At 37.1% G+C, this 72,089-nt stretch overlaps 2 protein-coding genes and 1 pseudogene across 2 annotated transcripts; all 3 read left to right on the forward strand.

The window, feature by feature from the left end:
- Positions 1-26,294: 26,294 nt before the first annotated feature.
- Positions 26,295-27,665, forward strand: LOC149261130 (UNC93-like protein 1 pseudogene; annotated as a pseudogene).
- A 3,754-nt stretch (positions 27,666-31,419) lies between these two features.
- Positions 31,420-32,991, forward strand: LOC149261131 (uncharacterized). Its single transcript, XM_089367845.1, has 2 exons — positions 31,420-31,972; positions 32,471-32,991. Exons 1-2 carry the CDS (start codon positions 31,420-31,422, stop codon positions 32,989-32,991), a joined length of 1,074 nt encoding a protein of 357 aa, XP_089223971.1.
- Positions 32,992-33,135: 144 nt separating this feature from the next.
- On the forward strand, positions 33,136-35,396 carry LOC149261132 (uncharacterized). The gene is made up of 2 exons (XM_089367855.1): positions 33,136-34,156; positions 34,657-35,396. Exons 1-2 carry the CDS (start codon positions 33,136-33,138, stop codon positions 35,394-35,396), a joined length of 1,761 nt encoding a protein of 586 aa, XP_089223981.1.
- The last annotated feature ends 36,693 nt before the right edge of the window (positions 35,397-72,089 follow it).

Below are 72,089 nucleotides of genomic sequence, written 5' to 3' on the forward strand. Positions count from 1 at the left end.
ACATCACATAAATCCCTTGGGTTTATAATCATGGTCAACCATAGTTGACCATGTCTCAATGTTACATTGTGACAAAGATAGTCTCATTATGAAATCAACCGTGTTAAACCACTGTCAATCATCGTCAACCACGATCATTCATGGTGAAACATGGTCCAATGTCACATTATAAAAAAGATTATGTCAATATGAAAATAAACCATGGTCAACCATCTTCAATCATGGTCAACCATGGTCAAATGTCGAATTGTGACAAAGATTCTTTCAAAATCATACTCAATCATGGTCAACCATGGTCAATCATGTTGAATGATGGTCCAACATCACATTGGCACAAATATTGTCTCAATATCAACATCACCATCGTTAACCATCATCAACAATGGTTAACCATTATCAAGCATGGTCTAACATCCCCTAGGTTTATTAATTTGAGGGTCCATATTCCTAGGGTATAATATTATTTATAGGGTTTATAATATTAATCCTAAGGTTTAATATAGATACCTTAGGTATTAATATACATACCTTTATAATATAAATTCCTTTGCTTTATAATATTAATCCTAAGGTTTAGAATATTAATCTTAGGGTTTATATTCCTATGGTTTAATATTAATCGTTGGTTCTAATGTTATTCCCTTCAGTTTATAATCCATCGGGTTTTTAATATTAATCAAATGCTTTTAGTAATCACTTTGGTTTATAATATTCATCCTAGGGTTTTAATAATAATCATAGGGTTTGTATTCCTATGGTTTAATATTAAACTTATGGTTTATAACATTAATCTTATGGTTTAATATTAATTTCTTTAGTTTATAATCCCCTTCGTTTATAATATTAATCCGTTAGGTTTATCAATATTAGGGTTTATGTTCCTAAGATTTAATATTAATCATAAGGTTTAATGTTATTCGCTTGGGTTTTTCATATTAATCGCTCTGATTTATTAATCAGATAGGTCTCTTTGTCCAACGTTGCATTGTGACAAAGATTGTATCAATATGAAAAAAAACAATTTTCAGCCATCATCAACCATGGCAATTCATATCCATGGTCCAACATCATAAGATTTGAGAAATATTGTCTCAATATGAAAATCAACCATGGTCAACCATTTTAAACACATTTAACAATGGTTGTATACGCAGTTTTATTAATGGTCTACCATGGTCCAACATCTAACGCTGGATTACACCTGCTTTACCGATAGTATGCATGTAGACCTATGCACAAACCATTTTCCCAGGAATAGATATGACCTACCAGGTCAAAACTTCATTAATAGTGATGGTTAATGCCCTTTCCATTATCTCTCATGTGGAAACATATTAATAAAGTAACCCAAAGTCTAAACCCTCATTATCGGGACTTTAGTCACCCCTTAACCTTCATTCCCTTTAATATCGGGAGTCATACAACCCCTCTAAGCCATTATTAAATCCTTATTCCACACCATATATAAAACCCTCTTTCAACTTTGGGTTATAATTGTGCTTAACCTTAACCTTTCGGTGTAGTATTAATCCCTTGGGTTTATAATATCAATCGCTTGGGTTTATTATTCCTGAGTCAGACACGGTTATTATGATGTCAACCATGGTCCAACATGGAATTTTGATAAGGATTGTCTCAATATGAAAATCAATGGTGGTACATCATGCTTATTTCAATGTTTATAATATTTGTCTTAGGGTTTATATATGTTGGGTTTATAATATTAGTCCCTTGGGTTTAATATTATTCCCTTGGGTTCATCACCCCTTGGGGTTCTAATACTAATCCCTTCGTTTTATTATTCCTTTCAGTTTCTCATATTAATCCCTTGGGTTTATTATTCCCTTAGGTTTATAATATTGATCATGGTAAACCATTGTCAATCATAGCCAACCATGGTCAACCATGCTTGAATGTCACATTGTCACAAGGATTTTCTAATCATGAAAATAAATGATGTTTATTTTACTGTTTGTAATATTTATATTTGGGTTTACGAATGTTTGGTTTATAATATTATTCCCTTGGGTTTAATATTATTCCCTTGGGTTCATAATCCCTTGGGGTTTTAGTATTAATACCTTGGGTTTACTATTCCATTGGGTTTATTATATCAATCCCTTGGGTTTCTTATATCCTTGGGTTTATATTATTAGTCCCTTTTGTTTAATAGTATTCCCTTTGGTTCATAATCCCTTGGGGTTTTAGTATTAATCCCTTGGGATTATAATATCAATCGCTTGTGTTTATTATTCCTATCTCAAACATGGTTTATTATGATGTCGACCATGGTCCAACATGGAATTGTGATAAGGATTGTCTCAATATGAACATCAATGATGGTCGATCATGTTTATTTCAATGTTTATAATATTTGTCTTAGGGTTTATATACGCTGGGTTTATAATATTAGTCCCTTGGGTTTAATATTATTTCTTTAGGTTCATAATCCCTTGGGGTTTTAGGGAAAATCCCTTAGGGTTTTAGTATTAATCCCTTGGGTTTACTATTGCCTTAGGTTTATAATATCACTCATGGTCAAACATTATCAATCGTAGCCAACCATGGTCAACCATGTTAATCATAAGGTTTAATGTTATTCCCTTGGGTTTTTCATATTAATCGTTCGGGTTTATTAATAAGATAGGTCTCTTTGTCCAATGTCGCATTGTGACAAATATTGTATCAATATGAAAATAAACAATTTTCAATGATCATCAACCATGGCAATTCATATCCATGGTCCAACATCACATGATTTGAGAAATATTGTCTCAATATGAAAATCAACCATGGTCAATGATTTTAAACCACATTTAACAATGGGTGTATATGTTGTTTTATTAATGGTCTACCATGGTCCAAGATCTGATGCAAGGTTACCCCTGCTCTACCCACAGTATGCATGTAGAACTATGCATAAACCATTTTCCTAGGAATAGATTTGACCTACCAGGTCAAAACATCATTAATAGTAATGGTTAAGGCCCTTTCCATTATCTCTCATGTGGAAACATATTAATAGACTAAGCCAAAGTATAAACCCTCATTATGGGGACTTTAATCACCCTCTAACCTTGATTCCCTTTAATATCGCGATTCATACAACCCCTCTAAGCCATTATTAAATCCTTATTCTGCACCATATACAAAACCCTCTTTAATCTTTGGGTTATAATTATGCTTAACCTTAAAACCCTTCTATCGTGCTTGAATGCACTATAAACCCTTTATAATTGATAACACATAAACCACATACATCATACCTTTTTCTGCCAATCCTCGGTCTTTGCACAATTCTCGAGAATCACCTTTATCATAGTCGCTCATCGCCAGTTAACGTGGTCATACCACATACATACCTTTATCCCCCTCTGACTCCAATATGTGACTATCGGAAGGATTCGCGTAGTAGGAGAGCGGAAGGACAAGAACCCTGACCTGTAAACCATAAGAAAACTGAAGAAATAGTGTAAAAACATAAGTAGTGGGAATGGTGGAGAAGTGAAGTATCCATGCACAATAGCTGTCAGATCGGGAAGATCGATGGCCAGGATTAAATTGCAAGAAGGGGAAAATCGAGATCGCTTCACAATCTTTTAAAGGGAGGAAGTGATTACGACATGCGATATATGGCCGAACTCGAAACCTTATCAAATGCGACTTAAAACCCATTGGGTCCGTAAACACATGTCGGAACGAAAGTTTTAAAGAGTAGGGATCAAGTGATAATCGATAGCCGATAGAGATAAGTGCTGATTGGAGATCGAGTGGATAAGCGATTGGAGATCGGAGGAGGAGTAGTGCAATAGAAGGTTTATATGGAGGGGCAGAACTGATAATAAATATAAGTGCGGACGCATAAATTCTAAGTTCCGCTATATGGTTCGGAGCATAATTTTAGTGTATTTCCTTTGTATTCCATAAAGTGTCGTGTCAAATTCTTTTCATATTAAAAGGTGGTTTAATTGTTCCAATAGTCTCATATCAGAATTGGAGGCATGACAGAGCATATATGTGATAAGACCATGGGTAACAGCGATGGCCGATTGTGATAAAGGTAATTATTGATAACATGTAAGGCTTATGAAAGGAAGAAAAAAGGTAAGTATTTGACTGTTTGGGGTTATTTCCTTTGTAAATGGTTTATGAAGGGTTAAAGCACCGATAGAAGGATTTTATGATTAGTCGAGTTATAACCCAAAGTTTAAAAGGGGGTTTTGTTTATATATGTGGTTAAAGTGTTTTATAAAGGTTTTAGAAGGGTGTATGTGTCCTAATAGTAACGATAGGAAGGATTAAGGGAAAGGCTTTAATAAAAGGGTTAATGAAGGCTTGGGATTTGACTTAATTCTCGATAGTGAAAGAATATGAAGGGTTAGACTATGCGCTAATAGATGAATGTTCCCACATGAGTTCTAACTAATGGGGGCCTTAACCATATAATGTATTGATGATTTAACTTGACAGAGAGTTAACAATTCCTGGGATGATTGTGATTATGCATTGTACATGCATATTGTGCGTAAAGCAGGGGTAACCCACACATCATTATTCCCTTAGGTTTATAATATCAATCATGGTAAACCATTTTCAATCATATCCAACCATTGTCAAACATGCTTGAATGTCACATTGTCACAAGGATTTTCTAACCATGAAAATAAAATATGTTTATTTTAGTGTCTGTAATATTTATATTTGGGTTTACGAATGTTGGGCTTATAATATTAGTCCCTTGGGTTTAATATTATTCCATTGGGTTCATAATCCCTTGGGGTTTTAGTATTAATCCTTTGGGTCTATTATTCATTTGGGTTTATAATATCAATACCTTGGGTTTATTATTACCTCATGTTTATAATATCAATCATGGTCAACCATGGTTGAATCTCACATTGTCACAAGGATTGTCTTACCATGAATAAGTCATGTTTATTTTAGTCTTTCTAATATTTATATTTACGTTTACAAATGTTGTGTTTATAATATTAGTCCCTTGGGCTTAATATTATTCCCTTGCATTCATAATCCCTTGGGGTTTTCGTATTAATCCCTTGGGCTTAATATTATTCCCTTGGGTTCATAATCCCTTCGGGTTTTAGTATTAATCCCTTGGGTTTATTATTCATTTTGGTTTATAATGTAAATAATTTGGGTTTACTATTCCCTTAGGTTTATAATATCAATCATGGTCAACCACGGTTGATTCTCTCAATGTGACAAGGATTGTCTCACCATCAAAATCAATCATGCTTATTTTAATGTTTGTAGTATTTATATTTGGGTTTACCAAATTTGGGTTTAAAATATTAGTCCCATGGTTGAATGTCGCATTTTGACAAAGATTGTCTAACCATGAAAATAAATCATTTAGTGTTTGTAATATTTATATTTAGGTTTACCATATTAGTCTCGTGGTTGAATGTCCCATTTTGACAAATATTGTCTCACCATGAAAATAAATCATGTTTATTTTGGCGCTTTTAATATTTAGATTTGGGTTTATGATTATTGGGTCTATAGTATTAGGCCCTTGAGTTTAATATTATTCCATTGCGTTCATAATCCCTTGGGGTTTTAGTATTAATTCCTTGGGTTTATTGTTCATTGTGGTTTTAGTATTAATCCCTTAGGTTGAATATTATTCCATTGGGTTCATAATCCCTTGGGGTATCAGTATTAATCCCTTGGGTTTATTGTTCATTGGGGTTTTAGCACTAATCCCTTGGGTTTATTGTTCATTTGGGTTTATAATATCAATCCCTTGCGTTTATTATTCCCTTTGGTTTATAATATCAATCATTGTAAACTATTGTCAATCATAACCAAACATGGTCAATCATGGTTGAATGTCGCATTGTGACAAGAATTGAATTATATTGGTATATTATTATATTATTAAAATAATATACAAACATAATTATTATTATAATAATTATTATATTTATAAATTATTATAATAATATAATATTATAATTAATTATTATTATTATTAATCCTAAAATTAAGTTTTTATGGTTAAAAAGTTTATTTGGTCATATATATACTCTATTCAACATTCAAAAATACAAATTGAACAATGAAAATAACACATTGTATTTTGCACTCTAAAAAAGTTTGCAAGTGAGAAATTTGATCCCTCTCGACTCATATTATAGCCATACATAAAATTGATCTATTCTTATTTAGCATGTCTCCTCCCCTACAATACCCATCCTCAACTTATTATACAAGTAAAAGTTAACTTTTAAAAATGATATTAATTTTGATAATCATTATCTTTTTTTTAATAATTATTATTAATATAATTTAAATCATTCTTCGATCAGAGGGAGATTCCAGCATGAGTTTGCAAAAACTTTCTAATGATTTTACATTTAGTTATTCTTAGATTAATTTTACATTTAGTTATGTATACATTAGCAAATTAAATTTATTTAATTATATAAAATTATTAGTTTATAAGGTGTAGAATAAGTGGTGATAAGGTATTTTCCATTTTTCATTATGAGGATGATGTATGAGGGTGATGTGTGATTGATTATATTGTTAATATGTCGTTGATATATAATATTCAAAAATATTAATGAAAAAGAAAATATTAATGTAATTATAAATCAAATATTTCAATAACCATCTTGAATAAAATATTTGACATTGAATATAAATATATATACAGAGGGAGAAATTTATCATTCTATTAATTGTGTGTTTGCAATTGAAGGTATGACTAAGACGTGGACGCTAAGGAACAGGAAGAGGATCTCTACAAGCGATTGGAGGCACACTATAAAAATAAGGAGATCTACTAGAAGCAAAAATAAAGAATAAACTTATCAAAAGAGGGAGAATGGAACACCTTAATTTTCCACATGTCAACAAGTCAACACTGCCCAACCAATCACATCTGCTCCCTCCACAATGACGTAGGGGAAATGATGGAGAAATAGGAGGATATTGAAAACTGATAGGTAAACTACTTCTCATACCTTTTGTAATATCTTGCTCCTCAGTGCGGGGATTCCATCAATCAAATCACAATAAATGTCTCCAAATTAGTCAAAGAGGATGAGAACATGGATCTTATTAGACCTGTTACCAAAGTAGAGGTCATGGAAGCTTTCATGAAATGGAAGAAGGAAAATCTCCTAGACCAAATGGGTTCCTTGTCACCTTTTTCAAGCAATGCTAACACTTTCTCCACAAGGAAATCACAAAAATTATTGAAGAATCAAGGACTAGTAAAAGAATCCTCCCAGCGATCAACACCACTTTCCTAGCCCTGATACCAAAGGAGGACAATATGACATCCCTAAGAAAATATCATCCCATAGCTTTATGCAACGTTGTTTACAAAATCATAACAAAAATCATTGCCAACTGCTTGAAACCCATTCTCTGATTCCTCATATAATTTGAACAATTTGACTATCTGGAAGGAAATAAAATCCTTGATGGAATCACCCTCACCCATGATGCCATACACTCCATTAAAATTCTAAATAATTCGGGCATGGTCATCGAGCTCGATTTTTCCAAAGACTTTGAAAAACTAAATAGGGACTACATCAAGAGCATTCTCCCGACTTTTGGTTTCAACACCCACTAGACTCAATGGATCATGTCGCTGGTCTCCACAACTTTCTTCTCCATCCTTTTCAATGGCTCACCATCTCACACTTTCCAACCTCGAGTCCAAATTTCAGAGCTTTTTGCGCTATATTTGCGGAGTTATGATCTAAGGAAGTTGGTCTTTTTGCAGACTCCTGAATTACATTCCAAACAGGTGACCTGAGGAAAATCGTCATAACTTTGTCTCTGGGGATCGAACTGAAATTTTGTAAGAAGGTACAGAAAGAGAACAAAGTGTAGTTTCTTGTATGCATTTTTTAGATCCAGAGGTCGAAATAGTGACTCGTGGCATGTCGTACAATTTTGCTCTAGTGAACTAGTTTATAATCAAGTCACTGTGGGAGATTTCGCATAACTCTTCCTTGGAGAATCCAATTTGGGTCAGACTTTTGGCATTGGAAAGAGGACGCAGAAGGCTACTACAGGTTGCAATTTCAGAACTAGAGGATCTGAATTTACAGAGATACATCAGATTCAATATCAGGCTTCTACAAAGTGAAAAAAGGTGTGTAGTTTTTTTTTTAAATTTTTACGTAAGCTTGGTTTGAAGGAATTCAAAGGGCATAGTAAAGTATTATTATCGGTAAATGATGCCCCGAGGAAAGAAAAATGCAAATACCTAGTAAGGAACCTGAAAGCTCTAGCATGACTCATTAAGAAGAGGAAGAAATGCTACATGATATATCAAAATTACAAGAACAAGTGCAACAAATGTCACACTCACAAAAGCTAACAGAAGCTAAGATAAATGGCGTGGAAGCTAAGATAAAGGGCATGGAAGCTAAGATGGATGATTCAAAGACAGAGTTGAAGAGAGACATGTCAGATTTGAAGACAAATTTGAAGACAGACATGGCAGATTTGAAGACAGATTTGACAAATTTTCTACAAGAAATACTTACTAATGGTGAAAAGGTTGTAAAGGAAACTCATGATGTGAACAAAAGAAATGTTAATCATGATTCCATAGACTCTAATGTTTGATCGAAGACCCACCATATTCCAGAAATCGATATCAGGAAGTTTGATGGCAAGGATCCCGCCACGTGGATATTACAGATGGAGCAATTCTTCGATCTCAATAATGTGCAAAACACACAAAATGTACATATGGAAACTTTATATTTGGAACCAAATCAGTTTGTATGGTATCAATGGCTTTGCTCTTGTAAACAATTTGTCACTTGGGCAATTTTTACGAAAGAATTGATAGCACATTATGAGGATACAAAAAGAAACACTTTTTTTAGCCAATTGATAAGTCTCAAACAAAAGGGTTCAATAATGGAGCACATTGAGGGATTACAAAAATTGAACATAAGGGTAAAAGATATTTCAGAGGAGCATAGTATTGATGTGTTCATAGGGTCTTTAAAGGATAATATCCAACATGATGTTCGCCTTTGGGAACCTGATTCATTAGAGAAGGCATTCAGGTTAGCAAGAAAAATGGAAAGCAAAATTATGGCAACCGGGAAGCATACCACTCACAACTATAAAGACGGAAGTGTTGTTGCCCCTAGTCTTCCACAACCTATATGGTTGACACCACAACAATTGAAATAAAAAAGAGCAAAAGGGCTTTGTTACAGTTGTGATAGCAAATACACTAAAGGTCATAAGTGTGCTGAGAAGAAATTATTCTACATAGATTGTGAAGAGGAAGAAGAAAAGGAGCAAGAAAGGTCAAAATAAGAGGATATACTCCAGGAACAAAGCCTAGATGAAGAAAAAATAAATCTAACCATATCTTGTAATGCATTGGTGGGAATTACCACTCCTCAAGCCATCAATATAGAAGGACAAACCAAGAAGAGAAAGGTAATAGTGTTGATTGATTCAGGAAGCACCCACAATTTTATTCATTGTAAGGTTGCAAAAGAATTGAATTGCTTCCTATATCCAACACCAGAGTGTCAAGTGATGATTACAAATGGAGGAACAATAAATTGCTCTGGAAAGTGCCATAATATCAAGCTATCCATGGGAGAATATGTATTAACTAGCCCAATGCTTTCCATTCCAATGGGAGCTGCTGATGTTGTACTAGGAGTCCAATGGCTACGATCCTTGGGTACAATAGCTTTTAATTTTCAGGAACTTTTCATCAAATTTTCTACGAAAGGAAAGGAAGTTGAATTAAGGGGTATTGCAGGGAAACCAGGAAAGATAATCAACTCTAATGGTATGACAAAGCTTCTAAAAAAGGAGCAAAGAGGTGTAATTGCACAATTATGTTCGCTAGATGTTTCCCCATTGGAATCATCTATTTCTCCAGATCTCCAAAAATTCCTGGACAATCATTCCAAGGTATTTGAGACTCCCAAAGGTCTCCCACCTATGCGTGATCATGATCATGCTATTCATCTGATTCCAGGAAGTGTTCATCCAAACATCAGGCAGTACAGATATCCCTATGTCCAAAAGAGTGAAATTGAACGTATGGTTGCAGAAATGCTAGAGGCTGGTATAATTCAACCGAGTCAAAGTTCTTCCTATGCTCCAGTAGTATTGGTGCACAAGAAGGATGGATCATGGCACATGTGCCCGAATTATAGGGAGCTCAACAAGCTCACTATTAAAGATAAGTTCCCCATTCATGTCATTGATGAATTACTAGATGAATTGCATGGATCAATTTACTTCACCAAGTTGGATCTTCGTTCAGGATATCATCAAATCACAATGAAGACTGAAGACATTCTGAAAACAACATTTAGAACTCATGAGGGTCATTATGAATTTTTGGTCATGCCTTTTGGCCTTACCAATGCACCTTCAACATTTCAAAGTTTGATGAATTCAATTTTCAAACCATTCCTTAGAAAATTTGTGTTAGTATTTTTTGATGATATACTAATCTACAACAAGTCTTGGAAGGATCATGTTGAACATGTTGACAGGGTGCTACAACTATTGGAGGAGAAACAATTATATGCAAAAAGATCCAAATGTTTCTCTGGAGTCCAGGAGGTGGAATATCTAGGTGATATTGTATCTCATGAAGGATTGAAGGTAGACCCTAGCAAAATTAAAGCCATTAAGGAATGGAAAATCCCCACATCCATAAAGCATCTGCGAGGATTTCTCGTGTTGACAAGGTATTATCGCAAGTTTGTGAAGAATTATGAGAGAAAAGCAGCACCTCTAACAACATTATTGAAGAAAGATGCATTTTCATGGACTCCGGAAGCAACAAAGGCCTTTGAACATCTTAAAGAGGCAATGTGCCAAGCACCGGTCTTAGCTACATCAAACTTCACAAAAACCTTTATTGTGGAATGTGATGCTTCAGGAAATGGAATTGGTGTTGTTCTAATGCAAGATGAAAGACCCATTTCTTTTGAAAGTTGTCCAATCAAGGGAAAGGTTTTAAGCAAAACTATTTATGAGAAGGAAATGTTGGCAATGCTCCATGCACTTAAGAAATGGTGACCCTACCTAATGGGAAGACACTTCAAGGTAAAAATGGATCATGATAGCCTTAAATACTTTTTAGAACAAAGATTATCCTCTGAAGAGCAACAAAAGTGGGTCACAAAGATGTTCGGTTATGACTTTGAAATCATCTACATAAAAGGGAAGCAAAATGTGGTGGCAGATGCACTCTCAAGAAAGGATGAGGATGTGGAAGCATTGTTGTGCTCCATTTCTATTATCCAACCAGATTGGATAAACGAAGCAAGGGAGGAATGGAAGAATGACGAAGAAGTATGGGCACTTATTCGAAAGTTACAACAAGATTCCAGTATGTCTGGTACATTTAGCTGGCAAAATGATTTGTTATGGTACAAAGATCGCTTATACCTCTGTAAGAATTCCCAGCTAAAACAAAAGATTCTTATGGAATTTCACACTTCTCCCTTAGGAGGGCACTCAGGATTTTTAAAACTTACCACAGGGTTAAGAAGGAATTTTTTTGGGATGGCCTTAAATTAGATATTAAAAAGTTTGTGGCGGAATGTTTGGTTTGCCAACAAAATAAAGTTGAACAATTAAGACACTAGGTCTATTACAACCTTTATCCATTCCAAGCCAACGTTGGGAGGAGGTTTCAATTGATTTTATCACAGGTTTACCCAAGTCTGAGGGAAAGAGTGTCATCATGGTGGTAGTTGACAGACTTACCAAGTATGCACACTTTTGTGCATTATCACATCCATTTAAAGCCAGTACAGTTTCTACTGCATTTATGGAAATAATTCAAAAGCTACATGGAAACCCAAAGATTATTGTAAGTGACAGAGATCCCATTTTCACAGGAAATTTTTGGACAAAATTATTTTCTTGTCTTGGTACTCAGTTAGCTCATAGCTCATCTTATCATCCTCAATCTGATGGGAAAACTGAGATAGTAAACAAATGTTTGGAAGGATATCTTCGTTGCTTTGTATCTGATAAACAGACACAATGAGTCAAATGGTTGCCTCTGGCTGAATGGTGGTATAACACTTCCTTCCATATAGCAACAAAAATGACCCCATTTATGGCACTTTATGGGTATCAACCACCATCCATCACATCATATTTAAGAGAAAATTCTAAGGTTCAGGCAATGGAACATCACATCGAACATCAACAACAAGTCCTCCAACTCTTAAAGGATAACCTCGTGTTCGCACAGAATAGAATGAAACAACAGGAAGATCAACATCTCAGTGAAAGAAGTTTTGATGTAGGTGATTGGGTATTCCTACAACTACAACCATATAAGAAAATGTCCCTCAAGCAAGCTAAGAAGGATAATAAATTATCCCAAAGTATTATGGTCCATACAAGGTGTTGCAAAAGATTAGTACTATGGCATACAAATTGGAGCTTCCTGCAGCTTCTCGATTGCACCCAGTTTTCCATGTTTCATGTTTAAAGAAGGTTATAGGTGACAAGCTCCTAGTTCAAACATTATTGCCAGAACTTGATGAGGAAGGAAAAATTATAGTGGAATCGGAAGCAATCACAGAAACAAGAACTCGACAGCTACGAAATCGATCAATTTTAGAGTATCTTATCAAGTGGAAGAACTTATCCGCTAAGGATTCCACATGGGAGGATGAGAATTTTATGCAGAAGTATCCAGAACTACTCAAGCATTGAGGACAACACTTTTTTGAAGGAGAGGGGCATGTTGGGTCCCTATAATACTAGTGATTACCCCATTACTATTGTAGTTATACCCCTTATTAATATTGTTGTGCCCCTATTGCCCCCGTATTGTTATTACTGTGCCCCATAGAATCCCTCTATTGCTATTTTTGTGGCTTTATATTATTATTGTTAGGTCGACTGGATTATATTGTGACTCCTTAGACTCCTATATATAGAAAGGAGGTTTTTTCATTTGAATCATCCAATAATTTTTCATTTATGTAATGTAAAGGAGGTTGCCCCCTCGAAGAGGCTGAATTCTAAGGCGTTGATCTATCTTTTCTATCTTTTCTTGAGCTGGTTTCATAACAGATCCTCTCTCTCCCTTTCTAGTCATTCTTATGGTGGAAGGTCTTGGCAGATCCATAAAAATTTTCACTTCAAAATGGTTCGCTCAAAGTTATTACCCTTCACAAAAACTTCACCCTATCCCACCTCTAATTCATGGGCAAGACCCTCCTCTTGAGCCACCCCTCTATCAATGAAGCCAAAGAAGTCAAATCCATCTTGGATCTCTTCTCTAGAGTCTCTCACACCTCCATCAACCTAGGCATGTCCCAAATATTCTTCTTCCACACTCATCCCATCACTCAAAGGAACATCAAGCACATCCTTGAATTGTATTTGGCCTCTTTGGCCTCTCTTCCTTCCAAATATCTTGGATTCCCCCTCACTTATTCGACCATTAAACAATATTCCTAGTGGGACCTTCTTAACAAGATCAATTGTAAACTTAGTTGTTGGACCTTTAGATCCCTAAACATTGCAAGCCAACTAGTTCACCTTAAATCTAACCTACAAGCCATGCCCACTTATCTCTTCTCTATATTTGTAGTTACTAAATAGGTAGTCAAAAGCATCAAAATTCTATAGAGAAAATTCTTTTGGGAGGAGTTGAACTGAAATACAAATGGCCTTTAGTTAAATAGGAGACACTATGCATCTCAAAGTCAAAAGGGGGACTGAATTCTACGAGATCCAAAAGAAAGAAACAAAGTCCTAGGTGTTGAGATATGGTGGTGTTGGATGACATACATGACCGAACCATGGGCTCACTTATGTCATATAAATATGTCAACGTCACAAAAAATTAATATCTCATCTGTGTCTCCACTCATACTCCAGGATCTCTCATTTATAACCTTTCCAGTCTTAACAAAGCCTTTATCGAGATGCATTGTTTCTAGGAATTTCGAGAGGGAAAAACAACAAGATCCACGACTAATTTGTAGCAATAACTTCCAGGCTTGAGAAATATCCTCAAAAGTCTCTTAATTCAATATCTAACCCAAAACAAAGCCCATATCCCAGTACATGAGTACTGGACTGACAAAGGAGGCACGTGAGTTCGTAATTCAAACCCATGTATACTATGTGAGGAGGAAGACACGGAGTACAATAGAGACTCCCTTCAATAGACTTTTCCTCCCTCCCTCTCTTTGCCTCTCTCTTCTACCCTCTCCCCTGCCCCATCTATATCTCTATATTCCCTTGTCTCTCCTTCTCACCCCCAAAACATACACACTCTCTCTTCATATCTATGTAGCTCTCTCCCCCCCTCTTCCTAATATTTCCCCATGCTAAGTGCCAACATATCAATAAAAAAGTTTTACCTTTATAGGCTACATGGATTATCACATCAAACTAACATGAATCTAGGCTAGTTTAATCCCCCCTTAAATATATTACATTCTAGAGGAATTCCATGACTCAATACCATGGATTTTTAAAACCATAGGTCAATACCATGAGTCATTTTTAGTTTTGTTATTATTTAACTTTTATACGGTTATTTTTTGTTTTGTTTTGTTATTTTTAATTTTATTGTCACCAAGTTACAATGTTTACATTACAGTAAGTTACACATCTCTACCATATTTTAATTTTATAGTCAAAATGTTAACATTACATTACTTTAGTTACACATTTCTAACATACTATAGAGAAATTACATTTATAGCTCATACTAAAAAGTAATTTTTTTTTTTAAATTACTTTATCTCATTATATAAAGTTTGATGTAAAATAAAAGTGAAAATTCAAGTATTTAAAAATGGATGACATTGATTTTGAAAGTAACTTTATTAAAAGAAAAAAGTAACGCTAACCACAACATTTCTTGCATATACATATATTAAAGTAATGTTACACACAACATCTCTTGCATATGCATATATTAGCCGACGCACACATGCACCGCACGCACACACACACACACACATATATATATATTAATTTTTTTAATCTAAGGGTACCTGAAAACATCACCCTCATGCACTATTTGTAGATCTAGGCACAACAATTTTATTAGATATTAGTAAAAATGATTATTGAAATAATAAATTTGAATTATTAAATTTATAAAAATTATATAATTTTGAATTTGCTAGAGATTGCTAAAAGCTAATTTTGTAATGGATTTTTGATATATCTAATGTATCATCAAGAACCAGAGATCTAAAAGTAGTGAATGAAATAACCATCTTAAACATTAAATTGATTAAAAATCTATTCCATAGTTCTCTTCTAAAAATCTCTAACTATTAGGCCCCTATACTACTAGTGTAACCCCTTACTGTTATTAGTACAACCCACTTATTATATTGATGTACCCATGTAGTGCCCATATTGTTACTAATGTGCCCCATAGAAGCCCACTATTGTTATTATTGTGCCCTTACATTATTATTGTTATGTCGGCTATGGTTATGTTATGACCCCTTAGACTCCTATATATAGAAAGGAGGTCTTTTCATTTGTATCATCCAAGAATTGTTCGCTTATGTAATGCAAAGGAGGTTTCCCCCTCGAAGAGGCTGAATTCTAAGGCGTTGATCTATCTTTTCTTGACCTGGTTTCATAACATTTGGTATCAGAGCTTTGGATTCTAGGGTTTCGCTTCTCCAAACAGGTCATCGTGGCATTTTCACTATAACGTTTTTTCTGTGACGTTTCAGAAGTCGCAAAAAAATCCATTTGAGAAGAAATCGCGCTGAACCTTGGGTCCGAATTTCAGATCTTTTCGCACGATATTTGCGGAGATATGATCTGAGGAAGTTGGTATTTTTGCATACTCCTGAATTACATTCAAAACAGGTGACCTGGGGAAAATAGTCATAAGTTTCTCTCTGAGCATTGGATTGAAATTTCGTAAGAAGGTACAGAAAGAGGATGGACTGTAGTTTCTTGTACGAATTTTTCAGATCCATAGATCGAAAAATTGACACGTGGCACTTCATACAAGTTCGCTCTTCTGGAAAGGTATATAATCAGGTCATCCTGGGAGATTGTGCATAACTCCTTTTTGGGGAATCCAATTTGGATCAGACTAGTGGCATTGGAAAGAGGACACAAAGGGCTACTACAGGTAGAAATTTTAGAACTTAAATATCCGCAAGTACAGAGTTACAGTTGTTTCAAGTTCGAGGTCCTAAAATCAAGAAAAAGCAAGATGAGGAAGTTTGATGGCAAGGATCCGGTAAATTGGATACTTCAGATGGAGCAATATTTTGATCTACATGGTCTACCACTGTTACAAAAGGTATGTATTGCATCTTCATATTTAGAACCGGATCAATTTTTATGGTATAAAGGGCTTTGTTCTCGTAAAAAACTTGTTACATGGTCAATTCTCACGGAGGAAATGATAGCACATTATGAGGATACAAAGAGCAACACCTTTTTTAGAGCAACACCACAACAATTGGAAAGAGTAAAAGGGCTTTGTGACATATTTGAAAGTAAAATTATGGCAACAAGGAAGTCTACCCCTCACAACTATAAAGATGGACGTGTTGTTCCTCCTAGCCTTGCACAACCTACAATGGTTACACCACAACAATTGGAAGAAAAAAGAGAAAAAGAGCTTTGTTACAATTGTGATAACAAATGCACTAAAGGTCATAAGTGTGCTGAGAAGAAATTATTTTACATAGAGTATGAAGAGGAGGAAGAAAAGGATCAAGAAACATCAAAAGAAGAGGATATATGCCAGGACCCGACCCCACAGAAAGAAGAAATGAATCAGAACATATCTTGTAAACTATTGGCAAGAATGACCACTCTTCAAACTCTCAATATAGAAGGAAATATCAAGAAGAAAAAGGTGCAAGAAGTAAAATATCACATGAAGAAAGAAGAAATGAATCCAACCATATCTTGTAATTCACTGGTCGGAATTACCACTCCTCAAACTAGCGAGACAAAAGGACATATCAAGAAGAAAAATGTTCAAGAAGTTAAAGATCACATCGAGCGGCAAGAAATGAATCCGACCATATCTTGTAAAGGATTGGAAGAAATTACCACTCCTCAAAATCTAAAGATAGAAGGACATATCAAGAAGAAAAAGGTTCAAGCAGTGAAAGATCACATCGAGCATCAACAACAAGTTCTCCAACTTTTAAAGGATAGTGCCACTTCGGTGCAAAATCAAATGAAACAACAGGTAGATCAACATCATAGTGAAAAATGTTTTGATGTAGGCGACTGGGTATTTTTACTGCTACATCTAAAGCAAACTATTTATGAGAAGGAAACGTTGGCAATACTACACGCACTTAAAAAATGGCGACCTTACCGAATGGGAAGACTCTTCAAGGATGAGGATGTGGAAGCATTGTTTTGTGCTATTTCTATTATCCAAACAGATTGGATAAATGAAGCAAGGGATGAATGGAAGAAGGACAAAGAAGTATGCTCACTTATTCAAAACTTTCAAAAGATCCCAATTCAAACAATATTGCCAGATATTGAAAAGGAAGGAAAAATCATATTGGAACCTAGAGCAGTCACAGAAACAAGAACCTGACACCTACAAAATCGATCAATTTCAGAGTATCTCATCAAGTGGAAGAACTTACCCGCTGAAGATTCCACATGGGAGGACAAGAATTTTATACAGAAGCATCAAGAACTACTCAAGCATTGAGGACAACGCTTTTTGAAGGAGAGGGGCATGTTAGGCCTCTATACTACTAGTATAACCTCTTATTGTTATTAGTACAACCCACTTATTATATTGATGTACCCATGTAGTGCCCATATTGTTACTAATGTTCCCCATAGAAGCCCACTATTATTATTATTGTGCCCTTACATTATTATTGTTATGTCGGCTATGGTTATGTTATGACCCCTTAGACTCCTATATATAGAAAGGAGGTCTTTTCATTTGTATCATCCAAGAATTGTTCATTTATGTAATGCAAAGGAGGTTGCCCCCTCGAAGAGGCTGAATTCTAAGGCATTGATCTATCTTTTCTATCTTTTCTTGACCTGGTTTCATAACACTAACGATATAAATAAATATAGAAATCTTGACTCAATTATATAATTTCAAATTTTAAAAATATTAATTTAATTTTATACGTTGAAATTTGCATCACGAAATTTCACCATTTCACCATTTCATGAAAAAAAAAAACCAAACAAAACAAACTAACCACCCTTCCATTATCCACGGTTTAAGGAAAGTTGACGTTTCCAAACATATTTAAGTAGATCATACCAAATAGAAAAGAAGCAGAGGCAAGGAGCACGTCTTTGGGTAAGAGTTAGATGCATGTTACAAAAATACCTAAAAATATCAAAGGATGTGAAACTGAAACAAAACAGGAAAACCGACAAGTAAATGCTTGGATTCAGGAGAAAACAACGTGGGATATAAAGTGCAAGTGGAAATTCCAATACGTGATGGCTGACATAATTTCAATGAGTGGAAAGTAATTTGATTAAAAAGAAATTAAGGTTAAACACATCTTTCGCATATATACATATATATTAATGTTATACATAACATTTTTTCCATATAATATAGTAAATGAGCTTGATATAATTTTAATATGTGGAAAGTAATTTTATGAAAAAAATATTAAGTAATATTAAATATATCTATATTTATCTATATATATATATATTAAAATAATGTTATCTATATTATTTTTTGAACATAATACAATACGTGACGGGTGGCATAATTTCAATACATGTAAAGTAATTTTATTTAAAAAACTTAAACAACTTTAAACACAATATGTTTTGCATATACATATATTAAAGTAACGTTACACACAACATCTCTTGTATACACACATATATATATATAACGTTATGTGATAACATCTTCTTTTGCATAGACATATATACACACACACATATATATAACGTTACGTGACAACATCTTCTTTTGCATAGACATATATTAAAGTAATGTTACATACAACATTTTTTGTATACACACACATATTTATATATCGATATTAATCTAACGTTAGGTGACAACATCTCTCTGGGCAATAATTTATTAAATTTTAGTAAAAATTATTATTGAAATAATAAATTCGAATTATTAAATTTATAAAAATTATATAATTTCAATTTGTTTGAGATTTCTAAAAGCTAAATGTGTTTTGGATTTTCGATATGTCTAACCTATAATCAAAGATCAAAAGAGCTTTGTGGCTAGAACTTTAGTGTACACACGTATATATCTATATATGTAACGTTACGTGACAACATATCACTCCCCGCATATTTTTATTACATTTTAGTAAAAATTATTATTGAAATAATAAATTTGAATTGTTAAATTTATAAAAATGATATAATTTCAATTTGTTTGAAATTTCTAAAAGCTAACTCTGTAATGGATTTTTGATATGTCTAACCTATCATCAGAGATCGAAGAGCTTTGTGGATAAAGCTTTGGTTTTTAGTAATAAATAAAGTAACTATTGACACCTAATCCTCAACGGATGGGTGAACTGGAACGCGATCAGTCATCAAGAAGATGAACTGATCCGTCCTATTTTCTGTATATAAATGATAGTTAGCTAATGAATTAATGCAATCAGTTTTTCTTCCGCTCATTCTGGAGTTACCCTGGCCTGACATGGTATCAGAGCGCAGGTCCCAGTCCAAGATTCCTTGTAACTCCTCTGGCCATAACGCCTCTGTCTGAACGTTTGCCTGGCGCCTCTGCCTGAACGCTTGTCTCTGCCTCTTAACGCCTCTGCCAGTGCTAACGCTTGTCTCTGCCTCTTAACGCCTCTGCCAGCGCTAACGCTTGTCTCTGCCTCTGCTGGCGCTAACGCCTGTCTCTGGTTAGAATATCATTTAGTTTCTGAAAATTGACACGCCCCGCTATTCTCAGCCTCGCCCATTCTATGTATCTGGCCTCTTTCTCCACCATTTTTTTTTTCTGTGTTTATTCAGAAAATGTGAATCAACTGCCTTGCCGATGCAAGGGCATTCGAGATATATCATGAACTTACTGTAACAAGATCTGCAATCTTGATTCTGGCGCCCGTGTCTTCTCTCAGTTGGTTAATCTTGCTGCCTTGTTTCCCAATAACTTTTCTAATTTTGTTCAAAGCCACAACAATCCTGAATACATTGTCTCTGCCTCTAGTTGGCCGCTTGGCCCGAAACCCCATCGGAAGAGTACTGTTCCTCGCTCTCGCTGGACTCGTAATCACTGTTTCCCCCATATCTGAAACAGAGAACCGACAGCCAAGAGTCGAAAGCCTGGGTGATACTCAGACAAGCATATACAAGACGTTAATCTGTGTTTTCCTCTTTTATGTTTATTTCTTTCTATGCCTTTTTCTTCCCATCGGCAGTTTCCTCGCTCTGTATGTATTCCTTTATTCTATCCGCATTTTCGTGGCTGTGGAGCAGTGGTCTGATGAGTGTACTTTTCGGCCTTTTTATGGAATTTTCGGAGTCGACTTGTTTGTGATCATCGCCCTTGTGGGTATCGGAAGAAAGATTACTGCCCACATTGCAAGAATCAGCAGAAGGCTTATCACCCACATGGGAGGCATCAGAAGGACTGCCATTTAAATCGCAGGCATCGGAACAAGGAACGGCGATGGATCCTAATGTTTGACTCTCAAAACCACTCTCAGGTTGTTCTATTGCCTCTGACTCACTTTACCTGATTGAACGAAGTGCGCGGATCCTGCACAACTTCGATACTATTCCCATATTAGCCCATGTGGTAATTAGTTTGTAATATGATTCATCTTCCAAGGAAAGGTCAGAACATCTGGATGTCCAATGCATTCTTCTAAGCACATCACTTGATATATTTTTTAATCTGGGTAATGGTTGTATTGATTCTTAAGGGAAAGTTAAGGTGCTTGTAGTCCCAGTGATATGTACAATGAAATACTGATGCTTTTAGCAAATATTAGAGGGATTTAAAGGCTGTAAAGTAAGGATTTTTTTTTTTTAGCAGAAGTAATTTTTTACAGAATGCATTCAATCATCTCTATGGTCGGAATAGTTCTCACTGGAAAGGAGAACTATTCTGAATGGTCTCGGATGGTAAAACACACCCTCATCTACAATGAGTTGTGGAAAGGAGTGTGTTTCGGAGAAGAAGACAAAGACCCTGTGCAGCCTACATCAGATAAAGAACTTGTCATTTGGGAAAACAAGAACAGAAAAGCCTATGCATTGATCGTGACATCTGTAAATGAAGAAGTAAGTCGTCATATTTCATCCTATTCCACTGCCTTTGAAGCTTTACAAAAGCTGAAAGAACTCTATGATACACATTCTGCACTTGAAGTTTTTCAGCTCATGATTAAACTCTTCACTCTTGAACTGAAAAATAATGATCCTCTTGCTCTTGCATCTGAAATAAAGTCTATAATGCATGATATTAAATCCACTAAGGTTGAGCTGGATATCTCTCTTATTGCCTTTCTCAAAGCACTCTATCCTACCTACTCCAATTATCTTGAGTCATTACAAGCAAATGGAAATCTTAAAGATATAACATTTGACTGTCTTGTGAAAAAGTTTGCTGAAAGAGAGAAAGCCTTTGGAAAGAAAACAGTCCCTGAATCTTCTGAAGAGACTGTTTGCCTTGCTCATAAAGAAAAGCATCCTGCTCAAGATTCTACAAGAGGAAGAGGTGGACGAAGAGGAAGAGGAAGATACTTCAGAGGCAGGGGGGGCAGACATTCTCAAGCAGAAAAAACAGATCTACATTGCATTCGCTGCAAACGAAATGGATCACATGATGCTTCTACATGCAAGCTACCATGGGACAAAATTGAGCAAAGAAGAAATCATCAGAAAGGTAAAACTGATGACACAGACAAAGGTAAAGCACCTGAATCCGCTCACTATATTGAGGCACAATATAACATTGGAGTAAATGAAGATTTGTTTAATGCTTCACTTGCTTCTTCGAAAAATGATTGGTTGCTTGATTCAGGAGCAACCTGTCATATGACTCATAGGAAAGATTTCTTTGAAGATTTCACTGACAATGTTGATGGAGCAGTATACTTTGCAGATCAGTCAAAAATCAAGCCATCAGGGCTTGGCACAATCAGGCTTAAACTGCCTGGTCTTCCAGACTTTCTTCTGGATCATGTTCTATATCTCCCACAGCTCAAGAGAAACTTGCTGTCCTTGGTCCACATCTGCCAGCAAGGTCACTCCATTCACATGTTTAATGGAAAGCTTGAGGTAAGAAAGACATCTGACCACTCACTTGTCATGAGGGGTATAGAAGAAGAAAGACTTCTTAAACTGCAAGGAACCTCTGCTCATGCACAACATTTCTCATATATTTCTCATCATGAAGAAGGTACACTTCCGTCAAGTTTATTATGGCATGCTAGATTTGTACATTTAAACTATGATAGTCTCCGCTTGTTGAAGAAAAATGGTGTTGCTGGTTTGCCTACAATTCCTAGAAAACATAAGCAATGTGATGCTTGCATTCTAGGAAAGCATAGCAAACAATATTTTCTTGATTCACATTCAAGAGCACATAGGAAGCTTGAACTTATTCATTCAGATTTATGTGGTCCAATGCCTATTCCTTCTGCAAATGGAAATAAATATATCATGACATTTATTGATGATTACACCAGAATGTGTTGGGTTTACTTATTGAAGAACAAATCTGATGCTTTTCAAACATTCAAGAATTTTCATAAGTGGATTGAAAATGATGCACAATCTCATATTGGGTCTATTCGCACTGATAATGGAAAAGAATATACATCAAATGAATTTGAAAACTATCTTCGCCAACATGGGATCAAACATCAAACAACTGTACCTTATAATCCCCAACAGAATGGTGTAGCAGAAAGAATGAATAGAACAATCTTGAATATGGTACGATCCATGCTTTCCTTCAAAAATGTAAAGACAATGTTTTGGGCTGATGATGTTCTATGTGCTGCATATATAAAGAATAGATGTCCATCTAGTGCTATAAGAAACAAGACTCCTTATGAATTGTGGTATGGACATGTTCCTTCGGTAAAACATCTCAGGATTTTTGGTTCCACCTGTTATGCTTTAATACCAAAGGTACATAGAAACAAACTTGGTGCTAGAAGTCGTAAGTGTATCTTCCTGGGGTATTCAAACACCTCTAAAGCATACCGTCTCTATGATGAAGTAAATAAAAAGTTTGTTATATCTAGAGATGTCATTTTTCTTGAATCATCTAAATCTGACAGTGTTGTTGAGCGGCAACTTGATCGCTTGGATAGATTCACAAAACCAACATCACTTCAAGAGTTTGATAATCAGATTCCACATCTTGAAGGGGGGATTCCTATAATAGATCAACATGTGGAATTTTCTTCTGAAGAACAATCTCCCCTGCATGAAACTCCAACAACGGATGATGATTTAAGTGATGTAATTGATAGAATTGGGAGACTCAATCTTGATTCAGTCCCAACTCAATCAACAGAGCAGCCTGGACCATCTCAGAAAGGTCCCCCAAAATGGCTGACAAAGACACTTGAAAGTGTTCATCCTGATGAAATTGGAAAAACAGGAACCAGAAATACAAACCGACAAGATGGAGGTGATGTAGATAACTCTAATTCACATGTTGATATGGATGTTACTTATGATTGTGAATTGAACTTGTCTACAGATTTTGAACCAACTTCCTTCAAAGAAGCTGCTTCTCATGATGAATGGAAAGAAGCGATGCAGAAGGAGTATGATGCCCTCATAAAGAATGGCACTTGGAAGCTGGTTGATCCTCCATTTGGAACCAAACCAATTGGCTACAAGTGGGTCTACAAGAACAAATACAAAGCTGATGGCTCACTTGACAAGCACAAAGCTAGGCTTGTGGCAAAAGGTTTTGCACAGAAGGAAGGGGTCGATGATGAGGAAACTTTTGCCCCCCACAGCAAAATGGGCCACCATCCGGACACTCTTTGCACTAGCTGCTCAGAACGGTTGGAAAGTCCATCAAATGGATGTAAAAACTGCATTCTTGAATGGAGATCTAAAAGAGAATGTTTTTATGTCCCAGCCTGAAGGATTTGCTGTGAAAGGACATGAACATAAAGTATGCAAACTTCTGAAGTCCTTGTATGGCCTCAAACAAGCACCACGAGCCTGGTATGAAAAACTAACTGAGCATCTTCTGAAACTCAACTTCAATCATTTTGATCTTGATGATGCAACTTTATTTGTCAAGAAAGTTGGCAAAATAGTTGTATATCTTGTGGTATATGTAGATGATCTTTTAATGACAGGGAACAATGAAAGCTATATTGCATCCATAAAGAAAGAATTAGGAAAAAGTTTTGAAATGACTGATTCGGGCTATGTTCATTACTATCTTGGCATTGAAGTAACCCAACATCCAAAATCCATATTTCTTTCTCAAAAGAAATACATTGGAGATTTGTTAAACAGATTTGGCATGACAGAGTGCAATCCTCTTTCTACTCCAATGGAACAAAACTTGAAGCTCACATCTATTGAAGGAAAGGAATTTGAGGATGCAACAAAGTATAAACAGCTTGTAGGAAGTCCCATCTACCTCACTACTACCAGACCAGACATTTCATTTGCTGTTGGAATCCTCTCCAGGTTTATGCAAAAGCTTTGTGAGGGACATTGGTCTGCTGCAAAAAGAGTTCTAAGGTACTTGAAGGGAACTCAAGACCTTGGAATCAAGTATACACAAGTGGACGACTTCAACTTGATTGGATACTCTGATTCAGACTTCGATGGAGACAAAGAAACTGAGGTATCTACTTCAGGATATGCTATGAGTCTTGGATCAGGAGCTGTCTCTTGGAGATCACGCAAACAATCAGTACCAGCAGATTCCACAACAGAAGCAGAATATGTGGCAGCAGCTGAAGCAACGAAAGAAATTGTGTGGCTCAGGAAAATTCTTGAAGATTTGCAGGTAAAACAAATACAATAACTCCACTCATGATTGATAACACCTCTGCAATAAAGTTGGCCAAGAACCCAAAGTTCCATGATCGTACTAAGCACATCAATACTAAATATCATCTGATCCGACATCATGTTGAGGCCAAAACAATCCATCTCCGTCATTGTTCCACAAACGAGCAAATTGCAGACATCTTCACCAAAGCGCTTGGAAGAGAAAAGCTTGAAAGATTCAGAACAATGCTTGGACTCACCAACATCCCTTCAGATTAAGTGGGGGGAATGTTGACACCTAATCCTCAACGGATGGGTGAACTGGAACGCGATCAGTCATCAAGAAGATGAACTGATCCGTCCTATTTTCTGTATATAAATGATAGTTAGCTAATGAATTAATGCAATCAGTTTTTCTTCCGCTCATTCCGGAGTTACCTTGGCCTGACAGTAACCATTTAAATTATTAGATTAATTAAAAAACCATTACACAATTCTCTTCCAGAGATCTTTAACCATATGAATAAATATGGAAATTTTCACTCACTTATATAATTTAGTTTTAAAAAAATTTAATTCTATTTATACATTGAAATATACATCACCAAATTTCACCATTTCAGAAAACAGAAAAACGAAACAAACTAACCACCATTGCATTTTCCACCGTTTAAGGCAAGTTGACGTTTTTTGGGCAAGTTGACGTTTCCAAAAATATTTAAGTAGATCATACCAAATAGAAAAGCAGCAGAGGCAACGAGCACCTCTATGGGTACGAGTTAGATGCATGTTAAAAAAAAACCTAAAAACATGAAAGGATGTGAAACTGAAACAAAACAGGGAAAACCGACAAGTAAATGTTTGGATTCAGGAGTAAAGTGCTAGCTGACATAATACACGATAGCTGTTTGGCCTATTTGGCCTATGAAATGTCAAAGATTGGAAATTGCATACGCATCTTCCGGGCGTTGCTTTTCTTTACTTGTGCGATGTCAGGCCCTACATCTCTGGCGATTTCTATTTCCGCCACAATTTTTTAATTAATGCCTTGATATGCGGGGCATTAAGAAAATATAAAGCTAGCTGTTTTTTTTTCACCTCCAGTTTTTTCAACTCGAGTTATTTGTGGCGGAAATAGGAATTACATCTCTCAATTCAAAGATCTGACTTGTCCGTTTCCTATTAGAGGCGGGCTGATCATAAATCAAGAATTCCCACAAAAGTCCGAAGTTGGGCTGCACAGAAATACTGATTCTAGCTCTCAAATCCCATCATTAAATATTAGCGTACACAAAAATCTGGAAGTTAATTGAAACGTGCCGATGAGGAATGTTAATCGTGATGAAGAAGAGGGAGCCGATGAGAAGGTTCCTCATTCCAAATGGTTCCGCTACAATTCCCCCCTCACTCAGATGCTTCTGATATCTGTGGTCTGCTTCTGCCTCTCGGGCATGATCAACGCCCTCGCTGGATTGGGCGGAAGCGGCCAGGAGAATGACCAGGCCTCCAACGATGCCAACACTGCCCTTTACGCGACCTTTGCAGTCTTCGGCATTTTCGCGGGCGAAATATACAACATCCTCGGCCCTCGCACGACCATGTTCGCAGGCTGCTGCGCTTGTTCTCCCTACGCCGGTTCTTTTCTCTACTACAGTCATCACCATAAAGAGACTTTTCCTATTATTGCAGGTTTGTTTGCGGGCGTCGGAGGTGGACTGCTCTGGGTCGGACAGGGTTCGATCATAACCTCGTATCCCACCGAGGGCACGAGAGGCAGATACATTTCTCTGTTCTGGGTTATATACAATCTGGAAGGAGTAGTAGGCGGCTTCATTCCCTTTATATTGAACTATCACAGCAAAGCCGCTTCTGTTAACGACGGGACCTATATAGCCTACATGTGTTTCATGGCCTCCGGGGCTGTTGTGAGATTGGCCTTGCTTCCACCCAACAAAGTGGTCAGGAGCGATGGCAGCAAGCCGACTCTGCGTAAATACTCCAACGTTAGCACAGAGGTCATGGAAGTTCTCAAGCTATTCGCCAACTGGAAGATGATGCTGCTCTTCCCTGCTGCATGGGCCAGCAAGTTCTTTTACACTTACGAATTCAATAACGTTAATGGCAGGATCTTTACGGTGAGGACCAGAGGGTTCAACAATGTTTCATTCTGGGGTTCTCAGATGTTAGGGTCTGTGATAATTGGTTACGTTCTCGATTTTAGTTTCCTGAGCAGGAAGAAAAGAGGGCTTCTTGGCGTGGCCATCATTGCAGTACTGGGGACTGCAATCTTGGGAGGTGGTCTCGCCAATCAGCTGAGATATAGCAGAGATAAGCCCTTGCAGCCGCTCGATTTAAGAGACTCTGGGTCTGCTTTTGCAGGGCCATTCGTTTTATATTTCAGCTATGGATTACTGGATTCCATGTTCCAGACTCTGTGCTTTTGGACGATCGGAGCTTTGGCAGATGACTCCTATATTCTGAGCAGGTACAGTGGACTCTTCAAAGCCGTGCAGAGTGCAGGACAAGCGGTGGGTTGGGCTACGGACAGGCAGAGTGTTTCTCTGCTGGAGGAGCTCATAATCAACTGGAGTCTTCTTACAATCAGCTTCCCCTTCTTGATTATCCTCATTGCCTTGGCTGTACATGATGGTGAGACTGCTACGGCTACCGCCACAGAACCCGAAGCAGGCTGAAGAGAAGCAGTGGTCAAAGCCGAAAGGAAATAGTTTTGTGTCAAGCTGAAGGGAAATTGATCAAGCTATGCGTTAATCAATTTCTCAGAAACGAGCGTTTCCTTAGGCGAAGCCTTGTTATGATGTACGGTACGGTTTGTTGGGATTTTTGGTTTTTTTGCGTTCGTTTCTTCCTGAAAACAAGTTTGATTTGTCGTATTTATTCTACACATTTAGATCTGTCCTATGTCGTATATATTCTGTTGGATTTATTCTCCAGAAGTATCGTACTCACGTTGTTAGGATACAAAGCTATCATTGTATGATCTCAAAATAGACTTTCTTCTATTTGCTTGAAGCAAGGGGATGAAATCTAGATTTTGAGTCTATGGTTTTCCGAGTGTTCTGCCTTTTCTTTTACCTTCTGCTCTGGTAGCAAGTGAACCACTTTTCTTTACTCGGCTGTTCGGATGTGCTGGCACAGATTTGTCACACATGGTGGAAAAATGGTCATTTGGGTAACTTGTTTGGCATTTCAAACAGATGACGAGAGACAGTAATAAGAGAGGAAATAGGATCAATAGCCATGCATGCGTAATTACATATTAGGTATATAATTATGGATATTTGAGATCTTCACGAAAGTTCAAATATAAAACTGCATAACCTTTGATTTTAAGAGTCTTAAATAACTCTGGTAGACCATAGATTTTATAACGCTTGGGTTCTAACTAACTTGCACATAGTTTTATTTTATTTATGACAGTTTTATTTTATTTATGAATAGATGTAAAACTATGTACAGAAAGATTATATAAACATTTTATTTATGAATAAATTTATATGTTTATGCGAAAAATAGTTTATTAAAAAGATCATTTCCTCTAAAAATTAGATTAGGTTATAGTTTAAAAAGATCATTTCCTCTAAAAATTAGATTAGGTCATAGTTTAATTATAGAGGAAATCATATTTTTTTTGAACATTTTTTATAGTCAATGTTCAAAATTTGATAGATATTTTTAAAAATCATAAAATTAGTTGTTTAATTTCTAATGACCCTCAAGGTATTTCTAGGGTGTAGAGTCTATTTATGTATTCAAAAGTGCATTCTAAATAATAAGAATCCACAAACTTACTAAAATTTGTATTACCAAATTACCACAAAAAGTCAGTTTGTATATTAGTTATAATAAGTCATTGCTAATTAATTGTGATGACTATTACATGCTATATTGTTAGGAATATGACTGCTACGTACAATGCCATAGAATGCCATGCGAATAACACCTCACATATTTTATGCCATAATTTATGTATATGGTTGCCATCTTCAAGCATGATTTTGAGATATTTTTGTAGTTTTTTTCTTTTAGTTTTTAAGGAAACCATCCAAAAATAAAAATCCTTAAAAGTAATATATTTGCCATTAGTTACTTCCTACCATAATTTGGGCAATTCTTTTCATAAAAATGGATAGGAATAAGATGCAAATAAATATGGAGTTCCTTCCCACCTTTATTAAAGTGATTAATTTCTCCACTTCACATCTCAATTTACTAGTTCCTACTATAGGATTCAATTGACCATTATTAGTCTATGCCAAGGAAAGGATCTCACACTAGATTGCCCTGTGACCACTATTAGTTAAGAATTTACCAACTCAGTTTATAATTCTTAACTTTGAGAGATAAATATTTATTTTTCAAGATTGTTAAAAAACTAATTTTTAAATATTTGATGTGACCATAACTCGAATGTCTTATTGCAACTTTTGCACAATACAACTGTCTCACGTATTTATTTTATTCTATAATTTATGTATATGGCTGCAATATTCATGCATTATTTTAGTATTGAGTGTAGTGATATTTGGCTTTTAACCATTCCAAGAAAACTATCCAAAAATATAATCTTTGAAAATAGTTCATACTATGGTAAATAACATCTTTAACATTAGTTACCTCCCATCATAAGTAACTTCATAAAACATGAATACTAATAAGATGTAAATACATACACTTAGTTAGTTCCCACCATTATTTCTGCTTTCATTGGCACTTATGTAGAGTAAAACTATAAATGTGTAGACTTATTGTGGTTACTACCCACCAAAATAGCTTTTGATCCTGAGAAAGTAATTAATTTATCCACCCTTAGGTAAATAACATATTTACCATTAGTTACTTCCCACCATAATTCAAGCATGTCTTTGTGTAAAAAATGGATATGAATAAGATGTAAGTAAATATACTTACCGGAAGTTACTTCCCACCATTATTTATGTTTTCCTCAACCCTTATGTAAGTGTAAAATTGTAAATGTGTAGACTTGCTGGTGTTTACTATTATGCAAGTCCTTGGGGTTAGGAAAGCAACTAATTGATGCACTTCACATCCCAATTTATTAGTTCTTGCCGAAGAAAAACTATAGAACTCAATTTGTATATTGACCACTAATAATTTAGCATTGACCAATGCAAATTATATTTCCTAATAGTAGGGACTAAGTTTCCTTGAAACACTTGTTTAGTGTTAGATATTGGAATCAATTCAAAAGTGATATAACTCATTTATGTTACAGAGATATTAGGGATGATTCATATTAATTCTAAAATGTTTGGAGTAGTTTGAATTCTTAATCATATTAGTGTGAAATCATATTTTAAGAAAATGCTTAAGTATAATAAAGAAAGCAAAGTTTATATAAATTAATCAAATTATATAAATTAATAGTAAATTGTTAAAAAAATAATCTAATTGTTTTTTATTAATTATGTTTAATTATTTAACTAATGTAGTCATATAAATAGGTAACTAAGAATAGGATAAGGAACGATCAGGAGGATGGAGCGCTCTACGATAGACCATAAGGGTTTTGGTTAACCCCTTACTGTTACCTGTTACCACTCTGCCCGTGAACCTGTTGCTGCCTGTCGCTGTTACCCGGCCCGATTTTTCAGGTCCATCTATCGCTTTCAGGATGTCGACAGCTATAATGGGTGAATCAATGGAAACAGAGGAGGAGGTTGATTATTCAGAAGATCCGCATCCTGAACAGGTTATATTTGGGTGCCCTAATTTTTCATCTGCAGAAGTAGGCCCTAGCCGTCCATCGAACCCATCGCCGCCTATTCCCTCTCCGGTGGTAACCCTGCCGGATCATCGCTCTACTCATCACTCTGCCGGAAATTCTCCCCGGGGCTCCCCTGCTTTGGATCTTCCCCCTCTGTCCCCTGGGACCCTTCGCTTTCTGTCGACCATTATCCCTCCGTCGCCCTCTTTTGATCTGCATCCACACAATACTACCTTCTTTGCCGCGACATCTTCGAGACCTCCTCTTTCAGCAGCCACAACCCCTTCTGCTTCCCTTCACTCACCCTCGGGCTGTTTTGAGACTCCAGCTGTTAGGGTTAGACCTGCAAAACCAATCCATTTGGAAGGCTCCCCGGATCCATTAGTGGACCACCCATCTTCTTCACGTACTGGAAATAAAATAACTAAGTGTGTTAAAGCGACTTCAAAGGATATCTCGATCCATTTTGAAGATACCTTTGCTATAGGGGAAGCAGCTATCATGGTGAGCACCATACTTATTGGACATGTCGAGGGAGGGCGTATTCGGTGACTTGGCTCATCCAATGGGTAAAGGAAATCTGGGGAGGGATCCTCAAGGAATTACCTGAGGTACAAGTTTTACCTAGAGGCTGGTTTGCCCTACACTTTGCAAAGGAGAACTATACAGACTTGGTGCTGGCTAGATATTGGCGCATTGAGATGGCGTCGGTTCTGTTAAAGAGATGGAGCCCTCTCTTTGATCCGGAGAGAGAACAAATTGGGGCTGGTCCGCTGTGGGTTCGTCTGTCGAGGCTCCCTCTACAGTACTGGAGTGAGGAGGTTTTCATGCACATTGGGAATGCTCTGGGGTCATATCTTGACCATGATCGAACCTTCGTAGAGTCAAGAAACAGAACCCTCGCGCACATCTTGGTATACTTGGATACCCGCGAAGGATTGGAGGAGAAGATTACCCTGCACTGGGGGGAATTTACAAGGGTACAGATATTGGACTACGAAGGGGTTCCATTTAGATGCTGCCGCTGCCAGAAGGTAGGGCATATATTTAAGGACTTCCCCCTCAATAAGAAACCGGAAGATATCCCTGCGCCATCCAATGTACCTTCGAGGACTATCTCGCCAGCCAACTTGCGTACTTCAGCGCCAGGACCTCCCATCATCAACCCTCAAAATGTATCAGGTGTCGCTCGCAAAACTCTCTCGCCGTCGATCACCAGATCTCGAGCTACTGTTGAAGGTGCCATTGCTTCGGGTACATCTCTCTCTCCTCCTTTATCTTGTATTTCTCCTTGCTCCTCATTGCATATTCCATCTATGTCTGCTGCATATTGCACATTACCCACTTCCCCTGTCTATACTCCATCGGCTCCCTCCTTGCATTCTCTCCCCTCCCACTCCTCTTCTCCATCCTCATCTCGGGGGACCAAGCATCCTTATAATCTCCGCCCTCGCATTCATTCCCATGGATCCCATCTAAAAATTGTTGGTTTGGGTCTTGTAACTACCGGGTCGACTCCCTTGATTGTCCGGGTGAGAAAATCATTCATATCAAAAGCTATCAGGCGTGCTGGAGCGTAGGTGGCCTCTGGCCGCAAATCCACTATTGACGGGGTCCTTAGAGCAGCGAACACCCCTGGCAGTCTCCCTCCATGAAGTGTCTTTCCTTTATTTCCAGAGGCTTGGCTAGTGCCTCCAAGAAACTAGCTTTGAATTTTTTAGACTGTTCCTGTTGACATCATTCTCCTCCAAGAAACCCTCGGCCCAGCTGATCCTGTCTCTGTTGCTTTATCCTCTATTATCCCGGGATGGACATTTTTGGCTATGGATGCTACTGGTAGATCGGGGGGCCTCGCGATAGGCTACAATCCATCAACCATCAAAGCACAAGCTACCTGGGGAGGACAGGGGTTTATGGGCATAGACCTCTTTTCAGCCGACCTAGGGTACAGCCTTAGGGTTATTAACATATACGGCCCCTGTCAACAAAGGGAGAACTTTTGGCATCATTTGCTAGGACTATCCATATTCTCTGCTGACAACATCATTATTGGGGGTGACTTAAATTTCTCCCTGGGATATGGCAAATCTTGGGGATCCATGGCTCAAGTAGACTCGATCACTGGTTATATGTCAGACCTTCTAGAGAGACATAACCTGATTGATGTCCCAATGCACAAACCACTCCCTACTTGGAGGAACAGAAGAATTGGAGAGGCTGCACTTGCCCACAGACTTGACAGATTTATCATGAAAGGACCCCTTATTCAATAGCTGCATTTCTACAAACAATGGGTTGGATCTGGAGGCATTTCGGATCACTACCCTATATACCTGGAGATCTTGGGACCTCACAAAAAGCCAAAAGCCCCATTCAAGTTCAATCATGGCTGGCTTCACGATCCTTCATATATCAATATGGTCAAGGAATTTTGGACTTCTAACCCGATTGATAGGTCAGAATCCTTGGCAAAAGGTTTCTGCTCTAACCTATCTCAGCTCAAGCACCTCTCTATCAAATGGGCCAGAGAAAAATACCAAAAGGAAAACTCAGCCCTTCTGCTCATAGAATCAGAACTCTCCACTTTATTGGATGAACGAGGCTTAGGGTTTTCCATAGCAGAGGACAAATCCCACCTGGTGGATCTGGAAAACCAGAACTCAAAGATTTTAAAAAACAGAGAGGAATCCATCCATCTTCGAAGCAGAGCCATTTGGTTAAAAGCAGGAGATGACAACACTCGTTTCTTCCATAATTATGCAAAAGGCAGAAAGGTCAAAAATACCATCTGGAATATCCCATTGCCAGAGGGGGGAGTGGCTGACTCCTTCAACAAGCTCTCACATCTGGGATCTTCTCACTTCAGGAACCTCTACAAACAACCTCTTGGCTCGACTATTGCTGATATCATCAACATTATTGGACACTTCCCCAGGTTTGTAAATGAGGATGAGGCAGAGGCATTATATGATCCAGTGACACCTGGGGAACTTGAGGGCACTTTAAAATGGTTCAAAAAGGAAAAAATCCCGGGGCCGGATGGCTGGACCATTGAGTTCTACATTGCTTTCTATGAACTTCTCAGCCATGATTTACTAAGGGTTGTGGAGGAATGCAGGGTATCTGGGTCACTTTACAATGCCATCAATTCGACATTCATAGCCCTTATTCCCAAATCGGACTCCCCTTCCTCCTTTGATGATTACCGCCCCATTTCTCTATGCAACGTGCTCTATAAGATCATCTCCAAGATCATTGCAAATCACCTCCGACCTATCCCATCCCGTCATATTGCCCCTCAACAATTTTCCTTCCTTGAACATCGTCAGATCCATGAAGCCATCGGTTCGGCACAAGAAGCCTTTCACACCATTTGGACCAGACACCATAAGGCCATTATCCTAAAGATTGATTTGGCCAAGGCCTTTGATCGTGTCAGTTGGCTCTACATCAATATGCTCCTCATACATCTAGGCTTCCCCAACAATTTCATCACCTGGATCATGGCTTGCATCACCACCCCCACCTTAAGTGTTCTCATCAATGGGTCGACATATCAGTTTTTTCACTCTGAATGAGGTCTCAGACAGGGTTTCCCTTTGTCTCCCCTACTTTTCTTGATAGTCATGGATGGTCTGAGTCGATTGATTGCTTCAGCTAAAAGAAATGGGGATCTTTGTGGACTCAAAATATCTGATGACTGCTTTCTCACCCATCTTCTTTTTGTGGATGCTGTCATGACTTTCCTTGATGGCAGCATCAGGGACTCTCATACATTTTCTAAAATCCTCACCCTTTTTTCATCTGCCACTGGGATGCTTGCAATCATACAAAATCATCAATCATTCTTACCAGAACTTCTATCCATGAGTCTCAATTTGCTCGTCAACTGTTTCCATTCTGCATTAGTCCCTTAGATCGTGGTATTAAGTATTTAGGTTTCTGGATCAAGCCTGTCAGCCAAAAGATAGCTGACTGGATCTGGCTCATCTCAAAACTGGAAAAGCAGCTTAACATATGGAGTCACCGATATCTATCCAGAGCTGGTAGACTTGTATTGGTTAAATCTGTTCTGGAGGCAACACCGGTCTTTTGGATGGCTCTTGCATGGATTCCGAGAAACATCTTGGCAAGGTTACACCAATTATGCAACAGATATCTTTGGAATGGGAACCAGGACAAACGGATATTTGCATGGGTGGGATGGAAGAAGATAGCGCTGCCCAAAAAATGGGGAGGCTGGGGATTAAAAGACCTACCCACATTTGCACAGGCTCTTGCAGCAAAAATGGGGTGGACATTACTCACAGGTCATAATCTCTGGACTAGCATCACATATCACAAATATATTTGGCCTTTGCACATAATGGATTGGATCTGGCTTCCAAATTGGACCAATTCTGGCATCTCATCTGTATGGAAAGCACTTCTAAAATCCATGCCACTCATCAGGGAAAACCTAGTTTGGAAAATTAACAATGGATCTTTGGCTCGTATCGGCACAGACCCATGGAATGGGTGTGGTGGCAGACATCTATTATCTGAGGCTCTCATACAGCACCTAACTTCCCTCAAGATCAAAGTTATAGCTGACATCGCGGATCCACTCAATACATCCATTTTTGAACAACGCTGGAAATCAGCACTTCAGATCAATCTTCCACCCCACTGGCATTAGGAATGGACTGATTATATAAATGCTTTGTCAGAATCTCACATCAGGATCAAACAGGGACCAGATGAACTTATTTGGCATCAATCTGAGAATGGAATATATACACCAAAGACGGGCTATTTAGCATTGATCTCTCATAAGGTACCGGATCAGATCTCATTCTGGTGGAAGGCAATATGGAAACTCACTGCGCCTCCATGGACAAAACTCTTTTTTTGGTATATTCTAAAAGGTATAGTTCCCACAGGTGAAAAATGCAACAAAATCAATTCTTCACCTGTTCCTGAACTGCACAGCCTTGATGAACCTGTGGCAAACCGTATCCGCATCTATACACTTTTCGGGCTCTTGGGAAGGCGATGATATTAACAGAGCTTGGGAATCATGGTATAACCATCACAAAGGATCTAAACTATAGAGCCTTCCCATTATTATCAGCTGGTACCTCTTGTTGGCTCGGAACCGGACTATATTCGATGATAAACCTGTGAGTTGGCCGCATCTATCTGCTCTTATCATATCGGCTTATAATGATATGCCTGAGCATATCGATAAATGTACCCGTTGGGCCTTTTCTAATGGTGCTACCGAGCAGCAGGTATGCAGGGGTGGTTTTATCTTATACATCAGCGATCAACATTTCTATAAAGTCCAGATGGGTTTGGTGACTAGCACAAACAACTTTGCTGAACTCATCACTCTTCGTCATCTCATGCATTTCTCATTGGGACATAATTGCATGAACATTCATATTTTTGGAGATTCGAATATCATCATAGATTGGTTCAACAATATTACTGTCTGCCACACACATACACTCAGTAACATATTGGATGAAATAAATATATTGAAGGCTCATTTTATTGACATCACTTGCAATCATATCTACAGGGAACACAACAGCAGTGCCGACCAACTTTCCAAGGAGGCAACGACACTACCCCGAGGAGAGTGGATGATCCAGGAGCAGCACGGGTCAAATGCATACCAATACTATCATCGACCTTATATAGACCCACATTACCATAGGGCAGTTAACCCATGAGCTGCAATATTTGATAAAATTTTTTATATCTTTGGACAACTTTTTGTATACAGTGGACATAATCTTTTCTACAGAGCCCCGCGTGGCTAATATCTACATATAAATAAAACAACTATAAACGAACATCTTGTGTGATGTTTCTGGTTATATACAGATATCATAGATCATATACTAAGCCCTCAAAAGGTTGACTGACTCTATAGCATATGCACTGTGCATCTACAACATGTAGTTTTTCAAGTTAATGAAAGATAACGATTTTTCTAGTGGAAGAAAATGTAGTCATATAAATTAAACTCAGTCTAATTAATAGATGAAATGGTCCTTTTCCATACACCTATTTTAGTCAATTTTGTAGAAAATCTCATAAGGTTTCTAAAAAGCATAAGTGTAAGTTGTTTAATCTACAAAGCTTGAGTGAATCAATATTTTTTTTAGGGTGTTGAATCCATTTAACCATTTAAAATTCCATTATAAACAAGAAGAAATCACAATCTTTGTCAAAATTGTACTGTCATATTTTGGCAAAAAAATCCATTTTTTCTATTAGCTAGACTCATCCTACTCATCCTAAGTTAAATGGTTTAGCTAGACTCATCCTATGTTAAATGGCTGCTATATTTTGGCAAAAAAATCCATTTTTTCTATTAGCTAGACTCATCCTACTCATCCTAAGTTAAATGGTTTAGCTAGACTCATCCTAAGTTAAATGGCTACTAAATGCCAATAGTAATCAATTCATAATTAGGAATAAAAAATCCATTTTGTCTATTAGTTAAACTACCCTAACTGCATTTTTAGCATGTCTCCTCCCCCTAGCATATGCACAACAACGTTCATGAGGTTTGATCCTAGGTCACCTTACTAATTAGGCCCATCCTCAACCGGTTTTGCTAGTGGGACTTGACCTAGAAATTATGGTTATTATCAATAATTATAGAATGAATTGTTATATGAGTTAAACATATATATAGATATATATAGATATATATATATATATATATATATATATATATATATATATATATATATATATGTTTAAAAAAACATGTCAATATTTTTAACCATGAAGTTTCACTTTCCAAATTACCATAGAGATTCTTAACCTATGAATAGACTTTGTTACTAATGTAGACTAAATTCACTTTTTATTAAACATAGTAGCCCTAATCCAAGTTTCCCTTTAACCCTTTAGATGACTTCAATCTCATTATGGAAGAACCCCAGACCTCTTTCCTCACTCAAGACTTTGGATCAGGACTTTTTCAATGGACAACGTTCTTAATCACTTTCCCGATGCCCTTGGCATGTGCGACTTAAGAACTTATATATTATACAAAGTTGAAGATGATGGGAAAATTTGTAAGTAAAATTCTATGTCTTTTAGGTAATGGATCACTTTGCAAAAGTACATAAAATAATGGTTTTAAAATTTGCTTAACAACATAGAAATGGAGACAAATATACCATATCAAAAACACAAGACATTAAAATGATAAAGGAGTTCAACCCTCTCCTGGGATACATCTCCTGGTTCAGCTTCCATTGTTAGGCTTCTTTCATTAAGTGCTAAAATTTGTGTTTACATGGATTTAAGGTGCTCGGAATGTAAAAATTATATCTCCAGTTACTGTAGAACAGTAGAAAAAACCCAAGATAGGCTCTTGTTGGGCTTAATTTGGCCAAAAAATGAAGAAGTTATACTCTAGAGAAGCTTTTCTACTAATTAATCTACAAACTGGATTGATTTGCTAGCTATTCTATGAATTCCTCAATTTGAGGGCCCACCGAGTGCCAATTTCGTTTGGCGGCGGCAAGATTCTTGTTGATTCGGGCGCAATTTGTTGCATATTTGGAAAATATGTGCCACATGGGGTCATGCGCTCGGGGGCTGGGGCTAACCGCCTACCCCCATCAACATTCGGTTCCATAAGCCATATATCTCAGGGTTGGCCCCCATTTTCCGTACCCATCATCAAGCTCTCTGTGCAGTCTGCTGTGATTTCATGGCATGGGTCGAGACAGTGGGTTGGGCTTAACCACTAGCCCCCTTAATTGTTATCACTCCAGTCCGGTGGTAATATATACGTGGGTTCCAAAACCTTGTGATGGGGCTAAGCCTGGACCCTAAGATACCTTCTGCCTATGGTCTCATGAGGGGTAAGCTAACCGAGGGTCGGGGCTTAGCCCGAACCCTGTCCCCCAACACTTCAATGCCGAAACATTATATATGTATTCTCAACTATGTATATTAAGTTCCACCATGCAATCTATCGGTAGAGCACTATGATATTTATTCAGAGGTCTCGTGTTCAATCCTCCCGGTGGAAGTTTGACTGTAACCAAAATTTTCTTAGTACAAAGGTGCCACTTGGCAACTTGTGATCAAGCCACGTGCACCCAACTATTGGGCCACTTTAAAACTCTAACCACCAATCAAAACATGCCAAATCGAACCAATCACATGAGGTCACTTGGTAGCTTGTCATTGTCCCACGAGGTATAGTTAGCTTTCTCAGTCAGCAATCCTGGACCTAACGTGTAGATTTTTTACCTATTTGGGAAAACGATCAGAATGAGATATTGGGAGCATATTATATCTATTTTGAGTGATTCAAGTTATGTTGGATTTAGGTTGTTGAGACAAAAAATTTGACATAGGTTTCAAGAACTTTTGAACAATTTGAATTTTGCGCACTTTATTGATCCCTTAGATCACTCCTCCCCACTAGAATATTTTGGACCTCCAAAAGACTATTTTCAGTCAACAAATAGATGAGGGTACAATTTCCTCACCCTTCCAATCTCAATCCATTTTGATTTTCTTGGATTTGTACCTTTGAACCTCACACGAAGGTACTCCATATTCCATCTTTTTAAAGTTCTTGTTTTTTTATCAAGGATAATATTCTCCTCCCATTCTTCAAGAAATTCAAGAGAGAAATATTGTATTGAAGGAATCTGAACATACTCTCAATCAAATGAGGCTCATATAATCTCAAATTATCAACATTAACAACTACATAAATTTGCATATATGGAGGAAAATCCAACTGAAAGGAATTATTACGAATCTTTTCTAAAATCTTAAAAGGTTGATACCTTATTGGTTCCAATTTTTTACCTTCTCCTTTAAGCCAATCCCTGCTAATGTAATTCCAAATTTCATCTCCAACCTGAAAATTGTGGTCAACACGATGCTTATCATGCCTTGTCTTGTACTTGGCTTGACTATTTTCCAGCTGTCCTAGAACCATTTGATGCACCAATTGAACTTGTTCAATGAATTGCTTAGCCTTATCAATGTCGCTATGTCATTAATAGAAACATCTTTCCCAAAGATGAAATCTAAAGGAGATTTTGGTAAGTATCCAAAGAGTAACTCAAATGGATATGTTTGAGTCAATGAATTCTTTGCCTTGAGTCAATTTCTCTGTAACACTTTATAAGTATTTCATCAGTACTTATGTTTCTTGCATTTATACACAAATTATTAGTTTGGAAATCATAAGGTTCAACAGTCTCAATTGTTGCTTCACATATCAGCTCTTCAAACTGAACTTCATCTCCTTCTTCCACAAGACCTTGTTCTTGTGCTGTCACAGTTTCAAATATCAATGTATTATCAAATTATTTTTGTTGCAATAAATCACTGCTTCTCTCATTTAAGAGACATTCTCCATCCTCCTTTACTTCAAAGTTTTTATCTTCTGAAAGATACTTCTCCATACTTCTAACAACTTCAAAATATTGGTCATCCTCTATAAACACTCCTCTATTAGTGTTCCTTCTCCCAAGGTTAAATTCTTTGCATAGGTTTCTTCCTTCTTAACATCTTTCAGTAGATGTCCTTCCTTCTTATTGACTACCTCAACAACTTCCATGGCTACTTCCACTCTGTCTATCATCATGGTGGATCGATGATCCTTTCCTATGTTTTCAGTTAACATAGTCTCTTCTTCAGTCTCTTGGGTTCATCACCCCTTAGGGTTCATCACCCATTAGGGTTCATCATCCCTTAGGGTTTTAGATTAATTATAGATATGAAAAAAATTAATATACACTAATATGTTGTTTTAGAAATTTAGTAATATAATTTTAATTTGATATTTTTCAATTCAATATGATTAGATCAAATTTTTTTGTCAAATTCCAAGCAGAAACTATTTAGGTCATTCACATTACATACATAACTAAAACATATAACTAAAATAAATTCATTACTATAAAAAATAGATATCCATGTGATCTTGAATCCAAAAAAAAAGAAAAAGAAAAAAAAAAAACCAAGTTGTTTACCAACTATTTCTTATTGGTTCAAATTTCACTCTTACACAACCATTAACATTTCTTATCCTTAACAAAATGGAAAATTGTGTATCGTAGATTATGTATATATGTTACTTTTAATTTTATTCAACATTAAATTGTTTTGTTGATATCAAATGCCTTTTTTTTACTGTTAGGTGATTTCATTGTTTCATCATGGATCCAACTAGTTAGAGTTCTCTTCCATTCGAAGTTCTTGAACTTGTCTTCTTGTGGCTCCCTTTATCGGTTGTCATAAAGTTTGGCACCGTATGTAAAAAATGGAAGAATGCTTTGCAAAATCCTTCTTTCTTTTTATGATGCAAGAATGTCTCCACGAATGAATTTGGATTTCTCGTTTGTTTCCTTAATAGTGAAGACAATTGTTTTGCTGCTCAATACCTTAATCAGAATGGCCACATAGATCAATTTCATTTGGGATTCATAGATCCAAGATACAGAGTAGAGTGTATTGTTGGACCAATGGTGGTTTTATCCTTACCAACAAAATGCTCCCAAACACACAACTATTTTGTAACGAATCCATTTACAAAGGCATTTAAAAACATAGGGCCAATACGAATTGGAGACTCAGGGTTCTTTTCATTATTGGAAAATGTAAGCAGTAGAAAATATGACTGGGTTGTTCTAAAACATATCTATGATGGAATGCAGTCTGTATTTTACGTTTGTAGTAGTCTTCATAGGGTATGGAAAAGGGCTATTGTTCCATTTGGTGGTACTTCACCCCCTAAGAATGTAGTGTTTTATAAAAGTAATTTTTTTGGTTGTATCTCGACAAGGAGTATGAAGATTACCCTGGTACAGGTATAAAATATATTGGTTTGACGGAATAAAAAATGAGTGGGGCTTTTCATTTGTCCCAATCAGTGACATACATTGTATGTCATTAGCAATACATATGAATCAGTTGATATGCCTTGTTAATGATGGCTCCACTTCTATATGGTCAATTGAAGAATTAGATCATTTCCAATTTCGTCAACCATGTATTGAACGAAGAATTGACTACTTTGAAGGTGATTGGGGTTTCAGATGGAAGTTGTTGAAAGAAATTTCTGCAGATATAAATAGAAAATGTCATGGCCATCTTCCGTTCCAAACAATCCATGGTCTAGTTCTTATGTGCAACTGTAGTGAGGTTCCCTTCATATTATATGACATGGAAAATCACATCATTTTTCTAATAGATATTGATAATTCAGCTAATGAGCAGATGTCTCAGTTTTGGTACCTAGCATTGGAGGAGTGCAATTATTTGATTGAGTATGGAGATGTTTTTGCAATTGCTACCCATATGGATTCTGTTTATGAGATTCCACCATTGGATATGGTGATGGATTCTTAGGATATTAGCATTCTTAGGAGTTCTTATAAATATTTCCATTTTGTATATTATTTGTGGTTGTGGAAAATATTTCCATTTTTGCATCTATACATACTATGTGCCTTTATGGTTATACTTTAAAAATATGTTTGTATCAATCTTTGTGATGTAAAATATTTAATATTGTTTCCGCTAAAGTTTTCTTATTTACATGTAAATGTTTCTCGATGTTATGCATTTTTATTTGTTTGTATAATTATAATTTCTATAATTTATGTTACACATATTATTTGTATTGGTTTTTGTCATTGATTCTCAAATAATGTTATATGTTTATGTTCATTTTAATATTTATATTTCTATTTTGATAGCATATATAGTTCCAAATTTTTAGATTGTTGTGTCAGAATAGTATGGGTTCCATTTTGATTATAAAATGATACATGGAAATTTAGAGTTTTTTGTTTAAGCCATTTGGAAGAATTCATTTGTTTTTCTTTCTCCATTTTGAAATTTTTTGTTTTTGTTTTTATCCATTTGGAAAAAGCCTTATACATTTTCATAAGTTTATATGGTTGGAGAAAAATGACATATACACTTTTTATGTTCCATGTTTATGATTCCATAATGAATATTTTATTATTCATTGTAGACATGTCATCTGAAGGAACAAGCAAGTGTACATGAAAAAGAAATTTGTCACCACAATCATGTGAGAGGTCTAATGAAAGTCATCGTTTACGGTATCGACAAAATAAGGATGCCATAAATGAGAGTAGGAGAGATACATATAATAGAAAAACGAGTGAATCCACTCTTCAAAATGATTCTATAATTCCTCGCAAGTATTGTACTATGGATGATATAATGGAAAGAACATTTCTTGTTGATAATTCATTATGAGGATATGCTCGTCCTCAGCATAATCTTTTTGTTCGATGCTCTTCTGAAAATGTTCATAACATTAGGGAAATATCTTGCAATTGGGAAGAACGCCATATCAATGTTGTGGATGAAAATGTCCACCCTAACCCTTTCATGTGTCCAATTGCATGTTTTGATGGCCAAAGGTTGTAAAACATGCATGGTGGAGGTAATGATGACATTTTATGTGATGATTTGGATGATAGTTTACTTGTCCATTTGTTTGATAATTTGGATCCAGATGCTCAAAACGAAAGACCTTCAAATCCCGCTTCTCAAAATAATGTGGTCCCCCCAAGAGAATTAGTCACCCCTGATAGCATTTTGCGTGGCACAATGGAGGTAACACAATTATATTTTGATTTTTGCTACAATAGTGGCTGTTCTACTACATTCCTATATTTACAAAGTTTTGTTTACTAACCTTATGTTTTTTTATTCTCTTTGGGTAGGATACAACTTGTTTTAAAAGAGGTCTACAAATTAACTCCCAAAGTGTTCCATCTACTAATCTAAGAAGTGAAGATGAAGCATGTCATAATCTTGCCGTGCATTCTCCTCGACGATCAAATTGCCAGAATAATGTAAATTTTCAATGTTTTTGATTTTGTTTTCATTTTTTAAATTTCTAATTTCTTAGACATTGAATTTTATGGTGTATTTTATTTTCATTGAATAGGACGCAAGTCATTCCAATAGAGGCATACAAATTAACTTCGTAGATGTTCCATCCACTGATGTTAAAAGTGAAGAGGAACCATCTCATAGCATTCATCCACATTGCCAAACAAATGTAAATGTTGAGTGCATTCGATATTTTTCTCATTTTTTCATTTAGGGTTGCCTGGAAATTGTGTTTTGTAACATTTCATGGAGAAACCATGATCTCATCTCGTTAGGTTGGCGAAATTGGAATCCAAAATATCAAATTGTAAGACTAATGTAGTAGTTTAATGTATTTGATTTATTTTCAATTTTTGAATCTTTCTTTTTTGGACATTTAGTTTTATAACATATTTTATTTTTTTGAAATGGGAAACAACTCATTTGAATAGAGGCAAAGAAACTAGATCGAAAAATGTTCCATCCACTGATCTTAGAATCCAAGAGCAACCATCTCATAACCCTCATCCACATGAAGACACAAATGTAAATTTTGGATGCATTTGATTCTTTTTCATTTTCTTCATTTATAATTAGTTAGAAATTAAATTTTAAAGACTTTTATGACAAAGAGAGCTTTACATCCTCTCAAGTTCGTGAAATTCACACCATAAATTTGGAAAGATACTCTCATAGATCCATTCCACATGCTTCAAATTTCCGAAGGGAATCTCATGTTCTTGAAGATTAAGTAAATTTTAGAAGAGATTTTACTCATCCAAATGGTTTTCAACATGGTTCAGTGAGTAGCGATCATATTCATTTTGATGAAAACATGATTGCAGTGCATAAAAGGTTTCGAGCAAAGATAGATAGCTTGTCAATTGTCCAAATGTTCCACACTTGCCAAGAATAATATCCCAGAATCCTTGTTGTGAGACATTCCGAAGGACCTGTTTGCAGAAAATGTAAGAGTGAAAGAGGAGCCCATCATTTTTAATGATATAATAACATGGATCCTCATGAGCAACCTCATATTTTAAGAGCTCTTACTCAAGTTGAAGAAATGCTAATATCACGTGTGAATCCTATTTTTCAAGTGACACATGCTTGAGGTGGGCAATATAAGTATAGTGGTAATACAATTAGCTTTCCTCAAGATAATTCCACAATTGTATGAAGCCTTCCCCGACGTGTTGAAGATATTGACTTTCTAATTGTGAGGAGAAATGGTGCTGAGTCTAAATATTGTGAATGTTATGTCAAAAGATCTCGAGTGATGGCTGCATTGCTTTTCAAAATCCAACATGATCAATACTATCAAGATGTTGTAATTGATTATGATTCAATGAATGCTCTGCCCGAAATACCAACAAATGTCTTCTCCAGACTTAAATTTGTTGATTGTGATATTGAATAATCTAAGATCAATGAAACTAATAATGAATAATTTCATGTTGAGCATTTGCCCTCTCATCCTTCTTACTTTGTTGCTCGCCTACCAAATGAACGAAGAGAAGTGGAAGAAATTAGAGTTTCTTGATAATGTTCATTCTTCACATGTTCAAGACATGGATTGGCCCACTATTGGAACCTCTCCAATGGATGAATATAATACAGAGGGGTTATTAGATATGGAGTTCCCAACATTTTTCCCCACTAGTGATGCTGATTGGTTGCAACCGTGTATTTGTAGTGTTGAACTTCATGAGTATGCATTGCATCTTCTTAGGTACTATTATCAGAGATTTGGAAGCCATCCTCACTTTCGATATTACCTATTAAACATGATAATGTGGCATCGGAGCCAAGAAACTGCTAGAGTTTTTGCAAAGAAACATTTACATGATAAATCACCTACAAGAGTTGAGGAGTTGCATCACCAACTATTTGATTTACCAGATAATAAGTTGGTTGAACATCTTATGCAGTTTGATTCTTCTCTAAGAGGTACAAGGCCATACTGGACTAAGTGTCGATCTGAATTGAGAGACATGATTACTCAGTTAGGATATCCATCTTTATTTTTTACTTTGAGTGAAGCTGACATAAAGTGGCCAGAGTTGCATAACCTCATTCCTATACATTCACATTCTCGTTCTTCAAATGAGCATAGTATGAAAATTGAGAATGTTATCCAGTGCCCGCATATTGCTATGACATTTATGCACCACAGGTTCAATATTTTTGAGAGGAAGTTATCCAAAAATATCTTAAAGCTAAATACTTTTGGTACAGGTTTGTGTTGAATTTTTTTCTATACTTTTTCAACATTTATTATGATTCTATTTATATTGTTTTCATTAAGTATATCTTCATTTATTTCATATATGAGTGGCAACATAGAGGTTCAGCACATATCCGTGGTTTCCTATGGTTAGAAGGTGCTCCTGACAGACTTAATGTACATAACATTGACCTTCTAACAATGTGGCATGCAAATGTTGATTGCTAGCCAGTGGCTTCTCGCTATGCTGTGTTGAAATACATTGCTAAGTATGCATCGAAAGCAGAAAAAAGGTCTGAAAGTTATCATCATATGTTAACTATAATTTCAAATTATATTGGCTCTGAGGATCATGCCTTTTATGCATATAGAAAGTTTCTTGCAGAAACGATTGTTGACCGTGACATTGGAGCACAAGAAACATGCCATATGTTGCTTATGCTACCTCTTGTTTTTTGTAGTCAGAAATTTGTTTCCTTAAATGTTGGAATAAAGGTTTTTAGGAAAATATCAAGGGATGTCTTGCAATGTTCGTCTAAGAATACTTTCGTTCAACATTATCAAAAAAGACCTTTTTTCCTTGAACATCTATCTTTCATAGAAACAACAAGATCTTGGACATTTGATAGAAAGCGTAAACTAGATCCATGGAAGCCTAGAGATGTTTGTGCTAATGTTCCAGTTTTTCCATAGTTTTATTCTATTCCTGGTGAGGCTTCAAAGGAATTTGAAATCTTGTTTTGGACAAAAATGGTATTATACAAGCCATTTAGTGACATTGCTACAGAAATTGGCCTTTTGGCTGAAATTATTATTGAAAGTTGGAGGAATTTTCGATATCGAGCATGGCATGTTGATCGACATCCATCAATTATAGACAATATTGAAGATGAAGAAGATGGTTATTTTTCTAACCAAGAAATTAATCTTGAAGATGATTTTCAAGAATGGTAGATTTTATCTCGTTTGGTTCTACCAAACGATGTGAATGTTTCTGATCTTTACACCCTTGGTCGAAGGGACTTTGATATATCCTTTGACTGGGAAAGTAAAACTATTTCTAATGATGTTGCAGAGGAAGCTATTAATTTTATAAGGATTGAAAAATCAACTGGTGATATTGTTGACCTTTCAAACAGAACATTTGCATCTCCAGATTCTTTGTCAGAAAAATAATGACTTGCTTTTGAAATTGTCTTAAGGCACTTTGATGAATATGAGATTCTTGAAGCTCTTCTTATGATTATTCAGGGCACTACAGGCACTGGGAAGTCTTTCCTTATCCATTGTATTTTTGAAGCTCTTTCTAATGCATCAAGTGATGGAAGAAGCCCTTTGCTTCTTCTTGGCCCAACAGGAATAACTTCTTTTAATATACATGCAAAAACAATACACTTAGCTCTAAAAATTCCAATTAAAGATATGCATCCACTATATGGGTAGTCACTTGCAGTATTCTAAGAAGAAATGCTACATGTTAGAGATATATTGATTCATGAAATGAGATTTCTAGGATTAGGGTTGTTTATACAATTAGATGCTCGATTACAGGAAGAATTTCCAAAGAGAAAGAATTTTCCTTTTGGTGGTAGATCCATCATCCTTGGGGGTGACCTTGGCCATCTGCCTCCTATCAAAAATAAGCCTTTGTATGCAAGTAATACAACAGGGAAAGCCTTGTGGAACAAATTCAACTTTTTTGTCACTTTTGACACGATATTTCACCAACAAGGGAATAATGAGAAATAATCCTATTTTCTTAGAGTCCTCAATAACATAAGAAACGTAGAACCTATTATTGAAGATTGGGAATTTCTTATGTCTCGGGCTATTATGAGGTTGCACGTTAGAGAAAGAGATTAATTTAATGTAGTAGTTCACATGTTTCCAACAAATAATTTGGTCGCCTTGCATAATAGGCATATGTTAAAATCATTAAATTCTCCAATTTCATAATGTGTTGCTCAGTATTCAAGGCGTTCAAAAATTGGTGGTGTTGATGATGATCAATTGGACTGTGAAGTTTTGTTGTGTCATGGTCAGCGTGTTATGTGGACATGTAATTTATGGGTTGAAGCTAGCTTGGTGAATGGTCCAGTTGGTTTTGTTAAGGATATATTCTATCCGCCTACCTCTAAGCCACCTCAACTTCCAATTTTCACAACTGTTGTTTTTGATAAGTATGTTGGTGTTGCATTTGATGCAAGCAATCCAAACATTGTCCCTATCACCCCAGTGATAAGAGGAAATAAAAAAAAAATTCCTTTGAAGATGGCATGGGCTCTTACAATCCATAAGTCACATGGATTGACTTTATAATGAGCATCAATTGACATCAGGAATAAAGAGCAGCAAGTCCTTACCTTCACAGGCATATCAAGAGTGAAATCAATAGATGGTTTACGCATTGCACCACCTTTTTCTTTCCAACGTTATGCCAAGATGAAAGATAGCGCATATGTTACAATTAGGAAGAAGGAAGAGGAGCGATTGAAGTCCATATCACTATGAAATACAACTAATATCATTGTGACCTTCTTTATGGTTTTGAACTTCAATTTTGTAGTGGAATTATTTGATGTAAACAAAACAAAAAATATATGTTAAGACTCAATGTTCTTTCTGTGGTTGCAATGTTGGTTAAATTGATTAATTTAAACACTAATGTGTCTTTAGGTACAAAATTGTATATCTCTGGTCTTAAAATATCCTATTATGTTGTTCTTTAAATCCAATGTGTGCAATTTAGATGTGTTTTTTTCATTTATGTTGCTTTGCTCCAATGGGAGTGTTACTATTTGTTATAGACAATTTTGTGCCTTACAGCAACAGGCATGAATTGTCAATAATCCAAGGGATCCAAAGTTCCCTAAACATGATGTTCCTACCCCTAGAGGAACAAGGTCAGCAAACCAACAGCTCTCAGATCAGTTCTCCACCTGAAAATACTCAAAAACAAGCAATCCTGAAATCAAAGCAGGTGCTCCACTAGGTTTCTGCGCTGAAACTCAGTTGCTCCATGGTGTACCTGCGTTGCAAAGCAAGTGGGACAAAGGCCACCTGCGCTGAGCGAGATGGGACAAGTGGCACAATGAGTCATTGCTCTGGAATCTTCCAAAAATGACACTTGGATCAGGGATTTCGCCTTGTGATGAGTCAGAGGCTCTGTTTCTCCAAGTAGAAGCAAGGTTCTCCAAGTGGACTCAAGAACTGAAGATCAACTAAAGATTAACTGAAGAGAGAGAGGACACAAGGCAGCTACACATCAGTTGCAAGCTGACTCATCCTTTCTCAATTCATCTATATATTGAGGTCTCTCCTATGAGCTCAGGAGGCTGGAATTTTGTGCAAAGTAATGATATGCTGTTGGTTTCACTATCGAGCTATTGGGTGATTGCTTGAAGGATGTGAAGAGGAGAAATTCTTTCTGCTGGGAGGTGTTGCTAGATTGGGGCCTTCAATGGTTGTAACACTCTCAGAACTTTACTTCTTCCATTAATAAAAGCTATTGAGGTTCTTCTATATGCACTTGTTTCAATGATGTATTGTGATAATTGTATATTTGATTTATGCTAATCCTTGAATCAGTTATGATTGCATGCTTCTTGTAGTTTCCTTCTTTGTTATTTTGCAGGATTTCATTGTAGCTGGGCCAGCAAAAGAGCAAGGAGCTGGGAGCAAGCAAGCAAAGAGAAGAGTTTGGATTCGACATTAAGCGCAAGACAACGGTTAGTGCATTTCTTCATTCTCTCTTGCTTTCATAAAGAAGTAAACCTTAAGTAGTTTTCTTTACAGTTGTTGCTGAGGTACTATCACCCTTAGAGTGTGATAGGGTCATCCGAATCGGATACTTTTCCCTACAACAAACTGGCGACTCCACTGGGGAACGAACCCAGAATCTCTGGTTTCGCAGACTGGCGACTCCACTGGGGATCGTATCCGTTTGATTGCTTGCTCCTAGTTCTTTGTTCTTCTGCTCGCCCAGCTACGATGAGATCCTGCAAAATAACAAAGAAGGAAACTACAAGAGGCATGCAATCATAACTGGTTCATGGATTAGTGTAAACCAAACATGCAATCATCACAATATATAATTGAAACAAGAGCACATAGAAGAACCTCAATAGCTTTTATTAATGAAGAAATAAAGGTTCTGAGAGTATTACAACCATTGAAGGCTCCAACCCAGCAACACCTCCCAGCAGAAAGAATTGCTCTTCTTCACCTCTCTCAAACAATCACCCAATAACTCAATAGTGAAACCAACAGCATATCATTACTTTGCACAAAATTCCAGCCTCCTGAGCTCATAGGAGAGAGCTCAATATATAGATGAATTGAGAAAGGATGAGTCAGCTTGCAACTGATGTGTAGCTGCCTTGTGTCCTCTCTCTCTTCAGTTATATATTGAGCTCTCTCCTATGAGCTCAGGAGGCTGGAATTTTGTGCAAAGTAATGATATGCTGTTGGTTTCACTATTGAGTTATTGGGTGATTGTTTGAGAGAGGTGAAGAAGAGCAATTCTTTCTGCTGGGAGGTGTTGCTGGGTTGGAGCCTTCAATGGTTGTAATACTCTCAGAACCTTTATTTCTTCATTAATAAAAGCTATTGAGGTTCTTCTATGTGCTCTTGTTTCAATTATATATTGTGATGATTGCATGTTTGGTTTACACTAATCCATGAACCAGTTATGATTGCATGCCTCTTGTAGTTTCCTTCTTTGTTATTTTGCAGGATCTCATCGTAGCTGGGCGAGCAGAAGAACAAAGAGCTAGGAGCAAGCGGCCAAAGAGAAGAGTTTGGACTCGACATTAAGCGCAAGGCAACGGTTAGTGCTTTCTCCATTCTCTTTTGCTTTCATAAAGAAGTAAACCTTAAGTAGTTTGTTTTACAGTTGTTGCTAAGGAACTGTCACCCTTAGAGTGGGATAGGGTCATCCGAGTCGGATACTTTTCCCTACAACAGACTGGCGACTCCACTGGGGATCGTATCCGTTTGATTGTGTTTGTAGTATTTTGCTATTCATTTCCTGAACAAAAGAGTACCAAATCGAAAAAGCTTTTGACTATATCAAAAGCGAAGTAGAGGGCAGCTACTCTAGCTCATTTCTGAGCAAGTTCATGATTTGAAGAGCTGATCTACAAGGATCCTTGTAAGCTCTTAGTGATAGCTTTTCATCTTCCTTGTCATCCCTTAGTGTGTGCTTGACTGATAGCTTCTGATTTGAGCAAAAACCGTGAATTTTTGAGAAAATTGTGACCCGGAAACTGAGAAAACGTAAGTCTCGTTTTCCAAAGCAGGCTGTACACAGGCTACCTGCTTTGCAACGCAGGTAGCCCCTTCGGGACCTGCGCTGAATGTCAAACAGGCAGTGTACTACCTGCTTTGATCCAGTTTTGCTTAGTGCAGTTGGGGTTTCCTCCCTTTTTCTTGCCTGTTTTCACTACAGTTTTTGCAGCAAGTTGTCTTTCTTGTACCTATTCTGAAACCAACCTTACTTGCCATCATTCCGCCTCTGTTATATAACGAAATTGTACTTGTTCTTTTGTATTTCTTACATCATTTACAATTTCCCATAACGAAAGTGAACTAGTCTTGCTTTGGCCTCTTAGATCTGAACCTGTATTAGGCATTTTGCTGGTCTAAAGAGTTAGCTTGTTTGCTGTCCATAGCTGATTAGTCTTTTTACTTTCGTCATTATGGTTTGATTTCATGTATTTCCAGTGATTAAAACAGTAAATCTTAAGGTGTCTTTTGATTTTGGACAAGCTTGTTTGTTTTCGCTTTAAATCGAAATCAAAGTTAAATAACAACTTTCTTTTTGTAATACATCAACATTAAGAAAGGGAAAAGAAAATACATGCATTGTGCATTTTGCATTTGAAAAAGTTTTCATGATGATTTAGGAGAAAGTGCATTAGTTTGTGCTGTATGAACTGTGTGAAAAGATATGCCTTTCTTCTCCCTCAGTAGTTAAGATTTTCATCAGTCAAAAAGATTTGAAAAAGCTTGCTTCTCATCTTAGACTGCATTTAGGAATTTGTATCAAACATCTCGTGGTGATCCTTAAAGGCAAACTACTAAACAAGATCAACATTAAAATAAATTCAATTTACATAGCAACGCTTTGTAACATAACGCAAACACATAGAGGTCTAGGTAGAGACGTGTTCCGGCGTCGTTAAACGTAGTGACTGTCGATCTCGAAGAAGGTGGGTGATTCCTCCTGAGAGTCGGTGGCACTAATACGGACTTGTGCTCCCACGTACCGTCGAGTATATATTGGGAGACCCCTATAGGCATATATCCTTTATCCTTAGGAAGCCGTGTCGACCGCCCTACTGATCGCAATGCAGTGAACACAGCATTCACGAAGATTGACCACACGTACCGTAAAACGTATTCCGTGGTTTTGCGAAAAGTTTGGCACACCCTCTGCCTAGATCTCCAGAGCAGTTTCTTTTGGCCTTTTTCAAACTCTATAACTGAAAAAGTCCATCCGAGCATTTGTCACTTCGGGCTCATTAAAACATCGAAGGAGACTAGAGTCATCTTTAGCTTTTTCTCGACTCTTTAAAACTGAAAAAGCAAGTTGTGTCTAAAGCGTCGTTATAAAATTTATTTTAAGCGGAATAATCATCACCCTTCCCTCGTTGATCTTCGAAGTTAGTCCACCACAAGTGGAAGTTCCTGTAGAATCGCTAAGAAATCTTTTGGATAGACTAGATATGTCTGAACAACCGTCGACATCTAGGACTGTGTCGTCCGACACAGCAGCAGCAGAGCCTCCTGCTGCTACTCCAACGATGTTCGCCGGTGTACCATCTGTCCCGGCAAATTGCCAACAACAAGCCGGAGTCCCATCAGGGACAACAATATGGTTAGTTCCTATTTCTTCATCCGGATTATCATCTAGTACTTCTTATGTTGAAACTCAACAAATTGATCCCATGTGTCTTCAAAGGCCAATTTACCCTTTAAGTACTGGATTTCCACCATGTGGAGGGCAGTATGCTCTTTCATTGTTCCCTCCCGGAGAACAACCATGTGGGAGTTTACAACAAAGTTCAGGTCAAACTGGAATCACATCTAGCGGTTGGGTACCAATATTGCCTCAACAATCAGGAGTTGCATATTCAATGCAACCAGTACACCCTGTGTCGAATATTCCCACCACACCTGCTACGGCGAATGCGTCGCAAGTACAAGCGCTACCTGTTGTAATACAACAACCTCTTGTCTCGGCGGCTCAATCACAATCTCAGGGTAGTGCCTCCTTATCTGGAGCGACTCAGGCTCGAACAAGTACTGTGACTCCTCATCTTGGTCAATCATCCAGTATTGGTCAACAGCAAATGGTCCAACAACCAGAGCTGGTTCAATCTCAACAACCGCCATTCCAGCAATCATATCAAGGACCTGAGCAACAAGTCTTTGTAAGTAATGGGCAACCATGCTATAATGGTTATGCCCATCAACTTTGTCAAAGTTGTCAGCACTATGCTGGTCTGCAAAGACCCATTGCTCAGGCGATACCATCTTATCCTGGATATGCTTCGCCTAACCTGAACCAACAGTTGCCCTTTGTAGCAACTCTAGAATTTCCAGATCTAAACCGGCTGACGAATGATCCAATTGCTTATGCCCCTTGGTGGCCAGCGATTCCGCATAAACTTCCATCGGACATTCCTAAATTTAATGGAAATCCGGGTGAAGACACGTCGAATCATGTGATGACATTCCATCTATGGTGTTCATTGAACACCTTGAATGATGATTCGATAAGACTTCGCCTCTTTCAGAGGACATTAGCGGGTCCAGCGGAAAAATGGTACATTGAATTGCCTAGAGCTTCGTTCGACAACTTCAGTACCTTAGCCACAACCTTTTTAACCCATTTTCAATTGCCGATAAGGTATGAAACGGGAACAGAACTCCTTACCAACTTCAAACAGACGACTGCCACCCACATATCTGATCATATACATGAGTGGCGACGTCGTCGTAGGATGGTAAAAACATATGTTCCCGATCAGCTATTAGCTGAATGGTTTATAAAGTCATTACTTCCGGCCATAACGGAAGATGTGGCCAAGGGGGGAGTCGTAACAGAAGAGCAAGTTATAGCTCGTGCGCAATATCTAGACTTGGTTTATACTCAGTCTGGCACGCTCTACGACAAAATACCTGATGCCCCTAGACCGGAATTTTCAATTCCTCCTCCTCCTAAATCAAACAATGACTCTCATGCCGACGAGGGCGTGATTGGCAAACACAAAATTTCTAGTCAAAATGCAAATGAGGAACTTCTTGCCTCAGAAGTAAATGCCATGTCGACCGACAAGGGCAAACAACTGAAGCAACCAGGGGGCAAGAAGATAAAGAAAAGGAAAGGGAGACCCCCGACAGGGTGTCATGGATCATTGGACGAAAGATTGTCCACATATACCTGAAGTTAAGAAACTCTTCAAGAGTTCAAAAACCCCAGCAGTATTGACTGATCCGTTCCCTAATCCAAGCCAAAATCTGGTTGCCAATCAAAATGCTTCCCGATCCCAAGTGCTTATGTTGTCCACCTCAAAGCAGCAGAATAATGCTTTGACAAGGAATAAAGGTTACCGGAATCCACAGCGGTCGAATAACAAGGCTGATAAACAACCTAGCAGTTCGACAACAACTTTGAACGAAGTTGTGCCACCCATCGTTTCTAAACCAATGATAAAGTCGCCAAAGGGAGTAGTACACAAGTCTACATTTAATCCTCGCGAAAAAATAACACAGGATTATAATATAATAGAGGACCTGACCCAATCGTCGTCCCCTATGTCGACACTTGAGGTAGCACAAAATTGCACCTCCCAAGAGCAAGCTTTATTATCAGCTATAGGTGGGATTGGCCCAATGGATTCCAATCTTGTGGCCTTTGATCATAAAGAATATGACCCTAAGTTACCAGCTCAACAAGATTTCCTTATTAAAGTGAAAGCCCTCAACAAAACTGTTCATCGAACAATTATTGATGAGGGGGCATCTACATGTCTAATGTCGATGAGTTGCTGGAAAAATTTAGGCTCACCACCCTTGTCGAAATCGTCAACGACGTTAAAAGCATTTGATGGACGATCATACACTCCATACGGGATTTTAAGTAACTTGCAAGTTGAACTGGGGGGCAAAACAGTAGAAGTTGATGTGAAAGTAATCGACGGAAACCTCGATTACAACATCCTACTGGGAAGGCCTTGGATATATGCCATGGCTGCAGTTGTGTCGACCTACTACAGGAGAATTGTATTTCCTTTTCAAGGAAAAATTACAATCGTCGACCAACAAACATTTCTCCCCAACAGTTCTCAAGTTACGGGAAGCAGCACAATGATCCATGAAAGTAATCAATCACTCCAAAATATCGGAGTAGGTCTCCTAAAAGACCCTGCCTTAATGGGTACTTTTGCCCTACCGCCGGCAAGTAATCTGGCGGAAGTAGCCACAGTGGAAACCTACAATATGAAATCTTCTATATCCAACGGATTCAGAAGATTCCTAAATATTTTGTCAGCATGGATCGTCGCCCTAATGGAAATACTGTAAATACAGTGGGCCCCGAGGACGGTTCTTATCTCGTGTCAACCTCGTTAAAAAATGAAACAAGGAGTCATGAGGATAGTTCTTTTACTATGTCAACCTCATTAAAAAATGAAACAAATCCCCTTTTCAAAATTCAAAGGTAAACCTTCATTCCAACCACCAAGTTGAATGCAATGAAGCTTGGGGGGCACCCTCCTTTGACATGCGTCATTATGATGCTGGGGGCATGCATAAATTCGAGCAGTTTTAGCAATGTTCATGCTCGTTAAAAAATAAACGCAAGAATTCGAGCAGTTTTTGTACAGAGTTCATGCTCGTTAAAAAATAAACATAAATTGTGAGCAATCTTTCCCTACAGTTCAAGCTCATCCAGAAAAAATGAACCGGTAAATAACCTTGAGAAATGTAACCTTTGATAGCCATATTAAAAGCCCTTGGTCGTGTTTATATGCCATCACCTCCATCCGTTCATTTGGCCAATCGTTCATCTCCATATGTTTGTTTACCCATTTTGAGGAACAGCTGCGAAGAGTGATTTCACTTAGCCATCCTTGTGACACTACCGTGATTGGAAAATTCCAACCTGTACCTGGAATCTGCTGCTATCCCTGTTTATCACTCGTTCCTCAAAAGACGAGTCTTCTTTGAGCTCTTTTCACTGACTCGTAAAATATGAAAAGTTTGCCGAGTTTTGGCCTTCCAGCTCGTTAAAAGGACCGGAAGAGCTATCCCTCCTCTAGATTTTAATCTTTTTGGACCTGAGGGATTATTGCACAAAAAGATCGAGCGCTTGTTTTGTTTGGCTCGTTAAAGAAATCGAAAATTCATCCCTTTTGTATTGCTTTATACTTTTTCGGACTTAAGGGATTAGATGACGAAAAAGGAATTTTGGAGTTAACTTTCCGTACCTTTTCAGACTCTCTAAAAATGAAAAGGACCGAGTTTTCCTTGTCGTTAGACTCGTTAAAATGATTAAATAGCGACAAACTTGTCTTTAGACGAGAACGAGTTTCCCTATCGCTAGGCTCGTTAAAACATAGCGATGGGCTTGCCCGAAGGGCAGGTTATAGAACAAGCATATGTTATCCTCCTCAAGCTTGACAAAAATAAAGAGGTACTGGTCAGCAATGACTGGGGAAAAATTGGGAGAACCTCACAGCATTAATGGTAGCAAGTCGCTCTTGAACATGACACTTTGTCCTCCGTATCACATTGGGTTGGGTTGTTTCATTCACCGGTCTCATAACCATGGTCCTCGCCACACCATCCACAATTGGGGTAATGCTACCAATCCATCACATCAGTGTCGTTATATGTTCAAGAGATGTGGTTCTGCAAAGAGTCAACCGTGTCCCATCCACTGCCATACATTATCCTTCATCCACTTCATGGCCGCCACCCTGAATCATACATCACAGTTTGTTTTCACCTCATCACAATCACTAGCTCCGTTCCGTGTCACTGATGTGGGATTCATTAAGGCCCTCCTTTGACAGATCGCTCCTTGTCGACATCAGCTCATTATCCAAGGAGTTGATCTAGGAACAACCCCTTCAGTACTTTGAAGCTTGCATGCCTCAATGGCAAGTTTCTCACTTCCGGCGACAGGTATACATCAATGACCTTCGACCAGAAGATTTTGCATGGTGGTCGACGCCAAGTCCTTTATTCCCACCATGTGAATTGTACTGCCGTACCTTGAGGGTCATCATCCTTATCGGTGATTCCTCTCACGCTTGTTAACGGTTGACATCATTGACCGGTAATCAAGCGATGTCTTTCCATGTTCGACTTCAAGAAATTCTCACATGGATCGACTTGTACGTCGAGTGAAGATCGGAAGAGATTGAAGACCCCGGATCTAGTTTCATCCATCCGGGCTGCGATATATATTCAGGACATAAAGACATTTGATATGTACATCATTACAGCAGATGATCATTCTTCTCAAAGGATGATAATTTCAGCAGAGAATTATCGGTCTACAATCAGACAATCGTCTGTTCTATGTACGAAAATGTATTTATAAAGCAGAGCATGGGAATGCCCGCCTAAGCTAGATCATGAAAATGTATGAAAAATAATGTATTGTATTGTATCTTATTACAGGACACTTCTCAGCAGATTGAATGAACTTCGGATCCTCTCAATAAAGCATTTCACCCGATAAACGACCTCATACTTTAGGGGGCATCTGTTATAGACAATTTTGTGCCTTACAGCAACAGGCATGAATTGTCAATAATCCAAGGGATCCAAAGTTCCCTAAACATGATGTTCCTACCCCTAGAGGAACAAGGTCAGCAAACCAACAGCTCTCAGATCAGTTCTCCACCTGAAAATACTCAAAAACAAGCAATCCTGAAATCAAAGCAGGTGCTCCACTAGGTTTCTGCGCTGAAACTCAGTTGCTCCATGGTGTACCTGCGTTGCAAAGCAAGTGGGACAAAGGCCACCTGCGCTGAGCGAGATGGGACAAGTGGCACAATGAGTCATTGCTCTGGAATCTTCCAAAAATGACACTTGGATCAGGGATTTCGCCTTGTGATGAGTCAGAGGCTCTGTTTCTCCAAGTGGAAGCAAGGTTCTCCAAGTGGACTCAAGAACTGAAGATCAACTAAAGATTAACTGAAGAGAGAGAGGACACAAGGCAGCTACACATCAGTTGCAAGCTGACTCATCCTTTCTCAATTCATCTATATATTGAGGTCTCTCCTATGAGCTCAGGAGGCTGGAATTTTGTGCAAAGTAATGATATGTTGTTGGTTTCACTATCGAGCTATTGGGTGATTGCTTGAAGGAGGTGAAGAGGAGAAATTCTTTCTGCTGGGAGGTGTTGCTGGATTGGGGCCTTCAATGGTTGTAACACTCTCAGAACTTTACTTCTTCCATTAATAAAAGCTATTGAGGTTCTTCTATATGCACTTGTTTCAATGATGTATTGTGATAATTGTATATTTGATTTATGCTAATCCTTGAATCAGTTATGATTGCATGCTTCTTGTAGTTTCCTTCTTTGTTATTTTGCAGGATCTCATTGTAGCTGGGCCAGCAAAAGAGCAAGGAGCTGGGAGCAAGCAAGCAAAGAGAAGAGTTTGGATTCGACATTAAGCGCAAGACAACGGTTAGTGCATTTCTTCATTCTCTCTTGCTTTCATAAAGAAGTAAACCTTAAGTAGTTTTCTTTACAGTTGTTGCTGAGGTACTATCACCCTTAGAGTGCGATAGGGTCATCCGAATCGGATACTTTTCCCTACAACACTATTTTATATCTTTCTCTTGCATTTCCGATTGTTGTGGTCTTTTGTGTGTATCCCTTCACTTTGTTCAGGTCTTCCATAAATGAAAATATTGTTTACATTTATAATATTATTGTTGGGATTTCATGTTCTAGGTGTTTATATCAATATTCTTGAGATTTATACTATTAATACATTCATGTATTGATATCAATGTATTTATGGCTTAAATTCTATTTATTGTTTACAATATAGTGATATAAATGTGTTATTATTAATTTAATGATGATTTATCATGTTTTAGCGCTTTATGGTTTTCAATGTGGTTCTTATATTGGTTTTGGTTTATGTTTTTATTATTTTTTATGTTATAGCATTATTTATGTTTATATATTGATGCCATGGATTTAGGGCTTAGGTTCGGATTACTATTTCCTTGGCTTTATAATATTAAATGATTAGGTTTATTTGTTCTTTAAGTTTGTAATATTAATAATTCCTTCAGTTTATCATTTATTCCCTTCGTTTTATTAATCCCCAATATTAAGGTTTAAACAATAGTCCTAAGGTTTAATATTAATCCCTTACATTTACAATGTTTATTCCTTCAATTTATTGACGTGCTAATTTCATAATATTAACAATCCCTAGGGTTTATTGATCCATTAGGTTTATAATATTCATAGTCACGTGGTTTGATCAATCCATTGGGTTTAAAAAATTAATTCCCATTAATCCCTTGCTATTTTTGATCCCTTTGGTTTCTAATATTTTTCCCTTCGGTTTATTAGTTCCCAATGGTTTATAATATCAAATTATTGGTTTTCTTTGTTCTTCAACTTTTTAATATTAATAATTCCTTGGGTTCATAATTCCTTGAGGTTTTAGTGTTAATCCCTTCAGTTTATTATTCCTTTGGATTTATTATATCAATCCCTTGTGTTTATTCCCTTGGGTTTGTATTATTAGTCCCTTTTGTTTAATAATATTGCCTTAGGTTCATAATACCTTGGGGTTTTAGTATTAACCCCTTGGGTTTATAATATCAATCGCATGGGTTTATTATTCCTGAGTCAAACATGGTTTATTATATTGTCACAAAGATGTCTCAATGTGGAAATAGACCATTCTTAATCATGGTCAACCATGGTTAATAATCGTGGTCACATTGTGATGAAGATGGTCTCTTGGTCCAATGTCACATTATGAAAACCATGGTCATCCATTGTCGAACATGGTACAACGTCACATTGGGACAAACATTGTGTCAATATGAAAATCAACCATGGTCACCCATGGTCCAACATCGCATAAATCCCTTGGGTTTATAATCATGGTCAACCATAGCTGACCATATCTCAATGTTACATTGTGACAAAGATTGTCTCATTATGAAATCAACCATGTTAAACCACTGTCAATCATCGTCAACCACGATCATTCATGGTGAAACATGATCCAATGTCACATTATATCAAAGATTATGTTAATATGAAAATAAACCATGGTCAACCATGGTCAAATGTAGAATTGTGACAAAGATTCTTTCAAAATCATACTCAATCATGGTCAACCATGGTCAATCATGTTCAATGATGGTCCAACGTCACCATATCAACATCTCAATATCAACATCACCATCGTTAACCATCATCAACAATGGTCAACCATTATCAACCATGGTCTAACGTCCCTTGGGTTTATTAATTTGAGGGCCCATATTCCTAGGGTATAACATTATTTATAGGGTTTATAATATTAATCCGAAGGTTTAATATAGATACCTTAGGTAATAATATACATACCTTTATAATATAAATTTCTTTGGTTTATAATATTAATCCTAAGGTTTAGAATATTAATCTTAGGGTTTATACTCCTATGGTTTAATATTAATCATTGGGTCTAATGTTATTCCATTCAGTTTATAATCCATCGGGTTTTTAATATTAGTCAAATGCTTTTAGTAATCGCTTTGGTTTATAATATTCATCCTAGGGTTTTAATAATAATCATAGGGTTTGTATTCCTATGGTTTATATTAAACTTATGGTTTATAACATTAATCTTATGGTTTAATATTAACTTCTTTAGTTTATAATCCCCTTCGTTTATAATATTAATCCCATAGGTTTATATATATTAGGGTTTATGTTCCTAGGATTTAATATTAATCATAAGGTTTAATGTTATTCCCTTGGGTTTTTCATATTAATCGCTCCGATTTATTAATCAAATAGGTCTCTTTGTCCAACGTTGCATTGTGACAAAGATTGTATCAATATGAAAATAAACAATTTTCAACCATCATCAACAATGGCTATTCATATCCATGGTCCAACATCACAAGATTTGAGAAATATTGTCTCAATATGAAAATCAACCATGGTCAACCATTTTAAACACATTTAACAATGGTTGTATATGCGGTTTTATTAATGGTCTACCATGGTCCAACATCTAATGCAGGATTACACCTGCTTTACCCATAGTATGCATGTAGACCTATGCATAAACCATTTTCCCAGGAATAGATATGACCTACCAGGTCAAAACTTCATTAATAGTGATGGTTAAGGCCGTTTCCATTATCTCTCATGTGGAAACATATTAATAGACTAACCCAAAGTCTAAACCCTCATTATCAGGACTTTGGTCACCCTTTAACCTTCATTCCCTTTAATATCGGGACTCATACAACCCCTCTAAGCCATTATTAAATCCTTATTTCACACCATATATAAAACCCTCTTTTAACTTTGGGTTATAATTGTGCTTAACCTTAACCTTTGGGTTTAGTATTAATCCCTTGAGTTTATAATATCAATCGCTTGGGTTTATTATTCCTGAGTCAGACACGGTTATTATGATGTCAACCATGGTCCAGCATGGAATTTTGATAAGGATTGTCTCAATATGAAAATCAATGATGGTACATCATGCTTATTTCAATGTTTATAATATTTGTCTCAGGGTTTATATATGTTGGGTTTATAATATTAGTCCCTTGGGTTTAATATTATTCCCTTGGGTTCATCACCCCTTGGGGTTCTAATACTAATCCCTTCATTTTATCATTCCTTTCAGTTTATCATATTAATCCCTTGGGTTTATTATTCCTTTAGGTTTATAATATTGATCACGGTAAACCGTTGTCAATCATAGCCAACCATGGTCAACCATGCTTGAATGTCACATTGTCGCAAGGATTTTCTAATCATGAAAATAAATGATGTTTATTTTAGTGTTTGTAATATTTACATTTGGGTTTATGAATGTTGGGTTTATAATATTAGTCCCCGAGGTTTAATATTATTCCCTTGAGTTCATAATCCCTTGGGGTTTTAGTCTTAATACATTGGGTTTATTATTCCATTGGGTTTATTATATCAATCCCTTAGGTTTATTATATCCTTGGGTTTATATTATTAGCCCCTTTTGTTTAATAGTATTCCCTTTGGTTCATAATCCCTTGGGGTTTTAGTATTAATCCCTTTGGATTATAATATCAATCGCTTGTGTTTATTATTCCTATGTCAAACATGGTTTATTATGATGTCGACCATGGTCCAACATGGAATTGTGATAAGGATTGTCTCAATATGAACATCAATGGTGGTCGATCATATTTATTTCAATGTTTATAATATTTGTCTTAGGGTTTATATACGTTTGGTTTACAATATTAGTCCCTTAGGTTTAATATTATTCCTTGGGTTCAGAATTCCTTGGGGTTTTAGGGAAAATCTCTTGGGGTTTTGGTATTAATCCCGTGGGTTTACTATTGCCTTAGGTTTATAATATAAATCATGGTCAAATATTATCAATCATAGCCAACCATGGTCAACCATGTTAATCATAAGGTTTACTGTTATTCCCTTGGGTTTTTCATATTAATCGCTCAGGGTTATTAATCAGATAGGTCTCTTTGTCCAATGTCGCATTGTGACAAATATTGTATCAATATGAAAATAAACAATTTTCAACCATCATCAACCATATATCCATGGTCCAACATCACAAGATTTGAGAAATATTGTCTCAATATGAAAATCAACCATGGTCAATGATTTTAAACCACATTTAACAATGGGTGTATATGCGGTTTTATTAATGGTCTACCATGTTCCAACATCTGATGCAAGGTTACCGCTACTATACCCCACAGTATGCATGTAGACCTATGCATAAACCATTTTCCTAGGAATAGATTTGACCTACCAAGTCAAAACTTCATTGATAGTAATGGTTAAGGCCCTTTCCATTATCTCTCATGTGGAAACATATTAATAGACTAAGCCAAAGTATAAACCCTCATTATGGGGACTTTAATCACCCCTTAACCTTGATTCCCTTTAATATCGGGACTCATACAACCCCTCTAAGTCATTATTAAATCCTTATTCTGCACCATATACAAAACCCTCTTTAAACATTGGGTTATAATTATGCTTAACCTTAAAACCCTTCTATCGCGCTTCAATGCATTATAAACCCTTTATAATTGATAACACATAAAACCACATACATCATACCTTTTTCTGCCAATCCTCGGTCTTTCCACAATTCCCGAGAATCACCTTTATCATAGTCGCTCGTCACCAGTTATCGCGTTCATACCACATACATACCTTTATCCCCCTCTGACTCAAATATGTGACTATTGGAAGGATTCATGCAATAGGAGAGCGGAAGGACAAGAACCCTGACTTGTAAACCATAAGAAAACTAAAGAAATAGTGTAAAAACCTAAGTAGTGGGAATGGCAGAGAAGTGAAGTATCCATGCACAATAGCTGTCAGATCAGGAAGATGGATGGCCAAGATTAAATTGCAAGAAGGGGAAAATCGAGATCGATTCAAAATATTTTAAAGGGAGGAAGTGATTACGACATGCGATGTATCGCTGAACTCGAAACCTTATCGAATGCGACTTCAAACCCATTGGGTCCGTAAACAAATGTCGGATCGAAAGTTTTAAAGAGTAGGGATCAAGTGATAACCGATAATTGATGGCGATAAGTGCTGATCGAAGATCGAGTGGATTGGCGATTGGAGATCGGAGGACGAGTAGCGCAGTAGAAGGTTTATATGGAGGGGCGGACCTGACAATCAATATAAGTGTGGATGTATAAATTCTAAGTTCCACTATATGGTTCGGAGCATAATTTTAGTGTATTTCCTTTGTATTCCATAAAGTGTCGTGTCAGAGTCATTTCATATTAAAAGATGGTTTAATTGTTCCAATAGTCGCATATCAGAATTGGAGGCATGACAAAGCATATATGTGATAAGACCGTGGGTAACTGCGATGGCCAATTGTGATAAAGGTAATTATCGATAACATGCAAGGCTTATGAAAGGAAAAAAAGGTAAGTATTTGCCTGTTTGGGGTTATTTCGTTTGTAAATGGTTTATGAAGGTTTAAAGCACCGATAGAAGGATTTTATGATTAGTTGAGTTATAACCCAAAGTTTAAAAGGGGGTTTTGTTTATATATGCGGTTAATGGGTTTTATAAAGGTTTTAGAAGTGTGTATGTGTCCTGATAGTAATGATAGGAAGGATTAAGGGAAAGGCTTTAATAAAAGGGGTAATGAAGGCTTGGGATTTGATTTAATTCTCGATAGTGAAAGAATATGAAGGGTTAGACTATGTGCTAATAGATGAATGCTCCCACATGAGTTCTAACTAATGGGGGCCTTAACCATATAATGCATTGATGATTTAACTTGACAGAGAGTTAACAATTTCTGGGATGATTGTGATTATGCATTGTACATGCATATTGTGGGTAAAGCAGGGGTAACCCGACATCATTATTCCCTTAGGTTTATAATATCGATCATGGTAAACCATTTCCAATCATATCCAACCATGGTCAAACATGCTTGAATGTCACATTCTCACAAGGATTTTCTAACCATGAAAATAAATGATGTTTATTTTAGTGTTTGTAATATTTATATTTGGGTTTACGAATGTTGGGTTTATAATATTAGTCCCTTGGGTTTAATATTATTCCATTGGGTTCATAATCCCTTGGGCTTTTAGTATTAATCATTTGGGTCTATTATTCATTTGGGTTTATAATATCAATCCCTTGGGTTTATTATTACCTCATGTTTATAATATCAATCATGGTCAACCATGGTTGAATGTCACATTGTCACAAGGATTGTCTTACCATGAATAAGTCATGTTTATTTTAGTCTTTCTAATATTTATATTCAGGTTTAGAAATGTTGTGTTTATAATATTAGTCCCTTGGGCTTAATATTATTCCCTTGGGTTCATAATCCCTTGGGGTTTTAGTATTAATCCCTTGGGCTTAATATTATTCCCTTGGGTTCATAATCCCTTCGGGTTTTAGTATTAATCCCTTGGGTTTATTATTCATTTGGGTTTATAATGTAAATAAATTGGGTTTACTATTCCCTTAGGTTTATAATATCAATCATGGTCAACCATTGTCAATCATAGCCAACCATGGTCAACCATGTTTGAATGTTGCATTGTGACAAGGATTGTCTCACCATAAAAATAAACCATGTTTATTTTAGTGTTCGTAGTATTTATATTTGGGTTTATAATATTAGTTTCATGGGTTTAATATTATTCCATTATGAGTGTTCATAGTATTTATATTTGGGTTTATCAATTTTGGGTTTATAATATTGGTCCCATGGGTTTAATATTATTCCATTCGGTTCATAATCCCTTGGGGTTTTGGTATTAATCTGTTAGTTTTATTATTCCTTTGGGTTTATAATATCAATCTGTTGGGTTTATTATTCCCTTAGGTTTATAATATCAATCATGGTCAACCACGGTTGATTCTCGCATTGTGACAAGGATTGTCTCACCATCAAAATCAATCATTTTTATTTTAATGTTTGTAGTATTTATATTTGGGTTTACCAAATTTGGGTTTAAAATATTAGTCCCATGGTTGAATGTAGCATTTTGACAAAGATTGTCTGACCATGAAAATAAATCATTTAGTGTTTTTAATATTTATATTTAGGTTTACCATATTAGTCTCGTGGTTGAATGTCCCATTTTGACAAATATTGTCTCACCATGAAAATAAATCATGTTTATTTTGGCCTTTTTAATATTTAGATTTCGGTTTATGATTGTTGGGTCTATAGTATTAGGCCCTTGAGTTTAATATTATTCCATTGCATTCATAATCCCTTGGGGTTTTAGTATTAATTCCTTGGGTTTATTGTTCAATGGGGTTTTAGTATTAATCCCTTAGGTTTAATATTATTCCATTGGGTTCATAATCCCTTGGGGTATTAGTATTAATCATGCCCCATAGAATCCATGAAAATAAATCATGTTTATTTTCATGCCGAAATCCCTCATTGTTAAATGGCTGCTATATTTTGGCAAAAAAATCCATTTTTTCTATTAGCTAGACTCATCCTACTCATCCTAAGTTAAATGGTTTAGCTAGACTCATCCTAAGTTAAATGGCTGCTAAACGCCAATAGTAATCAATTCATAATTAGGAATAAAAAATCCATTTTGTCTATTAGTGAAACTACCCTAACTGCATTTTTTAGCATGTCTCCTCCCCCTAGCATATGCACAACAACGTTCCTGATGTTTGATCCTAGGTCACCTTACTAATTAGGCCCATCCTCAACCGGTTTTGCTAATGGGACTTGACCTATAAATTATGGTTATTATCAATAATTATATAATGAATTATTATATGAGTTAAACATATATATATGTTTAAAAAAACATGTCAATATTTTTAACCATGAAGTTTCACTTTCCAAATTACCATAGAGATTCTTAACCTATGAATAGACTTTGTTACTAATGTAGACTACATTCACTTTTTCTTAAACATAGTAGCCCTAATCCAAGTTTCCCTTTAACCCTTTAGATGACTTCAATCTCATTATGGAAGAACCCCACACCTCTTTCCTCACTCAAGACTTTGGATCAGGATTTTTTCAATGGGCAACGTTCTTAATCACTTTCCTAATGCCCTTAGCATTTGCGGTCTAAGAACTGATATATTATACAAAGTTGAAGATGATGGGAAAATTTGTAAGTAAAACTCTATGTCTTTTAGGTAATGGATCACTTTGCAAAAGTACATAAAATAATGGTTTTAAAATTTGCTTAACAACATAGAAATGGAGACAAATATACCATATAAAAAACATAAGACATTAAAATGATAATGGAGTTCAACCCTCTCCTAGGATACATCTCCTGGTTCAGCTTCCATTGTTAGGCCTCTTTCATTAAGTGCTAAAATTTGTGTTCACATGGATTTAAAGTGCTCGGAATGTAAAGATTATGTCTCCAATTCCTCTAGAACAGTAGAAAAAACCCAAGATAGGATCTTGTTGGGCTTAATTTGGCCAAAAAATGAAGAAGTTATACTCTAGAGAAGCTTTTCTACTAATTAATCTACAAACTGGATCGATTTTTTAACTATTCTATGAATTCCTCAATTCGGGGGCCCGCCGAGTGCCAATTTCATTTGGCGGCGACAAGATTCTTGTCGATTCGGGCACAATTTGTTGCATGTTTGGAAAATATGTGCCACATGGGGTCATGTGCTCGGGGGCTGGGGCTAACCACCTACCCCCATCGACATTCGGTTCCATAAGCCATATATCTCGGGGTTGGCTCCCATTCTCCGTACCCATCATCAAGCTCCTGTGCAGTCTGCTATGATTTCATGGTATGGGTCGAGACAGTGGGTTGGGCTTAACCACTAGCCCCCTTAATTTATCACTCCAGTCCAGTGGTAATATATATGCGGGTTCCAAAACCTTGTGATGGGGCTAAGCCTGGACCCTAAGATACCTTCTGCCTATGGTATCATGGGGGGTAAGCTAACTGAGGGTCGGGGCTTCGCCCCAACCCTGTCCCCCAACACTTCAATGCCAAAACATTATATATGTATTCTCAACTATGTATATTAAGTTCCACCATGCAGTCTATCGGTAGAGCGCTATGATATTTGTTCATAGGTCTCGTGTTCAATCCTCCCCGGTGGAAGTTCGACTGTAATCAAAATTGTTGTTACACTAAAATTTGTCACCATGACTATTTGCAGTAAGTATGGCTCCATCAATTGTCATACTGTCCTCCTTGGAAAGTCTTATACCTCTGCGCCTCATGTCAAACTACAAGAAAGAGAGAAAGTCTTTAAAAAGTCAATATAACTCTGGTTACGCAGTTTCTCTTACCCTTACCTGCGTGTACACACCTCAAGTTCATAATACATGCGTACTTGTACGCTCTGTCTGTAAAGGGGTCGGTGCGTACTCCTGTAAAGGTCAAAAGGCGCAAGTTTTACTTCAAAAAACTTACTTGTGGTCAATTCTAGAGTATTCTAGAAGATGGTTTGACGTGGATTGAGTGCCTCCAGATGGTTCATGCATCCCAATGAAAGAGGAACTTATCCCATGAAGAGGGGAGCTACCCCTTTGAAAGAGGAGCTTATCCCATTGATGGTGGACCTGATTAACTTCCTCCAAAGCATTATAAATATAGGCATTGGGCCAGAGGGAGGGGAGGTTGAAAGCTGAACATTCCTAAGGGTAGATGCTGCTGAAATTAGGACTCCCTTATAGAGCTTGAGAGGAGAGATTCCCATCCTTTCTTAGCTTCATTTGGAAGTGGGTGAGTTGATCAAAGTAAAGGAGAACTCTTGCTGGACCCTGGGAGGGACCTGCACAACACCAAGGCACTGGTTGTAATGGTTTCTTTTGTTTCCAATTAATACAATTAAGTTCATTTTTCTCAACAAGTTGTTATATATAATTTGTTTCATAAACTCCTTAGTCTTTATGATGAATATGTTTTATTATATGAGTTATTCAAGTGCTATGTAATCGTTTGCTTGTTAGTGAATGCAGGCTTCAAGGAGAAGGAGGAGCTCATCTGGATCGGAGAGCCTTGGCTGCTACAAACAGCGTTGGACTAAAGGTAAGACTTAAACACCTGGTTGCTTTTATTTTAAATGCATATTTAGGGAAAGATAGTGCTTGATTTTTTTGTTTGTCACTAGAAAGCCTTAGCTTCTAGGGAGGTCGGTTTTGTCCGCAAAATTGAATCTTTCCGCATGACAAAATGGCGACTCCACTGGGGAATCCATGGATTTGATTGATTTCTCTTTTGATTGATACTTTGATTTGAGAAAATCTGATTTCTTTCTGGTTTTTGACTGATTGACTATGAATTTGGGTGCAATAGCTTAGGGTTGAGTTAGTTTTTATTTTTCTTGATTTTGAGAGTAGTACGCACCCTCTGCATTAAGCACAATGCGTAGCTGTACGCACTTCTGCTTTGTACACAGAGCGTGGCTGCACCTGTGCAAACAGGCTGCTTGTGTACCCTGTCAAAAGTTTAGAAAATTCCATTTTTTTTCCTTTTTACCTATTAGATTTTGTTCATAGTTTGTTTATTGCTGCCCAGATCCACTGGTTACCTGTCAGAAGTTTTCATCTAAGCTTGTTTCATTAGCATCAAGGGTTTTAGTGAAGTTCATAGAAATTCTAGCCCTAGGTTTGATTTTTGTGTTGGTCTTGTAGTGACTTTGGCTTTAGAAGTTGTAAAAACCTTGGATCTCCCTGGTCTTTTCAGTCTTCTTAGGAGTCGGACGTTTCGTAAAGTCCACCTTTGTGAGAAACCTACCTTTGTGTTGTCTCTTTGCGGAATTTCGAGAAGGCTTGTTGGTTAAGCTGTGAATTTCATTCTTAAGAAAAAGAACAAAACTTTTTATTTTTTGTTTTTGACTGGTTTATGATTCTGCATGAATTAGTCCTTGGTTGAATTGTAACCGAGTAAAACATCCTGGAATTATATTTTGTAGGATTTTACCTCATTAGATTTGCTTTTAGGTAAATTTCTCTTAGATTTTCATAGATCTTAAAATTGATTTTTGTTAAGTAGTTTTACATGCTTTGTTAAAATAGGAAAAAATACAAAATCTCTTTTGAGGAAAGTTTGTTTTAGTAGCATTTGAAGTCTTTGAAAAGAGAAAGGAAGTTTTCGTGAAATAATTAGTGGTCATGTGTTGTGTGCTTTTGAAAAGATAAAGAGAGTTGTTCTTCGATTTTCATTGCCAGGAAAGTTGTCTTTATAAATTTTGCATTCTCCAACTCTCTTAGCTAAGGAATTCATTAAAAAGGAAAGGTAGTTTAAATCATCTTAGGTGCATCTTTTTAGTGGATTTGAGTCGAGTCTACACACCATTAGTTTCATCTCCGCTACCTTTTGTCCTAAAGAGAAGCCATAAAAATTAACGCTTAAAGTAAAATTAACTTAGTAACTTTTTATTTACTAGGGCTCTGAAACACCAACATAGATCAGGCTAGTGTCTTGGAGTAGGAGAGTAATTAACTCTCCAAGACAGTAAAACCAAACAAGTAGCTCATCTTATGGTAGGATAAATCCAATAGTTACATTTATGCTCTGGGAAAGTTCCTCTTAAAGGAGAAGCACGAGATCGTGTCCGAACCAGTGAGGGGATCAATCCTCCTTCATTAGGAAAGACGTCAGATATTCACGTACTACAAACGGTAAACCTCGGATTAACCATTGTCAAGGAGCCTGGGGTCACTTGTCGGTAAACCTTGGATTATTGTCAAGGAGCCGGCAAGGGGATTGAGCTTGCTACTCTGCCCTTGCATGTGTATCGGATCGTAGACTATTCCCCCAGGTATATTTGTTGCTGTTGGTGACCTTAGTGACTATTATCTTTAGGGTTCTACCCAAGATGACGGTGGAGGGAAGATCCCACTGTACCTGGAGCAGACGTCGGCTAGACTCACTTGGATTTTATGGGGGGTTCACTTCACTCGAGACGGTTAAAGTGGAGGAACTTGTGCCAGTCTATTCATTAAGCAGGTTACCGGGGTAACTGTTCCACCCACCACTTCTCTACTGAATTCTGCGATGTTGGATTTCATCACCAACTAGTGTTTTTGGTCCGGAAGGTTACTGTTTGTGTGTGGTTTGATGCCCTAGATTATTTAGGCGTGTGATTCGAATTTGTTTGGTTCTTTAGAGACTTTAGGCGGTTTGCTTTGAGATTTTACATTGTTTGCGTGTGCAGTAGTTAAAAGTTTTAACTGTGGCTGAATTACCGAGACAGTCCCGTAGACTTCGGGGCCAGTCTCCTGAGGTTGTAACCGTGGCCGATTTGTTGAGGAAGTCCTGTAGACTTCGGGGCCAACCTCCTGAAGACATCCCGGGTCATTACGAAGGTTTGAAAGTCCTCATAACTCCTAGTGGTAGTAAAGTAGGATCACCTGAAGAAGGAGAGTCTTCGTTGGTTGTTCATCCTGATTACCAAACTCTAGAAATAGGTTATAATCCTGAAGCTATTTCGGTTTCCGAGCTTGCTGGTAGCCTTTCATCTACTAGTGATATAGGCAAAGAACCTGAGATATCTGAACCTGTTACTCCAACATCGGGGTTAGTCTCTCCAACTTCTAGTGCTCCTAATTCACCTAGGGTAGAAAGAGTCATCACCGAAAATCTTCCTTCTGGTTTGATAGCTATTGAAGAGCTTGCTCCGGAAGAAGAAATAGGCATCCCTATCCCTGAAAATCAACATGCTATTGATTTAAGGGAGCGTGAATCCATTTTTTACAGTCCACCTAGAAGTACTACTTGGTATCTTTCTTTAACTAATTATTTGGACAACTCAGGGTTAAGTTTTTCACCACCTCATGCTCCTTATCCACCTAGGGGTATTTATACTCCCGTAAATATGTCAGGTCAGTTGTCCATGTTTACTCAATCGCCTGAATCTTTTTTGTACGGTGGCCCTTCTGTTCCCTCTGGGTATTAGTCACTTTCTGGTACTTTTGCGGGAGCATCTTCTCAACCCATTGAACATGGGTTATTAACTGGAAACAATGGTAATAAACCGTTGAGCGTAGGAGACATTTTCATGATGTCGGGTTCTATCCCCAGTTCTCAACCTCAAGGTGGCCAGTTACCGCGTGGGGGGCAGCCTCAATTAACGCCTGGGGGGCAGCCTCAATTAACGCCTGGGGGGCAACCTCAAGGTACACAGATTGTGTCTGGGGGGCAACCTCAAGGACAGTATGTACCCATCGTGCAGTACATTCCTCAAGGTCAAACTCAGCCTCAATATGTACCCCAAGGTCAACCCCAGTATTAATTTATACCTCAAGGTCAACCCCAGTATGAGTACATGCCTCAAGGGTACCTACCCCAAGGTCAGTACTCAAATCAAGGTTTCCAACCACCCCAAGGTCAATCTTATGTTCAAGGTATGGGAAACGTACCTTTCAATTATCAATCCTACCCTCAATCCGGTTATGGATCTCAATATCCTCAACCTGTTATGGGTCAATACCCCGGAATGAACATAGTGTGGGATCCATCGCAAATTCA

The sequence above is a fragment of the Pinus tabuliformis genome, chromosome 6 (genome assembly GCF_031772625.1).
Source record: "Pinus tabuliformis cultivar Carrire ecotype Pingquan chromosome 6, CPIR1, whole genome shotgun sequence".
Lineage (NCBI taxonomy): Eukaryota > Viridiplantae > Streptophyta > Pinopsida > Pinales > Pinaceae > Pinus > Pinus tabuliformis.

Excerpts from the sequence above, each read along its gene's own strand:
- LOC149261131 (XM_089367845.1), top strand. The coding sequence starts at position 31,420 with ATGGCGTCGGTTCTGTTAAAGAGATGGAGCCCTCTCTTTGATCCGGAG. Across the intron at positions 31,973-32,470 it reads TGAAGGTGCCATTGCTTCGG|AAACCCTCGGCCCAGCTGAT; the intron begins GTACATCTCTCT and ends TTCTCCTCCAAG.
- LOC149261132 (XM_089367855.1), top strand. The coding sequence starts at position 33,136 with ATGGTCAAGGAATTTTGGACTTCTAACCCGATTGATAGGTCAGAATCC. Across the intron at positions 34,157-34,656 it reads CAAGGCCTTTGATCGTGTCA|GTTTCTGGATCAAGCCTGTC; the intron begins GTTGGCTCTACA and ends TTAAGTATTTAG.